The sequence below is a fragment of the Enhydra lutris genome, unplaced genomic scaffold (genome assembly GCF_002288905.1).
Source record: "Enhydra lutris kenyoni isolate GAN:26980312 unplaced genomic scaffold, ASM228890v2 scaffoldscaffold91, whole genome shotgun sequence".
Lineage (NCBI taxonomy): Eukaryota > Metazoa > Chordata > Mammalia > Carnivora > Mustelidae > Enhydra > Enhydra lutris.
In genome coordinates this window covers 3,181,472-3,245,995 of record NW_019154175.1, presented here as the reverse complement: position 1 = coordinate 3,245,995, position 64,524 = coordinate 3,181,472, and the positions used below count along the sequence as shown (strand labels likewise).

The 64,524-nt window shown below is 48.4% G+C and overlaps 1 protein-coding gene across 2 annotated transcripts; it reads right to left on the bottom strand.

Moving 5' to 3' along the window:
* Positions 1-30,536: 30,536 nt before the first annotated feature.
* LOC111162358 (CD34 molecule) lies at positions 30,537-54,499 on the bottom strand. 2 transcript variants are annotated; one of them, XM_022526726.1, is made up of 8 exons: positions 54,421-54,499; positions 43,722-43,904; positions 42,835-43,088; positions 41,500-41,580; positions 33,515-33,665; positions 33,227-33,279; positions 32,747-32,911; positions 30,537-32,040 (listed from the first exon to the last, which is right to left on the bottom strand). In XM_022526726.1, exons 1-8 carry the CDS (start codon positions 54,497-54,499, stop codon positions 31,855-31,857), a joined length of 1,152 nt encoding a protein of 383 aa, XP_022382434.1. In that variant the 3' UTR covers positions 30,537-31,854. The 2 variants fall into 2 exon arrangements, with proteins under 2 accessions (XP_022382434.1, XP_022382435.1); XM_022526727.1 differs by having other exon boundaries at positions 31,973-32,182.
* Between the last annotated feature and the right edge of the window lie 10,025 nt (positions 54,500-64,524).

Genomic DNA, 64,524 nt, shown 5'->3' with positions numbered 1-64,524 from the left:
CGGCAGGGGCAGCCACCGCATGCAGGAAGAGAACTGCCCACTCTTCCTGCCTGTTCACGCCATTCCTCCCACCTTCCATGTCCTTCCCTCTCCCATCCTTCTCAATCCCACCACTCAGGGCCCAGCTCTGACGAGCCTGGGGCTCTGTCCATTCTCAGACCTCCAACGACACCACCCCCACCACGCCGATTACTTTGGAACTTGATTATGTGCTCCCCTGAACAGCAGCTAGCCAAATAGGTACCAGCCTGTGGGACGAATGAACATTTTAATATGTCCTCGTCTGGTCTCAAAAAGACAATGAACAATTTGGGGGAGGCCCAGATTCTCAAGTTTCTGTGTGTCCCCAACAGCCCCTAGCACCACACTGATTAAGAAACATTTGTGGAATGAAAACAGATGTTGACCCAATAGAACTAAATGCACATTGGCAGGGACCCAGGCTCAGTTGCCCGGAGAAGCAAGGCCAGCACCCAAGACCCATGGAATTCCAGGCTCTCCACTCCATCATTAAAAAGACACACCATCACCCCATTCCATCTCAAGCGACCCCACCCACCCACTCCCAGGGCCTGTGTACTGTGCTGACAGCCAGAGAAGTATCAGGCAAATATCTCTGCTTCCCCAGGACCTTGCTTTCCTGGTTCTCAACAAGTCACAAACAAGTCTGCGTGCCTGGTCATTCCTGCCATGAAGCCACAGACCCCAGTGATTCCTTAAACACAACAGCCAGGCAAAGCCCAGCTCTGCCCCATGGACGTCGAGAGCAGCTGGCCACCCAACAGGCTGTAAGCCTCTTACAGATTAAAGGTCCTAATTTAAACCTCTATTTGAGGTATGACAAGTGGGTCAGCGCTCTGCAGGCCGGTTGGCGCAGCTGGTGGAAAGGGAGGCAGCGAGCATCCGGGAAAGACTCCTCCCCTTTCGGGGAAAGATGGAGGCAGAGAATCACAAAGCCAAGGGGAATTGTTGAGGGGGGCTGGCTCATTCCCATGTGCCAGAATCTCCCCCAGATCCTGCAAACTCTGACATCCCTATCCAATGAGTCTGAGAAACAGAGAACAATAGGGCAAAATAATAGTTTGGCATGGCCTTCTCTCTGCCCTCCCCTTGGTGTGGATATAGCTAATAAAGTCAAGAGAGAAGAGGCCATGCTGCACTCAGGGAATCATATCTGGTGAAACAGACGGGAAGGGGACCCCTGCTCCCATCACCTGGTGTGGTTTCCCTGCCCCCTCCATTGTGGAGGAAACATGAAGCACAGGGAAGCGGGTAGTGGGGGGGACAGGCGCCCAGACAGCCTGAATCACACTGTGAGAGCCTGACTCTGCAGCTCTTAAAAAAAAAAAAAAAAAAAAAAGCCCTCTCACCACATCTGTCTCCATAGAGATGGCCTCTGGGGAAGCGGCTGGAACCCACTGTCTACACCAAGAGCCAAGAAAACTTTCCAAGACGGTTTCTCGAACTTTTGGACCCTGATTCACAGTAAGAAATAAAGTTTACAAGGTGACCCTGTACACACCCATACACATATACTTTGTATATGAGAGATATGTATGTAAGCTTATAAAATGATATAAACATACACAACCGTAAAATACATAAAACTGAAACAAACCTTCATGAAATCATACTCCTCTTTACCACACACGAGGCAGCCTAGTATTTTCTATTATGTTCTTTAAAAAAAATGTTGGTCTCAACCCATTAAATTGATTTCACCCTCTATTAAGGTGTCTGGACTTGCAGTTGGAACACAACTCCGGGGAACACAGGAGGGGCTCACCTCCTTGAAAAAACCTTTAAAGCCCACTCACAGACTCATCTCACAAAGGAAAATCCCACTGAGTACACGAGTGGGGAGCCTCAGCAGAGGGGAGGAAGAGCACTGGCTGCTCCCGAGGGTTCCCGAGCCTGCTCGCTGCTTTGCTCCTGGGTCCGGAGCTCAAGGGCACCCCCTCTTCTACCCCCAATGGTGCCTTCCAGTGCCAGCAGAGAACATGGCCACACGCAGGGCTCATCTTCAACCGACTCGTTCATTGGGATGAAGCGTTACCTCCTTGGGATGGACTTTGTAGGACACACACAGGCAGAAAAGTCAACACGGTGCTGCCCACATCGGGTTTTTCAAATCTCCAAATATTCTGTCTGTCTATGAGGGACACTACAATCTCAAGGCAGTTAGGAAGTTGGGTCAAGGAAGTCGGGTCAATTTTTTTTTCTTTAAATGGAGGTATACAGATATTCTTTATTCATAGGAAGTTTATGACAACAGGAGCAAAACAAGCCAATTTTAAACTACCTTCAGCCCCAGCTTTCTGCTTTTTGAAGCAGCCCGAGAAATCTCGCCACCGCCTCTAGGCAGCTCCCTCTGATGGATCGGGACAGCTAAGGACCTCCTCGAACCCTGTACCAAGGCAACATGAAACTCTAAGGACTCCTTTCCACAATCACTGTTCCCAAAAAATGCAAACATTGCCTCTCTATATCCGTAATTACTGCTTGGCCAGGTGTCTGAGTTGGAAATCATGTCACAGAAAAAAGTTAGCATAAACGTCTCATATTCTGAATTAGTAAGTTGGAAAGGTTCATTTTTTTTTTCTATTTTTTTTCCCTAGGTAAACTTTTTTGTCCTGCGCTAAATGGAACAAACACTAGATCTCCCCATTTCTGTCAGGACAGAGACCACTCCCGTCTTCTCCATGGCTTCTCCGAGCTTGTTGGAATCACTACTGAACCTGCCACCTATCAGGGTCCTTAAAAGCTGGAATGCCTCCAAACACACTCATTGGTGTCAATACTCAAAGAATCCAAGGGAAAAACAAGTGTCTTGTATCCCTTATGAGATCTCAGTGAGCACTGACAACTCCCCCAGCTGACAGCATGGTCTTAGGACTTGGGATCTGTGAGTCCTCTGATCATATAGGCCAGATCATTTGTTGTTGTGATTTTTTTCTTTTTATTTTTTTGAAGAAAGAGACTAACAGTTTCCATGCAATTCCTAATGAGTACTGGTGCAAAAGAGGTTAAGAACCACTACAATCAAATTCTTAGAAAGCTGGTCAAGGCTCTCCCAAGACTGTCCTTAATTCTGCAATACAGACCCTCGCACACCAACTAGTTTCTGAAGAAGTCATTTTTTCCTTCACCCCTGGGCCTTTGCATGGCACCTTTGGGTGAAGGCCTGCACCTTCAGTGCCCAATTATTAACCATACATAATTACTGAGCACCAGAGAGGGACCAAGCACAATGCTAGCCTCTGAGGATTCAGCTATGAACAAGAGGGACAAGATCTTCCTCCTCATGTTCCAAGAGCTATTCTCTAATTCCCAACAGCCCCTCTGGCTCCTACACCCACTTCTTCTCCATTCACATTCCTTTTAAGCTTTGTCTTGTGTTTTAGTTGGGGGATGGGGGTCTCTCACCTTCACTAACCTCTAGCTCCTTGAGGACAGAGACCATGTCCCATTCACACGACATATTTCTTCCTTTCCCATTCCCACCCCATTCCATCCAAAAGACAGAGCCTTTCACCCAAGCGTCCCTATACAAATGTGTGTCAACGAACAGATGCTGAGGGACCGGTTAGTTGTCTAAGTAGCAAAGACTGGCCCACTGGGGACAAGCCTTGTGCATCGATGCAGGGTGGGGGAACATGGGAGGTCGTCTGCATGGCAGAATGGACACCAGGGCCTCTGTTCTTGGCACAGTCTGCAGCTCTCATTCCAGCCACGTGTCTTGGAAGTGGTGCTTCCGGTCCCAGCAGTGAGAAAATCAACTCCCAGTGTCCACGTCCAGTGGACATACCTCCCAGACTGCCAACATGATCAAAAGCATACTTGTACAAACATTCTCAGCACACAGGTAAGCGAATGGAAGACACAGCACACTCACCAAGCGTCAGCACCGCACCGCCCTATTCCGAAGCACCCACGCCTTCCACACTGTTAAAGAAATGGCTCTAGAAGCCACTAAAGAAATCTGGCTACCAGACCTGGTTGTCCAACAAAGGCCCAGAGGTCAGAGAATGGATCTATCCCCCAGGTCTGTTCAGCCAACAAATATTGGTGCATCCCAGCCATTTTCGATACAAGGAGCAATGGAGAGGAGAAGACCCAACCTTCAACTGGATTAAAGTGAGAGAAACGCTCTCAATAAAAAAAGCACCGATTAGAGCCATCACCTCGGACGCGGCAAGTGCAAGACCCACCAGGATGAAGAAGAGTTTAGTAGGATGTCCGTATTTATTTTTATTTGAAAACAAGCAATGAAATACATGTGAATCGATGCCACCTCGACTCCTTCCATTTGTGTCCAGGGGTCACTGTCATGCCTGGCCCTGTGCAGGAGATTCAACACACACTCCAGGATGGTCAGGGACACCCCCATTGTCTGCGTACTTTACTACAGTTGACATGTGCCCAGTGCAGCAAACCTCAGGGTACCGTCTCGCCAACAACAAATGACAGCCCTCTGTAATGAGAGGGTGAGACCCTAATCACCTGACTGCACTGACACAGATCAATCCCGGCAGACTTCCTGAACGAGGTGCTGCACTTCACAAGAAATCACACATTTTTTTTTTTAAAGCAGAAAACAAACCATTCTAAAATCTGCTGACCTCTTTTGCAGTGACTGCCTGTGAGTAAAATGCTACTTGATAAATATTTTTAAACAGGTATTCAATCTGTCCCTTCAAGGTAAAGGTGACATCTAAAAAAAATGGGTAAGAAAGTCTTTACTTTTGGAAAGAGACTGGCGTCACAGCAAGTACATGTTAAAAAACCGGCATTTGGAAATCATTTCCACCATCATGTGACGATGTTGTCACATTCAATGTGAGGACATCACCTCTGAAATGTCGTATCTGTGCACACACTTGAAACAGACTATTCGAACGTGGTTCAGAATCTCCCGAGGAAATGAATGCAGTGTTTCGGGGGTCTTGAATCCATTTAAATTATACATTGAACCCATAATCCCCGCTTTATAAAGAGATCTCTTTCAAATTACCCTGACTTGAACTAAACATTCCAACTGCTACCCAGCAAGAACATGACACCACCCAATAAAGTGCATTCAACGGGATGGTTCTTAACTAAAAAAGAATCGTTCTTAATAATTCATCCCATTTAATTCTTCAGAAACATCTCTGTATCCAGCAGGTGCCAGGCACTGTTCAATGCTCTGGAAATACAGCAGGGAATAAAAGTGACATAGAACCTCACTCTCATGGAGGTCACATTCCAGCAGGGAGAGAAGGAAGATATACCAGGTAAGAGAAATACACAGTATGTTAAGTGGGGGAAGGTGTTAAGGAGAGAAAATGCCGCAGGAAGGGATGCAGGAGATGCAGCAAATGTGTGGGGTTGGACTGAGCCACTGCAAAAGTACTATCCCAGCATAGACCCAAAAGAAGGAAGAGTCCGCTACAGGGCTATCTGGGAAAAGGCATTCCAAACCCAGGAAGTAGGACCTAAAAGAGGAAATCCCTAGTTTATTGGAGGGGCAGCAAAAAGGCCAGTGGGGTCGGAATGAAGCGAACGGAGGAAGAGTTGTAGGAGATAAGAACACAGAAGCCAAGTGGGACCTGATCACAGAGGCGTGCATTTCCACCATGGGAACCACTAGCCCCAGGAGGCTGTGGAGCCCAAGATGCATAGCTGACCCAAACTGAGATGGGCTTTGGGTGTGACTTAGTTTGAAAAACCCTGCAATATGTATCAGAAAGTAGAGTATTTTGGACATCCTGGATTAATTTATTAAGATCAATTTCGCCTGTTTCTCTTTCCTTTCTCAATTTAGCTACAAGAAAAGTGTTCAGCTACCTATGTGGCTTTCATGTGTAACTCACATGATATTCCCGGTGGACAGTGTTTCGAAGCTACAGGGTCCTGTAGACCACCCTAAGAACCAAGACTTTCAGTGAGTGAGAAAAGAAGCCACTGCAGGGTTTTGAGCCTGGTTTCTTTATCATGGGATCCTTCTGCCTACTGTGCGGGTTACGTCACCCGTGAAGGGCCAAGGAGAAACAGGTGAGACATGATGGTGGCTTGGACAAGGGTCATGACAGTGAAAATAGTTCTAACGAATCATATTCTACATATATTTGCAGGTAGAGTCAAGGAGATTTGCTGATGAATGAAAAATGAAAGAAAAAGAGAGAAGTCAAGCATGACCATAGGTATTCTCGTGAGCCACTGGAGGGATGGCATTCCCACAACCAAGATGGAAGACTGCAGGAGAATATATTTGTGTGGGAAAAACAGGAGTTCAGTTTTGGGCATGTGAGTGTGAAATACCTATTAATATCCAAATTAAAATATTAAGTACAGTGGGATACACAGGTCTGTACTTCAGGAGAGGGGCTAGCCTCCAGACAAATAACTGGGGGTCATCAGCATACAGGTTTTTAACTTTTCATTATGGAAAATTTCAAACATAAACTAGAGAGAACAGTATAATAAACCCCTAGGTACACAGCACCCAGCTCCAACTGTTATCCACTCACAGTCCACCTTTATTTCTCTCCCAGGATAAATGTGAAGCAAATTCTAGACATCATTCATACAGATGCTACTGAAAGCCAAGGCCTGGGAGAGGGTCAAGAGAGAAAGAGAGAAGATGGAGAGGAGGGGGCCCATGTTTCGAGGTCAGGGAGAGGAACTGCTACAAAGGAACAGCTAACGAGGCAGGCGGGAAACCAGAAATATGTGTCCTGGAAGCCAAGTGAAGAAAGAACTTCAAAGAAAAGGGTACGGGCAGCTGCGCCAAACTGCCGAGAGCCCCTGGGATGAAGACTCAGACGTGATGACTAGATTTAGAAACATGGTGGTCATGGCTGGCTTGGTTGAGAGCCCTTTCCCCCTGGAGGGGTGGGGACAAGCCTGCCCAGAGGGAGTCAGAGAGGAAGTGCGGACTTGGGGCACTGAAGACCCTCTTGGGCAGGGGGAGGGGGGCAGAGAATGGGGCAGGAGTTGGAAGAGACGGGGTCAAAAAGATCGTAAGCTAAGAGACACCACGGTACATAGAAGCGATCTAGTAGAGAGGAGGGGAACTAGTGATGCTGGCAGGAGAGGGAACAATGGAGTGCTAATGTCCAGAATGTGTGAGGGGGTGGGAATGGAGTGCCAGGAAGGCGGGCTGCCCTCAGTCAGGGCCATGAATGGTTCACGCTGCAGGGAGGAGGAGAATACACTGCACCAGAACTGCTTTTAATTCTGTACTTTACACTTTATATTATGTATCAGCACAACGTGCTGCATAGAAATTATACACACACACACACACACACACACACACACACACACGGGGATCTGCTCAAAAATTTTAACCAATACAGCTACCTGATCAAAATAGTCCAAGACCACTTAATTGGAAGAAAATAAAACATATCCTCAAACTCTAACCTATGAATCCTTCAATGACAGGAGAGAAGTATCACGGCACATTGAATACATTCTACATTATTATCTTAAATGTATGATAAAATATCTAGGAAAGGTACAAGAATATTAGTCTTTATATTTGGGAACATATTTACTCAATAGAGGTTTGTTTTTTTTTTAAAGGCTCAGACACTAACCCACGAACTGCAACATATTTGCATCTGAACTGGAAATGGAAACAAATACATTACTCATAGACCCTTTCCAGAGTGTCACCGGGTCCAAACAGAAAGTCCGATTATTTATTTACACGGAAAAATGCAAATGAGTTAATAGTTTTATTACCAAGCCCAACCTGAACTGTACCATTAGATTTCTCATCGGAAATGGAGAAAGTGGGCAGGTAACGAGGCAGGTAACCTAATCAGAACAGACAGAAGCCACGAGCAACCTGACATCCACGACATCACAGGAACGGCCAACCTGATCGAAGAACATCTTAGCACTCCTTGGTGTTTGCTGAGCCCTTCAACATTTCAGAGCACCTTCCAGATGTTTCATTCAGCCTCTCCACCATCTGCCAGGGAAGAAGGCTCTCCATCTTAACTTGCTTAGCTATAGACACTCAAGGCCAGAAGTGTTAACTGGATCCATGCCACGTCTGTCGGTGACACTGCTAGACTCCCAATCCTGTGGCTTGGAAAGAGACCCACCAGAAGAGCCACACCCAACCTCTTGGACGGTTCCAGAGGTATCTCTTGTCAACCACATATATGACAGCACGAGAACATGAACGCCAAGCCCCAGAATGCAGCAGAGCTGACAGCCCAGAAAGGACCATGTTGGTCACCCAGTTTGGCTGGGGCGAACGTGTGGGGGAAAGAGACAACGGGCAGACCGAAACCACTGTCACGTGGTTAGCCTGTGAGCTCCACAGGGAGCAGGGCAGCTGCATGACTTTTCACAGCTGTGTGCGCAGCGCCCGGCAGAGCGCCCAGCGCGGAGCAGGCTCTCCAGAAATAATTGACCAGTTCTATTAAACCACAAAGACAGGAGCAATAATGAAGTACACTCAGTAATCACAAAAATGGCTCAACAGAACTCAGGAAAGCTGCTGATGGCAGCTGAAGAGAGACGGAGCGGGGGCAGCGAAGTCAATCTAAAAGGTAAAACTGCAAAACATAAACTCTTTTAAGCACATTCGTAATCTTTATTCGCAGACAATGTGATATTAATCATCAACTCAAGGGGATGTGTGGATCTTGTTTGGAACCAGATTTCAAACAAAACTGTTAAAAAATGGAGACCAGCAGAGAAACGTGAAAACTGGCCCAGTAGGTGATTGGAGAGATTTCGGGATGATCCAACGACGGGGTTATGCTTTAACAGATCCATAGTGGAGAACTTATGGATGAAATAGGATGTCTGGGGCTCACGGCAACAAAATACAGAGAGGAGTAAGGAACAGGCGGGCAGGGTGCAGATGAAATGAGAGGGCCCACGTGCGGATTACGTGCCGAAGCTGTGATGAGAACATGGAATCTTATTCCACTAACTCCATCTTTGCACACGTAGGAACATTTCCATAGTAAGAATGTTGAAGAGTAACCGTGATCTCAGACAGCTGTTCATTTCCTCCTATCTGCCCGCCTTCCCCGCAGGGAAATGTGCTATTGTGGGGGCCGTGCCTGCACATGGTCGTTTCTGAGACCCACAGAGCACCTCTGACACCTGTTTGCTCTGTCACTGCCATCATCTTCCTCTGGGACTCACCTGCTTCAGCTCTGACTTCACCTTGGGCCTGGAGACTCCACTGTGCTTTCTCTCCTGCTGGTTCCTACTCTCCCTGCCCTGTCTTACCTTCCTGCCACCAGCTGCTTCTCCTGCCCAACCCCCGCAGCCCTCCATTTCCTCCACAGTGGGCTGCCTCTGACCCACCTCCTCACGCAGGGGTCCTTCTCCTATCTCGTGGTCCCCTGATGCCCAACGATCCTCATGCCCAAGGGGCATTACCTCTTTTATACGCTCTTTCCCTCACATCACCAGGATGCCAAGGGACATCCCATCTTCCCTGAAATTGGCCATATTTGCTGCCCTGAGCTCCCCTCTTCCTCCACTTCCTCCGAGACTCAGATCACTTCGGCACACTTCCAGGATGCACCAGATCCGGAAGGGTCAACCAGTTAAACGACGTGCCCACGACGTGCCCAGCACAATACCCTGCAGTGTGCTGACAGCAACGGACAGGACAGACACAGACCTGCTCCCGGGAAGCTTGGGTTCTAGTGCGGATCACAGGATAATGGGTTCAACCGTCCACTCGCCTTCCTGGCCAGATGGTGAACCCTGTGTTTTCCTCAGCAGCCTCTGAACTTCACCCAGTGCCCTACGAGTAACACACCCGTGATAAATATCCGGTAAACAAGTATTTCCCCAAGTCAGTGCTCTTGTGTCAACATTGGGTCAAGCTCAGGTAGGATGAGGTCACCCTAAGTTCTACAAATGAAAGGTATTTAGAGGACTTTTTCTTTTTTCTTTTTTGGGGGGATGAGAACAGTCAGAGAGCCAGGCTGTGGGGAAAACGTGTGTAGGGAGGTGTGAAGCAAGACTCCTAGAGCCAGGCTCACCCTTACCAGCTAAAAGCAGCTCTGAGTATGCTCAGCTTCTCTCCTTTGCTATTCTGGGTTGTCTGCTTCCTCCTCCCACTGCCAGCCTCCTCCCTTCCAGCAGCAATGGGAATAAACCTCAGTCACCCCCGCCCGGCCCGCGCCATTCCCCGAACATGGTTTCCTCTTGCCACCAAAGTGCCTCACTTCCTATCCCAGCCCTGACCAGCCATGACACAAAACTATCCTGTAGGAGGGAGGGGGGTGGCTTCTCTTGTTCCTAATTAGGAGTCTTCACGATGACTCCGGTATGAGGACCAGGTCCAAAGGGTGAAACCTGGACGCAAGAGGAGACCGTAAACTTTGGCCACAAGAATCCTGACTACGGATTCCAGACCCAAGCCAACACAGACACACGCCCCACAAGCTCCAAGCCGGAGAGCCTTGCTCCGTCGGAGTGGATGAATGCCAGGTTCGGGCAGACAAACGAGGCTTGGTGGCAGACTCTCGGCAAATGCATCGCCGTGAGACCTGGCACTGAAAGGGGGCAGTGAGGCTGGACATGACAAAGCAAAGATAGCAAGGGAAATACGTGGCAGGACTTGGTAGAACCAACCAGCCCCTCCTTCTCCTTGTGGGGTTTGAGTTAGTCCATTCTGCTCTGCACAGCCTAGGAAAGCAGAATGAGATGAGAGGGAGCATCAGTGGTCACAGTGAGGGCACAACCCATCCCTGCAGAGGAATTCAGATCACCAGGCTCTAAGACATGGGGTGGAGAGGTGCACCTCCAGGCTCTGGAAAAGGGCTGAAAATGAAAGGGATCTCCCAGACACAGGACAGCTCTCTCTGGACTGACTCCAATACTCTCCTATCTCAGGTGCCCCATCATCCTCTCATGGGATAGCAAAGGAAGGCCCAATGCAGAAACTTCAAGAACCTTAGGAATCTGAAATGGCTACAGTAAGCAACCCCAGCAGAAATCTAAGCACTTTGTTGGCCTACAGCACACTTTTTCTTAAAAGGCAAGACAGTAAGTATCTCAGGCTTATAGACGAGGGTCTTGGATACAGTTACACAGCTATACCACTGCGGCAGGAAAGCGGCCACAGACTGTCCAGAAACAATGAACATGTCTGGGTTCCAATAAAACTTTACTTACAAAAGCAGGTGTCTGACCTATGGATTGTGGTCTGCCAACCCTTGGTCACTGGGAAATTCTACTCTTCCAGCGTTCCCACACTCCCAAGAGGAATAGGAACCACACTCCCTCTGATGGGCTCCCACTCAGTCTGGAGACAGGGGCCTACTCTGGAGACCAGGCCTCTACCCTGTTACTCCTTCCCACAAAGCATCGAAGAAATCTGGGTGGTTTGCTCAAAAAGCACGGCCCACACCAGAAACCCAGACGAAGGTGGATAAAACTTTGGATGTCAAATCTGAACGCTTTAGAGATGGAGGAAACCAGACCTCTTAGACAAGGCACTTTTCCCTAGAAAAAGGAGTGCCTCGCCAAAGATCATACTGCTTGCAAAAGGCTCCAGACACTCTGTCCAGTCCTCTTTCTCCTCTAGAGTGATGACTGGGAAGGAACCAGAACAAACAGCCATCCTGGCGTCAGGCTAAGGACCTATGGCTCACCTCTCTAGCAGGTATGTCTTGGGGCCGCTTAGCAATCTCTAAATGAATGGTAAACCAAAGGGCAAGGAGAAAGCTTGGAGAAGTAAGTGTCTGTATCTATCTTTCCAGGACATGTCCTCCTGGACATAGTTACCAGGGAGAAGGAAACTTAAACAGAAACCTGAACTTCAAAAAGGGGTGTGGTTTGGTAGCGCGGACGTGCGTGTTCATTAGCAGAAATGGGTCCAGCAGTCTGGGCGGGTGCTGGGATCAAAAACAAGTACAAGACATACAGCCTCACCCCATCTAGGCCGATGCCCTGTGCCCTAGGCGCTCTCTCTCTCTCTCTCTCTCTCAGTATACGTTCTTAGCAACCTAGCACGTTCAAGACCTTGTGATACAATTTCCTACGAGTCTTGTCCCAGAATTGACTTTCACTGCAAACTCTGACCATTAACATTCTACCTGGACACCCTGCCAGGGTCTTGAAGGCAGTACGTCTGAAATCCAATCAAACACGATGCCCCTCAACAAGTCTGAATCCTGATTCTTCCGTCAATCACTAAGACCCAGTATCGTACCCCTTATCCTCCCCATGTCCTATCCATAAGCCAAAGTGGCTCTCAGAACTACTCTTCCTCTGCATTCTGATAGGCTCTACCCTAATCTATCACCTCCAGTCTGGAATACAGCCAGCCTCCTGCCTGGGGCCTCAGATTCCAGGCTTGTAACAAAGCCAGGCTGATCTTCCCATATATACCTACCTTTCTCCCATCTACCACAATCTCTTCAAGGTCAAGGCCCAGTCCTGTCTTCCCAGCTCCAAGAACGTTACTTAACATGGGAGGTATGTAGTCTCTACGAATGAATGAACCCCAGCTTTCATCGGGAGCCTGGACCACAAAAGAAACCTCAAGGCCTTCCTAATCCTTACTATGGGACTATGCTGTCAGGCTCTGCAGGCCCTCACCCACCCTTTCCACCCCCAGGTCCCACCACCCCAGAAACAAGCGCCGTCTAGCCAATCAATGCCTGACCCTCCTCGTGCGCCAGTCATTCCTGCATCCACGTCTCTGCCCACGCTCTGCTCGCCCTGCCCTGCAATGACGTCCCTGCCCTTCCCCCTCCATCCATCCAACTCCTGCGCAAATGCCGAGCTCCGGGGGGAGATAAGAAATGCAGAAAGGCGCAAGATGATTTAAAAAATGGGGAACAGGGGCCCTGATGGGGATACACTGGGGTCTCTGATCCCTGGAGCCATCAACCTCCCAATGGGTCGCAGGCGATTAGAGAAGGAAGAGGCGGGAGGAGGAGCCAGATTTTTCCACTGAACGAAAGGCATGATTTTCATCACTGCTTCTGTTGCCCTGGTAACCAGGGACAGCCCAGTGGAGAGTACAGTAAAAGAACACCATGTTTATCTTTGCTGTCTGATCCACTTCCCTGTACACCCTTCCCTGACCATCCCTGAGCTCCGAGGCCTGCTCCAAATTCCTCCTAATGCCACTCTACCATCCTTCTAGTCACTTCTGCTCAAAACCTCAAAGCAGAGTTAATTTCTGCCCCTCTCCCTCCAACCCTACATACCATGTATTCTTTCACTACGACATCTGGGGTCCATATCACCACACCCATCCGCCATGCCAGGGGGCCCTCAAGATGAAACGCAGGCCTCAAAACTCAAGGATGGCAACCACTCCACCAGACGGTTCACTGGGCAAGGGGGGCCTCGGGAAGCAAGACAGTGAGGAAGCCGCCCAATCACCTCCTCTTTCTTCGCCCCAAACAGCTGGTATGGATGGGCCCCTGATCTCCCATTCGCCCTCTGGGACCTGGGATCAGGCGGAGGAGCCAGGCTGAGCATGGGGGAGAAGGTCCACCCGCAAGCTTCCACAGATCCTGCCTCCCACAGGGACACTGTGTCGGCGGGACCTGAGAGCAGAGACACAGCGCTCGCCCTGGGAGATTATATAAGCGTTATATAACATGGTAGCACCAATAAGCACATGGATGCAGGGGTGAGTGCCAGGGACGGGCCAGGGGTGCAAGCAAACCCAAGGGGCTGGAGGTACAGGCCTTTCACCACCAATGCCAAAGCAGCACCAGGCCCCAGCCTGTCTACACCTGCTCCTTTCACCCCAGAGGACACACAGAGAGACTTGCCTGGCTCTGCATTCTTCTTCCCACGCGGGGCAGCAGGGAGGGGCTGCAGCCATCACGCCCCGGCCCACCAGCAGCCTCTGTCCCGGCAGCCTAAGCCAGGCTGCCCTTCCAGTGGGCAGCAGCAAGGGGGCCAGGGTCCCGGGAGGGCCTGGGAGCCAGTAGCCCCCTCCTCTCTGTCCTTGCACCAGAATATGTTTGTTTGGGGAACAAGTGCTGCAGCGGCTCCAGGATTGGCTGGGCCAGCCGTCCCTCTGCTCTGTCATTTGCAGTTCCTCTAAAAAAAAAAAAGAAGAAGAAGAAAAAAAGAAAAAACAAAACAAACCGAAAGGGAAAGAAAAAAGAAATAAGCACATTTGGCAAATGCCAAATCCCCAATTTTGGTCTACAGCTCTAAACAAAGCTGGAAAGACAAGGTCCTAAGGACATTACCCTATTTCCCTACAGAACCCACTTCCTACCACCTATGAACTTGAGCTATAGGCCTGGAGACTCCCCCTCACCTCCAACCCCAACCCCCCAACCCCTATCGCTGGAGCTGACTCTGTTGCTCAAGCTTCTTCAACCACAGGCTTTCTCACAGACCACCCCGCCTCTGGCCCCGGCCCCCAGCCTCTGCAGAGTGCTCAGAGTATGCGGCTCCGGATATATGCACGCGGGAGCCAGGCGGCCGGCTAGGGGCAGTTCGAGGCAGTTCTGGACCAGGTCTTCATCAAACTCCTCCACCCTCACCACCCCAACCACTTTATCAATTTGGGGGGGGGCTGATTAGAGAGAGAGAGCCCAGTGGCATCTCCAGCAGCCTGCCCTCTCCCGAGCTATGCCTCTGGCCTTCCCGCCGCCTCCACCACACGCACCTCCGCGCCCCCTGAGGAAGGGGGGAGAAAGAAATACATATTAATATCACGAGCCTCAGCGCACCAGCCCTCGCCCCCTCAACCACCTGTCTCTGCGCTCTCCCTCCCCCACCGCCTTCCTCAACTCCGGGCGCCCCCTCTGCAGCAAAGGGGCACCACGCCCACTGCGGAGCCGAAAAACGCAAGGTGGGAGTGGGCACGGGCTGCCGCGCCGGGGCCGGGGGGCTGCTCCGCCACCTCCCCCGCCCGGCTAGCCCTGGCCCCAGAGCCCGGGGCTGCTCCCCGCCACGATCCACTCCAGCACACGCGGCCCGGGCAGCGGCATCCGGAGGCCGCACCGCAGCGCGGGTGGGGCGCGAGCCGAGGGGGCGCGAGGCGAGGGGCCCCGGCATCGCCCCCGGCGCCCGCCCCGGGGCCCTCGGGGAGCGTACGCAGGCCCGGCCTGCGGTGCCCCCCCACCTCTTACTCCCGACACCCTGCCAGGGCCCCGCTCTCACCTCTGGCAGCCTCCTCCCTCCCGGAGGACCGCGCAGCCCACCTTGCAGCCCCCAAGCGCCCAGCGAGAGGCGCGCGATGCGCAGCCGCTGCGGACCCCGGCTCCGCCGCGGCCGCTTCCCGGGAGTGTGAGCTCAGCCCGCCCGCGCGCCCGCGCTTCCCACGCTCGGTGCCCCGCGCGGCGCCACCCAGCGGCCGCGGGGGGGGCATGGCAGGCTCGCGTCCGGGAAAATCTGCCGCAGCCCTGTCGACCGAGTGGGAAATTCCCAGAATTTGACCGAAGCCTTGCTGTGGGGCGGGGGACCTGACGGGCCCACTGACCGACTCCAGATTTGGGGCAGAACGGCTCCCCTCCAACCCCGTCTCCCTAGGCGCTTCAGAGTTCTTGCTTGATTCCCGGATTTCCGCCCCCCCCCACCCCCGCTCCTCCGACCTTGCCTTCTTTATTCCTCCCAGGGCAGTGGGGACTGTGGCGCGGGTGACGACCACTATGGTGGAGAGGGGGTAGGGGTCAGGTGTGGGCAAACGGCAGGAAACGCATGAGGCTAGCATTCCAAGTCTTCCTTGGGCCTATCCAGAAAGATCCCAGGTATGCACGGGTCAATTCCCAATCGGAGCTTTTCACACACACGCACACGCACACACACACACGCAAACACCCCACAGGCGAGCAAGCGCGCCTCCAGCCACCTGTAAATTCTAACTCAGGGGAATTGGAGTGCTGTTTGCTTACCTTTTCTCAGATCCAGACCCTTCTGAGGATTGGAGGAGAGCTGTGGGCCCGCTCTCCGGTAAAGTCCGCGTACCTACATAAACACAATTTCGCACAGTCAGGGCGTTCTCAGACTTCTCAAAGCGCCATGGACCCCAGTATAAGAACTGGGTCTGCAGATACCCTAAGACAGCAGGAGACTGAGCTGGTGATTACTTGTACCCGCTGCCATCTCTATCATAGTGTTCCTTCAGACTATCTCCTTTTACCCCAAGCTCACGTTTCTTCCTGTAGAAATTCCATCTTTTCTGGTAAGACTCACCCAGAGGCCTCTTCCTTCTGATTTTCCCATTCAGAAGTGCCATCTGAGACCTCGGGAGGCATGTACTTTATGCCACCTATGGCTATTAACACTGTACACATGGAACTGTAATTATTTTGTGGTTGGTTGTCTTCTTGGTCCTTCCAGATAATAAACTCTTTTAAATCAGTTTCCCCCTTGGCAACTACTAACGTGCTTTATATGGTATGCCCTTGACCAACAGCGCTTCAAAACCAAAGAAAAGGAAGTTGCATTGAGGGAACAGAAGACTCATAGGAGGCCGGGAGATGAATCTCTTTGCTCCAAAGGAACTCAAAGCCTCCCCTCCTCTCCCATGCTGTACCAACAACGTATAGCCACCATGTGCATACTCGGTGCCTGGCAGATGGAATTCTCAAGGTAGCATGATCTTTTCATCCATTCCTCCTCCTCTGGGGAAGATGGCCATAATTTAGAGGTCCCTGGTGAAGTTGGGATACAAGTTCATAGCTAGAAAGCAGACATTCTACCCCCAGAGTCCCCTTATCCAATAAGGAAAATCATCACCCAGTAGTTGCTCAAGCTAATGTCATCCTTGACCCTTCCCTCTCACTTCCCTCTCTCTACGCACATTCCCCATCAATCACCACTTCTTGGTTTTACTTCCTAAATCTATTTCAAAGGTTGTCCTTGTCTTCAGCCCCATGACCCCATCTGGAGCTCAGCTCACCATTATTTCTTGCCTGAATTTCTGCATTTTTCTCCATGTATCTGCTCTATCTGCCTCCAGTCTTGCCAGGCTCAGATCCAGTCTCTTCACATCCCAGTCAGAAAAATCTTCCAATGATCTAAATCATTTCCCTGCTATAAATCTTAGGTTCCAAATAAACAAACAACCCAAAACCAAACAAAAAACCCTTTAGGGTAGCTCCACATTGCACCAAAGATGAGGTTCAAACTCCTTTACCCACTTGCCAGGCCTCTCTAAACTGAACTCAACTGTCCCTCCAGCCTCCTCTCTCGTCACTTTCCTCTTACCCTTTATACTTTAGTCATCCTAAACACCATGCCCTTTCCCACCTCGAGCTGAGAATGCCCTTCCATGATTTTTTATGAAGCTATGCCCTCCTCTACAGATTGCCCTATGGTCTCCTCCCATGTCCCCTAGTCTAGAGCGTTCTAACATTCATCACACAGTATTGTCCCTTACTTATATGATGTCTGCTTTCTCTGCCACACGGGGAGCTCTGCAAAGCACCCTCGATCCCTGGTGCCAGGTAGAAACGCAACCAATATTTACCAAATGAACGAAGGCTTTGAACATGACACGTACCCCAGAGCGTGGTCGTGCTGCTTGATCTGAAAGTCCGGTGTGGTAGGGCCAGGCAGCCTGCTTTTGAATAATTGCACTGCTCACTGTTCTTAGTGAATTTCAATCTCTCTGAGTCTTTTGAGTTCCTCAACTGAAAAATAGGGATAATCATACTCAGGTTTGAGGATCCGAAGGCTGCCCAAGATATCTGTGGAAGTATTTTGTAATTCTTCATTACTTCACTGGATCCTCACAACAACACTTGAGGTAAGCAGCTGACATTTCCCATTTTGCATATAAGGAAACTGAAGGTAGCTAATGCAAAGCAGTTTGCCTGAGGTCACCCAGTTAGTTGTCAGGGAGCAGGGACCGGTTGCTGACTCCCAAGCCCAGGCTTTCCCCAAACATACATCACCACCGCCCCTCCCTCCCATCCCCGAAGTAGAAAGCAGAGTTGGGACTCATTCATATTGACATCCTGAGGATCGTGCAGCTGGAAAATGTCACCACTTACCATTTCTGAAGGGGTTTCTTTGGGAGGGAGGAGTGGTGCATTGTTGCTAGAAAGTAAAATCGGTAACAACAGGTATTAGGGCAGGAAGGAGTAGGGTAGGGAGAAAATGACCTTGAGGCTGACCCTATACTCCCGATCTCTGACTCTTCTGCCACTTTGGTGGTTATCTCCCTTGACAGCCCCCTTTTGCCACATAGTTGGACCCCTGAGAGCACTGAGGTCCCCCCAAACTGGAGAACTTCCATTGCCTTCATGTTTCCGATTCCGTCTGTCTGCAAATATTTACTGAGATCTTGCTAAGTGCTTTGTCACTGCCTGCAGAAGACTGGCCAAATGATTTCACCTCTCTGAGCCACGGGTCCCCCATTCTGCAAAATGGGATTGATGATAGCCTGTCACATGGTTGTTCTGAGGATTAAACAAGATAACCTAACAGCTGCTGGTGGGCTGTTGTTAGTGGAGATACCTGCCTCCGACACCCCCCTCCGTGTCTGCTAGTTTTCATTTGAGTGCATGGGTATGTCAGTTCGGTAACTAGGGGAGGGTAGAGGGGAGCAGAGGTGCTGGAAAAGAGAAGGAGGGAGTCTGAAGGCCACAGTCCTCCCTGCTGTGCCCCTCCTGGGGACATGGAGAGAGCGGTGGAGCCCAGAGGCTCTTTGAACTGTTGGAGCGAGAATGACTTGTGAGTTTCTGGGCCCTTTGAGTCAGCCTCAGTGATGAGAGGCCTTTTCAAGCTCTCGGTGGGCAGGGGGCACGGACCACTGAGAGTCCCGAACAGGAGAGGAAGAGCCCAGCCACCATGGTTTGATGACCACAGCTGTGAGGGTTCCTATGGGGCTCTTTTTTGAGAACTCCCAGAAATAACTCTAGGGCGCCCTAAGAATGTTGGTGAAGTCAGCCAACAAGCTGTAGCCAATGTAAAACACAGAGGTGTGCCTGGCACGTAGTAGGAACTCAGTATGGGTCGGTTCCCCGAGATGAGCTTGCTTCAGCCTCAGCGCGTGGAGGGCTGTGTTCCTGTCTTCTCACAGCGCTGCCTTTGCACGAAGCATGTGTGCTTCTCACTGTGTCCAGTGCCCTGGGGGACACCCAGGGGAACTGCCCTTCACAGATCCCCCTGTGTGGTTATGGTGGTTTTTCTCTTTAAAGATTAAATCGTTTCTTCCTTTTCTGCTCAACAAAGACAACAGCCCTTTGGTTTTTGATAAACGTTCCTTCCCTACTAGCAGGTGGATTTGCCCCGGGCACTAAGAGCTGTGCTTTTGAAACACACACATGCCCAGCTGTTTGAATCTGCTACTTCCGTCTTTCTTACTTCTCTTATCTCCTGCCCGTGGGGCTGAGTTTTCTTTGCCTTGGCAGGCTGATAACATGTGGAAGGACGAGAACAGTTCTAATTAATAGACTAATTAGTGGTACAAGACTTTAATAGCTGATTATAGGAAAGTCATTCCGCACCCCCCAAGTGATTGATTTATTTATTGCTGATATGCTGCATTATGGCAAAATAGCCAGCCTCTAATTGTCCATTGGTTGCTTTAATGGGTCTTTTCCTTCTCTTTCTTTTTCCTCCTTCCCCTGGCTATTGGTGGGCACAGGCAGAATGGGAGAACTCAGAACCAGCTGATGAGCAGCTCTGAACACACCGAAGTGGTGGGATTCCGATGTCACTCCCCTGTGAAAAGCTCAGAGTTAGAAAGGGAATGGGAGGGATGAGAAGGAAGGAAGCAAGACAGCCCTGCCCCTATTTGTAGGTTTACCTCCCCAGGACACTTCCCTGATGATACCTCACCTCCTGCAGGGCATAACTCACACACAAGTAGTTGCATTCAAAAATAGCAAAAAGCTTGAAAGAGTCCACTGAATGGAGTGCCCACATGATTCAGTCAGTTATAAGCCTCTGCCTTTGTCTCAGCTCATGATCTCAGGATCCTGGGTTCGAGCCCAGCAGCAGGCTCCTTGCTCAGCAGGGAGTCTGCTTCACCCTCTCCCTCTGCTCCTTCCTCCAGCTTGTACTCTCTCTCTCTCTCTCAGATGGATAAATAAAATCTTAAAAATAATAATAATAAAAAAAAGAGTCCACTGAAATCCCACTATCTGGGTTCAAATGCTGGTTCCCCCACTGGCCGTCATCTGAGCTCGTCATTTAACTTTACTGTGCCTCGGTCTGGTCATTTATAAAGTGGAAATACAACTGTTTGTCCCCAGGAGCGTTGTGAGGATCGTATGAAACACACCAGGTGAGCCAGGTAAGGCATGGAGCACAGTTCGTGGCCCATCCTGAGCCCTGAGTGACATTAGCTCTGATGACCAACACTGCCTGAGATTATTTAACTTACCTGATACACAGAAGGAATTTGATAAATGTTTGTAGAATGAATGAATAACTATATCATCTTTTTCAAGGAGATCGTGAGGCCTTGAAGCTCAAAACGGTGAAGAAAAGAGGAAATTGCACACTAAATCATAGTAAGAAGCTACCTGTAATTCCGTGCTTATCACAGGCTGGGCCCTGAGCTAATTATGCTTTCTGTACCTTCTCTCATTTAATCCTTATATAACCTGATTTTTTATCAGCCTTCCCGAATCATGTGTTTTGGTAATTTAAAAAAAATTTTATTTATCTACTTGACAGAGAGAGATCACAAATAGATGGGGTGGCGGGTGTGGGAAGAAGGCTCCCCGCTGAGCAGAAAGCCCGATGTGGGGCTCGATCCCAGGACCCTGGGATCACGACCCGAGCTAAAGGAGGAGGCTTTAACCCACTGAGCCACCCAGGAGCCCTAATCATGTGTTTTTGAAATAGGTCCAGTCCCCATACCAGATTTTGTGGGATGTCTGTGTTCTCCCCCAAGACTTTCAAAGATTCTTGGGGGATGAGCTGACATTTCCTTTTTAATAATTTTAAAAAATATATTTTATTTATTTATTCACATGAGAGAGTGCATGAGAGAGAGAGAGAGCACAAGCAGGGGGGAGGTGTAGAGGGAAAGGGAGAAGCAGACTCCCAGATTAGCAGGGACCCCGATGTGGGACTCAATCCCAAGACTCTGGGATCATGACCTGAGCCGAAGGCAGACACTTAACCGACTGAGCCACCCAGGCACCTAAGGCTGACATTTTCATGATGACTTTTCTTTTTGAATTCCTCTTCTGGCTAAATTCAACCTCTTGCATCTTCCTCCTGACAATGTCATTCTCTTGACCCATCACTCTTACTCATAGCAAGATGGACATCTTCCTTCCTTCCTTTGATCCCGGAAACCCTAAGAACAGGGGGCCATTTTGTGTGGAAGACTTACTGGAGGTCAGAGGCGAGATAGGGTGCCTGTAGCTGCACTGAAGGCAAAGCAACAGCTGAAAGTCACCACACTTGGGCTCTCCACCTCCCCCACCTTACACCCTCCAGGCTGTCCAGCTGTCCAGAGCCCTGCCCACGGCCATTTTTCCCTCCCAAGATACCTTCTCTTCCATCTTTCTACTGTTCCCCACCTCTCCCAGGAAACAGCAGTTTCCTGTTACTTTGTTACACAAAGACACTGAGCTCTCTGAACAAATGTCTCTGTTCTGGGCTATTCTCAATCTGGGGTCAGAGAAGAAACTGAAATGCGTGAATAGGAGGGTGCTCAGCTGCTTTTCTTTCTTTCTTTTTTTTTTTTTTTAAAGATTTTATTTATTTATTTGACAGAAATCATGAGTAGGCAGAGAGGCAGGCAGAGAGGGAGAGAGGAGGAAGCAGGCTCACCGCTGAGCAGAGAGCCCGATGTGGGGCTCGATCCCAGGACCCTGAGATCATGACCTGAGCCGAAGGCAGAGGCTTTAAACCCCTGAGCCACCCAGGCGCCCCCTCAGCTGCTTTTCTTAACCACTCAAGTTTCCTGAAGCATTTTCCTCAACAAATGAGCCAAGTACCTCTGAGACAAACCCTGCCCCGCCCTAGAATGAAGAAGTTTGGCAGTCATATTTTTATATATAATTTTTTCCTCCCTGTTCTACTTCTGGTGATGATATGAGGTAAATATGATCCTTATTTTTTTTCTCCAGGTGAGGAACCTGAAATGATACAGGTTAAAAATGTAAACCGCTCCAGATCACATAGATAATGCCAGAGCTGGACTCCCAGGGGAGGACTGAGTCCCAAGCCAGGGAGACCAACCACAAGGTCACATGGTCGCTTGATAAAGTTCTAGCAGGTCCGAGGTTGGTTCCTCCACAGGGCAAGCCTTTCGCAGGAAACCTGTCAGTGGGGGAGGCGGTGTGGGTGAGGAAAGCAAACTGATTGAGTGAAGGTCAAAGATTTTAGAGCAGAGCGAGAGCTAGAAATAGCTACATACCTCTAGCTCCATGTATGACACCCTGGAGTTATCGCTATTAATCACCATGGAGTGATTACCTGATCGCATTATTTCTTGATGCAGTGCTTTCTTCAACCTTGGCCTGGGGCCCCCTCTTTAGGAAGATAAGGCCGACGTTCTTTTGCTCTTGGAATGCTGACTTCATATTGTTGGGTCCCCCCAAAAGTTGGGTACCCCAATAATGGGTCCGTGATTAAAGGAGCGAGACTGATAGAAAGCGAAGGTCAAGCAAAGCTTTATTTCGCTCCAAGCATCAGGAATCAGACCGACCGTCAAAAAGACCGGTCGGGGCCGCCCCTACAGAGAGGACGACCCCTCCCTGCTTTCCAGACTAACTTTTATAGAGCAAAGGCCATGTGGTTGGGCCTGGCCACACACAGGTGGCCAATGAGATTGTAACACACACAGGAAACTCCATAGTGATGCTAGGTGACCAACTGAATTACAATTTACCCTAGTAGACATTCGATTAGCCTATCACACCTTGGTTAGGATTGGTGCCAAAAGGCTCCCAAAGGGTGGGGCCCATACTCCTTGGTAGCTAGGAGACAGTATGCGCCCCCACTGATTGAATACCTCCACCTGGCCTGACCCACCCTTGTATTTGGACTTTGTTACCTGGGACTGGTTTCCCCGACTTGCTTTTGAATAAGTTCCCCTGGGGGGGGGGGGTGTCAATTTAAGCTTTACAACAAAGTGGCAGTTCAACCGGGGTGAGGCTGCTCTGGCTGAATAGGCCCTTACAATATTATAAAACATCTCATTGGTAGCCCACCATGTCTCAGAAGGCTGGCCCAGTGGCTGAGGCTCTTTCAAAGAGCTCAAAAAGTAGCTATGGAATGAATAGGAAAATGGCTTTTCACTCACTTTAATTTGTCATTTCTTTTCCCAAGGGCTTACCTAAGGCAGGGAGGCTGAATTAGGCAGAACTAGACGAAGGGACATCTATCCCCGCAGGGCAGCCATCTGGGACACCGAAATTATAAAGGATGCAAAAGCATCACTGCCAATGGGATGAGGTTACCAAAATGGAATTTATCAGAACTCTTCCCAGAAAGAGTAATGAATATAGTTAGACAGAATTCTTTAATAAGTCACTCGTGGAGGGGGGCCAGATTTGACCACATAGTAGCAGTGTGACTTTGCCTTTCTCATCCCTGAAATAGGGATTATGATACTTATCACTAGGGGTTTTTTCCCCAATTAAGTTTGACAATGGAAAATTTACATCTTTTATTATTACTTATGCGGCAGTCCACTATCATCTGGTTTCTGCCCTCCTACACCCTACTGATTACGTTCGTCAAGGTTGCCAACCACCCCTTTGTGGAAAACCCCATTTTTCTTCCACTTGGTGGAGTTTTGACATGGTATACCAGCCTTTCCTCTGTGAAATATTCTCTTTCCCTGGTTTCTTGTTACCCCAGTCTCAAAGTTCGCGGCTCTCTTTGTCCACCCATCTAAGTTTCCACTGAGACATCAGTATAAGTTGGCTGTCTCTTGTTGCACAGCAAATTCCCCCAAATTGAGCGGCTTCACCCAGCATTGATGATCTCACAGAGTTTCTTAAGGGTTGGGAGTTGGGAAGCAGTTCAGTCGGGTGGAACAGCTTAGCTGGGCTGTCCTAGCTCTGGACCTCTTGTGCGGTCTCAGCCTTCATTCATTCACTCATTCCTTCATCCATTCGTGTCTATTTTCTTCCAAGCTCTTCCAAGCTGCCTCACATGGCTATTGGCAGGAGGTTTCGGTTCTTTACCACGTGGACTTCTGCACAGTGCTGCTCGTGACGTGACAGATGGCTCCCCCCAGAGCAAGTGATCCCAGAAGAATGAGCCTGTGTGGCCAAGATCAAAGCCATTGTGTCTTTGATAATCTGATATCTGCAGTGATGCATCATCACCTCCGCCCTTGTCACACAGACTGGTACACGTATGAGAAGCCAGTCCTGGGGGGCGTGTCTACCACGTGGAAGTAGGCTGTCTAGCACAGCCATCTCCTTTGCTGACCCTTAAACGTCCATGTTCCCCAAGGTTCTCTTCTCTTCTCATCCCCCCCGCACACCCTTGATACTAGCCTGCTCTCCAGGACTCCCAATTACTGTCTAGACTCCAAAACATGCGGGGCTGCCTCTCTAGACAGTTGTCTCTCAGAAACTTCGGGGTGGACACTGCCCCCTGGGTCCCCAAGGTGCCCACTTTCCACGCGGGCTCATCCTCACTCCCGGTTCTATTTCTCCTCCTGTGTTTCCATCTCAAGAACGACAGCCTTGTCCACTCCCTTGTCAAGCAAGAAATGAGAAAATCATTCTTGATTGCGCTTTCCCTTTTCTCCCACATCCAATCAACATGTTAAGGGTTTTCGCGTTTTCATGTTCCCCCTTCTTTTTATTTTGAACAATTTCGAACAGACAGAAAGATGAAATGGAGAGTAAAACGATCCCCTATTTAGTAGAACCCTTCGTCGAGAGTCACCACGACTCACATTTTATACCACATTTGCTTTTCCTCCCCACCTCCTGTCACAATACACACATATTTTTCATAATAATAGTAACATGCTACTCGCTTTTCCACCCCCAGGCTCTCACAGAAGTGCAGTGCGTGTATGTGTATGAGGTTTCCATGTGAATATACAGGATTTAAAAGTAGATTGTGGATAATAGGACCCTTCGTCCTTCAACATGTCTGCCGGCATTTCCTAAGAATAAGGGCATTCTCCTATATGTCATCATTACACCCAGGAACCAATGCCAGTTGATCTGATCTCCCCAATATATCTCCAGTGAAGCCACTTTTTTTCAGGCCCCGCTTTCCCTTATCTTCAGGAGTGTGATCACCTCCCAGGTGCTTTTGCTTTCAATCCACGCTCCTCGTTGCTGCCAGAGCGAATTTTCTACAGTGCAAATCTGATGATGTCGAAGGCTTACTTGAGACCTTTCAGTGGCTCCACATTACCTTCAAAATAAAGAATAAACTTCAAATGGCTTACAAAGCCTTCACCATCCAGGTTCTGCTGGAGAAGCACCGCTAGACAGAAACCTAATATGAGCTAGTCCTGTGCCTTTACGCCGATGGTAGCTACATTTTAAAAAGTGAAACAAACAAACAAAACCTCCAAACAATTGCAAAAAACCCCCAAACACACAAATGAAGTTAATCTTGAAAATACATTTTACTTAACCCAATAGATTCAAAATATTACCATAGCAGCACAAGCCCCATGTAAAAAATTATTTTAATTAATTAAAAATAATTAAGGTAATTAAGGTAATGAGACGGCTCTTATATTCTTTTCTTTTTTTTCCCCAGGTCTTTAAAATCTGGTGTGTGTTTAATATGTACAGCACATCTCAAAGCAGATATTGTCTTCAAGGGTTAAAGCGAAATGTATTCCTACCCAAACAGGAAGATTATATTTAACAACAACAAAAAACTCATCCTGCTTTGGTTTTAAAATTTGAATTGATTAAGATGAAATAAATGGGAAGTTCTGTTCCTGATTCATAAGAGCCACATCTTCTGTACTCAGCAGCCACGGCCACGGACAAAGGATAATTCTAGAGCCCCAGCTCTCCACGTATGATCCACGATCCCCTGGGGGTCCTTGGGACATTTCCAAGAGGTCTTTGAGATCAAAACTATTTTTGCAATAATGCTAAAAAATGTGGTTTGCCATTTTCCACTTTTCTTCTCTCTGAAGTGTAGACACCGTAGTTTTCCAGAGGCCACGTGACACATAACGTGACAACAGACTGAACACCGACCCAAAGGGAGTCAGGAGTGTTCTACTGAGTCAGATACTGAAGAGATGGGCTAATGTGTAAAACAACATCCCTCTTCTCACTCAGTGTTTTTATTTTGGAAATATCATTAATTTTCATGAATGGGTAGGTTAGTTGTCTACTCACATAAGGAGAAAATGATCATTTTTAAATGAATTACTGAGTAATTAAATATTCCCCGATTTAATTTCTGATGTAGCAATTATCGATAGATGTAACTCTCAAAACCAAAAGCTCTCTGAAGTCCTCAATGACTTCAAACCCTGTGAGAGGGCTTTGAGGACAGCTTTCTACAACCTGCCTACCACTCCAGCCTCACAGCCTGGGATTGGCCCCTCCTCCTTCATGTTTGTTTGCATGAAATTACGGCTCCAGACAAGATGAAGCAGATGTACCTCTTCCTAGTCCTTGGGCTCAGTACTTCTAAAAACTCTGGATCATATATATAACACAAAAGTAAGAAGACTCTGAAAGGTAAAGTGAGGCAGGAGAGGGACCTCATGACTCAAAGGATGCTGCGTCATCAGGGTGGCGTCAACAGAAGGAGCCTGAACTCCCACTCTGGGTCAAGGATAACAGGGCACCCACCCCAGCAGGAACAAACAGTTGAATGGGGGGCCCGGACTTCTGTCCCCGCCCCCTGGTGTGAAGGAGGAGGCACCCAAGCAGGGCAGTATCAAATGGGGTCTGTTAAAACAGGAGATGGAAATGAAATCTAGAGTCTTGTAACCTCATACCTAAAACATCAGGATAGCAATTTGAAATCACTCGTAATACCAAGAAACCAGAAACATCTCAACTTGAATGAGAAAAGATAATTAACAGACACCAATACTGAGATGACTGAGATTTTGGAATTATCTGATGAGAATTTTAAAACAGCTATCATAGAAATGCTTCCATGAGCCATTGTAACGTGCTTGAAATAAAAGAACAAATAGAAAGTCTCAGCACAGAAATACAGGATGCAAAGAAGAATCATATTCTCTGCTTGGACTCGAAAAGAACCCCTTGCATTTCCGGAATGACTACCCTCACTTTGCTCTTCCTGGAACACTGATCTCTAATGTCTTCTTTTTTAAAACCCTGCTTGTCCCGGATGTCACTTCTTCTGGGAAGCCTTCCCTGGTAGCCATGCCCCTTCCACTCAAAGTATCCTTCACCATATCACTTAGATTCAATGCTAATTGTTCTGTCATTTGCACCCCCCCATGCTCACCAGTCTAAAAACTTGACAAAAGAGACTGTATCTTATCCCAAGTGCCAGGCATCGTATCTGGTTTATAATGAACACTCCAAAAAAAAAAAAAAAAGTGGGGGTTGTTGAATAAACGAATAAATCAAGAATAAATGGGAACTATTCAGTGGTTCTCTCTTTCCTATTCAACACAATTAGTCTCTGGGGCCCGGCACTCCGTGTGTTACTGCTCACTTCCTGCCTTGCACTTTACTGTGTTGTTATCTAAAGGTACTGATCGTATTCTCTTCGAGATCTAAAACTCTGTGGGTTCCAATAAACTTGTACCTTACTTGTCTTTGCTTCTGCCCCCTGAGCCTCGAGCACAGCTCCCTTTACTCTGAAACTCAGTTTTGTTTTCTGAGATAAGAGTCCTTGCTTCATTGGGTTTCTGTGAATATTAAACAAAATATACTGTTTAAATTTTGGTATTTGAAGAAATACACAGAGAGACCAAGCCCTGTTAGCTGGACCTTCAAGACCTCTTTGCTCCATTTCCGCTGTTCTCACCCAGCTCCCAACTGTGATCCTTGCTCTGGCTACGATCAGCCCACCTGTCCCCCTCCTTTCTGCTCTCTCACCTCTCTACCCCCATTCTCTACTCAGCGGCCAGTTTCACCCTTTAAAAACACAAGTCAGCTCATATTACTTCTCTGCTCAAAACCTTCCAGTGGTTCCCCATCTTTAGCTAAGAGCCAAACTCCTTACCGAGGCCTAAAAGGCCTACTGGGACTGAGCCCGCTGAGCCCCCTGCACTGGCTCTGATGTTGCCTTGGCCACCTTCTTGCCCTCCTTCAGAGGTTTGAATTTGCCATCTCCCCTGCGTGGCATGATCTCTCCCTCATTTCATTCGAGTGAGCTATGCTCTCAATTCTCATCTCCGTGGGAGTGACCACCATATGCTAAGTACCGACCATCCCTCTCAATCTTTTGTATTTTTCATAGCTCTTCGTACAACCTGAAAACATAGGTCTTTATGTACTTAGATAAATGTGTTTTCTTACTGTCTTTCTTCTCCACCAGAATCGTAAGCTCTGCATGGATTTGTTCCTGCTCTGTCCCCAGCCCCTGGAACAGGGCCAATCCCCAGCAGGGTGTGTTTTGTGAGACTTTTGGAATGAATCAAGGTTGGCCATGAACTCCTTGGGTGGGGGCTTTTGGAAGAGAAGCAGCATCCTGTTGCCCAATATTGCTTACCTGCTACCGGATGTGCGTGAAGAGGAAGTGTGAGGTTAATCTACCTGGAAGAAGGAATGGGGATGTCCCACGTATCCAGACTCAGAGGACAATTGTGTTTATCCATTCAGATGCAACTTGGGCAGAAGACACTTCTGGGTATGCTTTCCACAGCGGACTGTGTGACACTCCAGTTCATTCCCTGGGCTATGGGCACAGCAGTGCGAGCCGAGCCTCACAGCTTCCCATGGTCTTCAGTCTCTGCTTTGTCCCAAGACCCCAGGACCTGCTTGGCTGTCCAGGCATGGGAACGCATGTGGATAAAAGGCTCTAGAGGTGAAGACCCAAACCTATTCTGACCCTGCCCTCGCCAGCCTCATGACATCTAACTGGAGGAACCCTGAAGCCTGGTGGAAGCATGGGATAGTAGGATGAAGGGAAGAGCTTCAGGTGCTGGACACCGGAGTTCCAGGGCATCTGGGCAAGCCAGCCACGTCTCCTCTCTGGGCCTTAGTTTGTCTTTAATGTGACATAGGGAGTTCAGTTGCATGTGTCTCTAAAATCCTCTTCAGCGGTGACTTTTCATAGTTGTATGAGCCTCATGTATGAGACCTACTGGACTATTTAAGGGTGGGGCAGCCCAGAAGAGAACCCCCACATGGAAAAAAGGGAAGTGAATTGAGTGGTAGGAGCCCAGCATGGCCAGCAGGTGGAGCCATTGCTGCATTAGGGTGCTCAGGCCAAAGGTGGGAAAGTTTGATTTTTAAACAAGGAAAGTCCTTCAGAGCAAGCTGTCCAGCCACCCAGGAGAACTAGCTGCCACGGCACCCTCTACACACACGCGCGCGCGCACACACACACACACACACACCCCTACTTCACCCCTACTACCCAAAGCCTACATCTGTGGACAGACTCAGGGTAAAAAAATGATAGCAGGTTGCTGGGCCTGAGGCTGGACATGTTTCAAAGACCCAGGTGCTTTTTCTCCTCCTCCCACCTTTCCCAGGAGCTTGTACCCTGTACACCTCTTCTCCCTGCCCTCCACAACCTGCCAGACCCCATTGGGTCACTCTCACGGCGGGACGTGACTAGATGGAGGTCAAATGGTCTGGTCAGGAGACAGATGACTATCTCCCTTTCCTGCCACCCCCCAGGGTCAGCCTCACCTTCTAAGGAAAGTTCTAGATCTCATTCCTTGTCCCTTCACCCCTGACCCTGCCCCCTGAGTCCTGCAGAGGAACCTGTGGTGAGAGCAGTTGGAGAACATCTGGGGGGAAGTTGGGGTGGGGGAGCGCTAAAGGGAAAGGTCTGGCTTTGGCCAGATAAGAATGGAAGGATCCTTTGTTTGGTCCCAACTGCCTCTGCCACTGTTGACACACTTGGGAGTGTTTCCTGAAGCTACTGTGCAGTGTCTGACAGGGCTCCCTCCCCCACTTCCTATGGGGGCGGGGGTCGTCTGGGGGCTGCCCTTGCAGATGTGTTTGCAGTGAGGCTGGTGTCTTAGTGCTGAAGGCAGAAGCCACTCCCTCTTGGAGCTGGCCCCCAGGTCTCTAGAGCAGAAGCTGTCCACACCAGCCTCCCCTGCTCTGCTCCCAGCTCGGGGTGGAGAGGGTGGGGTAATCCACGGGCACGTGGCTCCTTCTCTTGCTCATGCATTTTTTGCATACAGGGACCAAAGTGTGCCACTTCTCTGAGACGTGCTCACAGAGGCCCCAGATCCTGTGCCTCCGCACACGCCCCCCCTCCATCCTGAGGGCCCCTGCTGCACTCTGGTCTGGTCTTTCTTTCTAGGACTAGAAACATCTTGCCCTTCCGTACGCCTCCTCCAACTCCCCGCGTGGAGGGAGACTTGGTCAAAGAACAGCACCCTGGTTTTTGCCTGTATCCCCTGAGATGGGCCCACCTCTTTCCTAGCTTGCCCACCCCCCTTGCTCCATATCATCGCAAAGTCCAGCCTGGTCTGACCGAGACACCTCCGTGGCATTCAGACACAGCTGGCTGGGACAGCTACACAGAACAGATGTGTCTCAGTATCACTTTAATTACAGTATTTACACACACCATTTTGTATTCTGAAATAAAATCCACCCAGTCTTCCTATCTCTGGAAAGTTCTATTTCCAACCGTCATTGAAACCAGGATCCCTGCTCACCCCTCTGGAAAAAAAACAAAAATGCAAATAAGAACCTGGGCCACCTAGAGGCGGCGGCTTGTGATGAAGGTCCTCTGGAGTTGTCGAGGGGACCTGACTACATGGGGGTGCAGAGCAGTGAGGGTGTGGGGTGGGGGAAGCAGAGACAGAAAGGATTCTGCTGGGAGACTGAGTCCACAGCTCAGCCCAGGAGTCAGGGGGAGGAAGGAGGAAGCCATCCAGATCAGAGGATAAGGCCAGGACCCAGCCTCCAAGCAAGGGGCTTCCTCAGAGATGCACAGGTCAAGAGGCTTGGCTCAAAGATCTGGTCCCATGTTCCCGTTCACTCGGACCCACAGGGGAAACCGAGGCCCAGGATGAGACTCTGTGAGCCCCAGAGAGATAAGGACTGAGCCATTCCCTCTCACTCATTTGTCCCCAAAGGTAGGAATGCACGTGTCCATGCACCCTTACTCTGTCTCCCCAAACAGACACAAGACATTGTTCAAAACTTGGAGCCTCCTTCCAGGCTCAGCCGGAAAACAGTGCAGGCTTCTGTACGTAGATGTGGGAGTAGAAGGTGTGGAGCTCAGGGGAGCCTGGAGAGCAGGAGGGAAGCCAGCGCCTGAATCCACAGTTGACTTGGCATGGGCATAAGGGAGACAGTTTAAGACAACAAGTCTTGCTGGTTATATCATTACAAAGGACTGGGTACACTGGGTTGCTCTGGTTTCCCTAAATTGGAGAAGACAGACATGAGGAAGAAACAGGAAAAGGCAAAGCCTCCTGGGAGGAAACTGTAGCCCAGAAAAGCCCATGCTTCCCCTGTGGGTTCTTTCAATAAGGCAGAGAGAAGGGAAAGGGAAGCTCATGTGTGAACAATGCAAGATCGTCCCCTCCTCCCCCCAACCCTGGGAGCTTCTCTGCACTTTGGAATTTTCCCCTCACACCTTTGCTCAAAGTAGACCAGATTCTAGGCTTAGTGAGCTGAACGTGGAAAAGGCAGGGGTCACCTCCCGGTCCCCCAGGGGGAAAGAACCCCTCAGCCTGGTGCAGTGCGGGGCCCCAGGAACGGCCTCCAAGGGTGTGTGCGACAGGAAAGGGTAGAATGTAAGGGATGGTAGCTCCAGCATCGAGGCAGCCTGTTGTCAGGTGCAGGGAGGGGCTCCTTCCCCAGACCCTGCCCAGCCTCGCCCCACCCAGCCGAGTCACAATTCCGTGTCAGCCACCATGTGTTGTCTTGCTGAATGGCCGTTTCTGGATGTGGCCTGGCCGGTGCCGTTCTCCTGAGCCCCTCGGTTCACACTGGCCTTTCCCTGAGCCTCAGGGGAGGACCCAGGGCCTGAGCTATAGCCCTGGCCTCCACCGTTCTCCGTGTAATAAGGGTCTTCGCCCTAGACAGTGTATAAATAAAGGAGCATTATCTGGTAAGCAGGGGAGTGAGGTGGGGATGAAGGTAGGGGGAGGGACAGAGGGGGGGTTGCAGCTGCATGTGCAGACTCCTTCCTTCCTGAAGAGCAGTCAGGGTTCCAGCTCCTAGAGGAGAAAGGACAGAGGAGAGGCACCACACCGTGCCACCACGACTCAATCACCAGCTCCCGCCAGCAACCAGGCAGTCCCCAGGACGGGATAACCTCCCCAGAGTAGGGAGCAGGCTGAGGCCAAGAGTCAAACCCCAGCCTTGTCTCCCTCGTCCAGAACACTTCAAGAGTAGATTTTCCTACTCTGTGTCCCCTTCTTGTGAGCTGGATGGGACTCATGGGCACTTAATATGCATGCAAATAAGTGTGGCTGATTTAGCAGCCTGTTCTGGTCATACCCAGCTAAACTATGCCAGGCAAAATCAGAAACAGGTGACAGGAGCCCTCCACTGCCCCAGTGAGCAGGTGGGCTGACCCCCCTAGGGCCCCCTCCCTAATCTGTTCCATATCACTCAGCCTCATCCACTGACACGGTAATGTGCGTGAATGCACATCCACACGTGAGGGCACAGAAGTACCTTTTCTGGGATTTCTCCTCCCCCCACTTCATGACATTTGTGGACTGCCCCAGAAGGCCACTATCTTCCTCATTTTCTTCGCCCTAGACCCGCAAACTGACCAGCCTTTCTCCTGTGGGGCTCCAGCTACGGCGGTTCATCAGGAAATAGCCAGTGGTTCCCAAGATAGCCAGCAGGATCCCTGAGGTGACCAGTGCAATCAGGGTCTTGCGGGAATAGCTCTGGTGGCTCCCAACATCTTGTTCAGTGAAGCCACGGATCCCCAGCTGGAAGGGAAGACACAGAAAAGACAGACCGTCCCATGTGGGATGTGAGTTCTGGAGCCCACGCTAGACCGAAGAGTAGAGAAACACAAGACTTTGACCTCAGGGATTTTTCAAAACAGGATTTAAGACTGATATCTCTTGATCAAGCTGCACCGTAAAATTTTGGTTCAGGCACAGAAAGGTAAAGACTGTCAGGGAAGGATGGAGAGATAGGAAAGACGGATCTAGAAAAGGGAATTGCTTTCTCCCCTACTTGAGTGAATTCCCCTGACCCAGTTCTCCCTCTGAGAATTCCCATCATCTTCGAGAACTTACCTTTTCCAGGTCAGTCTGGTGCTTCTGCAGAAGCTGGAACTTACTGGAACGTTCTAGAATTAGAAACAGGGGCTGCTGAATCTAGAAGCTGGAAGAGCTGTGCCCTCCTAGGATGTTCTAGATGACGGTCTGATGGCCAGGATGGTCCATCTCAGGAGAGCCTCTCCCATAGTTAGCTCTTCTCCCTAGCACCTGTGCTCTTTAAGCTCAAATACTAGATTTCTATTCAGGAACCTCGAACTTCAGCCCCACTCCCCCTCTAGACCCCAATACAGAGGCACCCCTTACCTGTTCTGTTGGCCAAGACCAGCAGCAGGCAGTGAGGGCTCACTTCAGACTGGGCCAGGAGCAAGGAGCACACCCCGGCCCCAGCCTCAGCCTGCTCCTTCTCACATAGCACTTGGGTCAGTTTCTCTTCATTGTCCTTCTTAAAGTCCTCCTGGGAAGACAGAAAGAAATGGCAACCAGAAGAAGAAGTTACCCCGAACTGCATCCGGAGTGTCAGGAAACAATCCTGATTAAAGTCACACTGTTACTCTCTAAATAGGAAGGACCCTTTCTTCTCCCTACAATTATAACTAGAGAAAAAAAAAAATCCTGTGAACTGTATACGTGGAAAAATCTAATCAGAAAAAAACCTCCAGAATTTCGCAGTACCAAAACATCTATGATTCGGTGTCGCAGGTGGCACTGTAAGGGGGCCGGGGACGAGTTCAGGGAACATTATTAAGGACCGTCCCTGCACACTTATAGTATTTCCAATTAAATTCAGAAGAAATTGCCAATACCAGAAAATAGGAACAGGGTGTTACTGACCAAGAGAAAAATCGTTTGTTTCAAGGTTACAACAGCCCCAAATGTTGGAGGAAAACCCCAGGGAAGTGAGGAAGTACAAATCTCTGGCTACAGAGTCAGTGGCATCCGCGGGCCCTTCCCTCCTACCCCGCAGGGGGCTCGCCGAGAGCCCGAGTCAGACTGAAACCGAGTTTTTCCACCACCCCCTTTTCCTCATTAGCAGCATGGAGCCTAGTTGTCCATGAGGTTCACAGATTTCTCCGGGTTGCGGGTTGGACTCTCGGACCCAGGAACCCAGCCCCCTGAAGACACATCCTCATGATTCTTGGGCAGCTGAGTCCCGGGATGGGGATGAATCGCAAACACTGGCTGTGCCCTTCCAACTCCCTGTTCCCGCTCATCCCGGGGCGGGGGGGCGCTCCAGCAGCCTCCGTCAGGGCGCCCCCCACCCCGCCCCCCACAGGAAAGGAACCGAAACCAAGACTCTCTGCTCCGTCCGGAAGGCAGATGGCGAGGAGGAAATGCCTGAGCAGCTCCGACAGCTTTCCTGTTCGGGGGAAAGCTGCGGGCGCGTGTGAGGGGCGTCCGCGCCGAGCCTCCGCGGAGGGGCGCGCTTCCTGTTTGTGGGGCCGCGCCGCGCCTTGGGGCCCTCCGGGCTTGGAAGGCAGCCTGGGTATTTTCCTAGTGTGGCGGTCCGCGGCAGGAAAACCCAGGCTCCTTTGCTCCTGCACAAAGCAAAGTCGGGATTGGATCGAGGCCCCAGCTTTCTTCCCTCAGCTGGAATTAAGGGAGTCGAGAAGGAGCTCCCTGGGCTCGAATGAGGCCTGAAGAGCGGCGCCAGCTCACCTCCAGGTCTCAGAGAGAGGAGTCCAGAGGGAGCCTCAAGAGGCCCTCAAGAGCCAAGGTCACAGAAAAATGAAGTCTCGGGCAACTACTGTTTCACCCCTGAGGCAAAGGTCTTTCAGGAAATACTTGGATAGAGGCTCTGTTTCTGGAAAAATCTGGTTCTTACAAAGAGCATCTGCTGTGGGCAGTCTGGACTCGGTTGGATGTGGTCAGCGGTCTCCTTCTTCTCTAGGCCCCTTTCTCTTCGGGGAGCCTTCTGTTGCTCCCCTGTGAGCGCCACACCCTCCCCAACCATGCCTTCTGGATGAGGAGGACGGAAGTCCTGCCCTGGGTGACTCCGGGCTTCTGGAGTCTCTGGTTGAGGTACGTCTCCTGCCTGAGAGAGGGAGAGGGACAAGGGCTCCTGCACAATCTAGACAAAGCCACACAAAATGGCACAAACTTCCTCAAACCACAGAATCTTAAGAAGCTGCACCTCAACCATAGTCACCTCTTCTGACACGTGGGAAGCCCGGATTGTAAGACGCTGTGCGAAAATCTCTGCATGTGTATCCAATGTGTGGTGGGGTGGTGGTGGGGGGAGGGCAGCTATGAACTCCCCAGGGTCGGGACTCTCAGTCTGCGTGCCTGGCTGTGAACATACATGACGTTTACTACGTCTCCGGCGCTGCTCAGTGCTTTACATGTACTGACTCATTTAGGCTTTGCATAACCCTCTGCGACGGGTGTTATCATCCTCTCCGTTTGACAGATGAAGAAACTGAGGGACAAAGAGACAGGTGACAGAGCTAGTTCCATGGTAGGCATCACAACAAAGGGACGGCTAAAGTGCTTGGACATTCAGAGGAGGGTGAGCACACATCAGGTCTGGGGTTAGCAGAAATGTGACAAAGTAAGCCTTAGAGAATGCGGAAACTGTGCTGGAGAATCTGGTAGGGACAGGCCTTCGGATGGCGCGGTGGGGGGTGGGGTACCACAAGGGAAGCCCAAGTGTGTGAGAGCCTGTGACCTTCACAACCTTGGCTATGAGAAGATGGAAGGACACCGCCTTCTCCTTCGGATTCCCCATCTTTCAAGACTCCCACCTCCTCCATGAAGTGGTCCTATCTTGCGTAGCCTAGGCATCAACCTTGCCTGTGCTATTGACTAGGTTCTTTGCAAGTCATGCAACTAGTCTGAGTGTGAGTTTCCTCAGCTGAAGACTGAGTTGTGACCAAGGAGATGTTGTAGGAAGAGCAGCGCACGAAGTGTGTAGAACCTAAGGGGGCACTGGACAAACCGCATAGTATGGTTACTATTCATAACAGCAACACTATGCACACCCTAGCCCCCAGAATCCACACTTTGAGGTTTGATTTTATTCTGCCTTACGGTCAGAGTCATTTCACTCTGGCTAGACTGTAAGTCTCCTTAATTGGGGGAGTGGGTGTACATTACATAATTCCATCATTTTGAACCCAGGCTGCCCTAAGCATAGCACCAAGCAAACAAAAGAACTCACTGAATTGTTGTTCAACTTAAGGTCCCAACTGGTTTGGCCTCCACACAGGGTCCCTCCACCCTTTGCTTAGTTTCTTGGACTAAATTCAAGGGAATAACAGCGGCCGGCCTCCCACTTTGGAGTCCAGCAGCATCAGTGGATTGTGTCGGGGCCCGGAGAGGAGCAGGTGGATCCTGAACAAAGCACAATGCTTCTCCGGAAGCTTGAAATAAACATCCTCCCCCCAGAGAGGCTGTGGGCAGATATCATGGGAGAGTGGGTAGGAGGAAGCCACAGCCTTTGCCATTTTGCTCATGAGAATCAGATTTGTGAGCCCCTAGCCACATCTGCTCACACATGGTACTCTGCAAAAATAATACGGACAATAATAAAGCCATCTAACCTTTCCTGGGTAGCATATCCTCAAACTCTGCCAAGACTTCTAACATGTTAAAGAAGCATGTTAAGCACTGGAGTGGGGAGGAGAGGGACAGGTATTTTTCTAAATGAGCCTTAAGGTTTTTCCTAGTTCTGAGATTTTAGAATCAATTCTCATTCTCTCTCTCTCTCTCTCCCACTTTATTCGGGTGTGAGTTTGACATTGGAGGCAAAACCTTGTTTTCTTTTAGAGACTAGAGTGAAGGGCCTGCTACAAGTCACACAACAAGGGGCCAGCGGGCCAAGGGCAAGGAGTTAGGCTGTCTCTAGATCTCAGGCTCTCTGCAAGAGACACACTGTCGGAGCACCTGGGTGTCTCAGTTGGTTAAGGAACTGCCTTTGGCTAGGGTCATGATCCCAGGGTCCTGAGATTGAGCCCCACATCGGGCTCCCTGCTCAGTGGGGAGCCTGCATCTCTTTCTCCCTCTGTTACTCTGCCTGCTTCTGCTCTCTCACTCTCTGTCAAATAAATAAATTAAAAAAAAACCTATAAAATTCTTTAAAAAAAAGACACACACACACACACACACACACACACACACACACACACACTGTCTTCATCTGTCCTCCATCTGTAAGTTATTTTTTTCTGCATGGAAACTGACCTTTAGTGTTTGGGCAGAGGGCAAGGAAGGCGTGGGCTGGGGGAGATGATCTGGAGGCTGGAAGCAAACTGCCTTCGATGGAGTCAATGTGACAGAATAAGGGTGATGTGAGCTGGCTGAGTAGGTACAGCCTCAGCATAGAAACACATGTGGCTTGGAAGAAAGAAAGGTAGTTCTCAAAAACAAATTCCTGGGCAAATGGCTTGAATAGAGATTTCGCCAAAGAGGATATGCAAATGGCCAGTAAGCACATGGAAAGATGTTCAGCATCACCAATCATCAGGAAATGCCCATCAAAATCCCAAGGAGATACCAGCTCCTGCTCATTGGGATGGTTACTGTATAAAAAAACACAATAAATGTTGGTGAGGATGTGGACATATTGGAACTCTGGTGCTCTGTTGGTGAGAATGCAAAACAGTGCAGCTGCTGTGGAAAATAGTATGGCGAGTCTTAGAAGACTTAAAAATAGATTTACCATATAATGCAGCAATTCTACTTCCAAGTATCTACCCAAAAGAAACGAAATCAGAGTGTTAAAGAGATATTTGTACACCCACGTCCACAACAGCATTATTCACCGTGGTAAAAGGTGGAAGCAATCTCAGAATTCTTCGGTAGATGCAAGGATCCACAAAATGTGGTCTATACGAACAATGGAATATTCTTCAGCCTTGAAAGGGAAGAAATTCTGACACTTGAGGAGATGATGCTAAGTGAGAAAGGCCAGTCACAAAAATATAAAAGCTGTATGACTCCCCTCTCGTGAAGTACCCAGAGTCATCAAATTCATAGAGACGGAAAGTAGAATAATGGTGGCCAGGACCTAGGAGGTGGGGGGATGGGAAATGGTTTCATGTGTGTAGAGTTTCAGCTCTGGATGATGAAGAGTTCTGGAGATGGCACAACAATGTGAATGTTCTTAATACCACCTAATACCACGAACAGTATGTGGATTTACGAATGGGTAAGGTGGTATGTTTTATGTTATGTGTACTTTGCCACCACTAAAAATTTTCTTGGTGGATTCCCCCTGGATAAACGGGTATAGTCTAAGAGAACAAAGTCATCTCACATTTTGGTAAGTATTTGGGAAACCATAACCACAAAAACTAAATTGCCCTGGCGCCGTGGCAGAGAGAATGAAAGTCAGACTCGGAGTGACAGGGGCTGCTAATGAGGACCTGAAGATGGGGTAGCAGGTGCTTGAGAAGAGCTTCCCTCCCCCAGCTGGTAGAGGTGATTTCTGTCTAAAGGTGAGGCTGGGGAGCAAAAGGAGAGTGGCTGAGAAATAAGTGTCTGCAGACACATGGACAGAAGATAGGCCTGTCTGATACACACAGTGAGCACTGCCAGGTCAGATCCTCCGTGTGGCCCAGTGCAGAGCGAGCGTCTGGAGGGCTGAGAATAGGCATCTGTAGTTCTGTCATGGGCAACACTACCCCTGATGCAGGAGCAGCCAACATGACCCAAGTACTCAAGGACACGATGCTACGGGAATTCAAGTCCTTCATGCTTCTCATTAGGCTGCGACTAGGACTTGAGTTTCCCACGGTTAGAACCAGTGCCTTGAGGCCCTCTGATGCTAAGAGTACAAATGCAACCCAAGGAAAAGGAGCAGGCACCATGCCGCTCACAGCCCCCGGAACAGACTGATCATAGACAAGCGCGCACTGGGACTCAAGGAAAAGGAATCTGAAACACAGTCGGGAACTTTGGCCCAAGATTCTGAGCAAGGATTGCTGACTGGGGAAAAGTTACCTTGGAGAGCTTAGGAGGTACTGCTGCTTAGGGGCTGGGGCAGAGGAGCCCTCAGGAAGAAAGGGGGACCAGCAGTGGCAAAGGGACCAGGGAACCGGTAGCAGGATTGGGTGCTACCATAGCGCTCATTCATCATGAGCGGCTCAGAAGCCTTCCTCAGGATGCCAGAGGGCTTGCTGCCTTTCCTCATCCCTACACAGAGCCTCCCCAGATCTCAGAAGGGAGCACAGACCTTCTCAGCTGTGGCCTGAATAGACGAGACAGTAAAGAATACAGAGAGAAAGCAACCACGGCACAGTAAGAGGGGTTGTTTCTGGAGTAGCAATAAGTTTCCGGCACTTGTCTTGAATGATGACCCTAGTTAAATGTGAACCTCAAAGAGCAATGGACAGGGGCGCCTGGGTGGCTCAGTGGGTTAAAGCCTCTGCCTTTAGCTCAGGTCATGATCCCAGCGTCCTGGGATTGAGCCCTGAATCAGGCTCTCTGCTCGGCAGGGAGCCTGCTTCCCCCCTCCTTTCTGCCTGCCTCTCTGCCTGCTTGTGATCTCTGTCTGTTAAATAAATAAATAAATAAATCTTAAGAAAAAAAAAGAGCAATGGACAGATGCTTAGAATGCTCGGCAATTAGTTCTAAATCAGTGGGACAAAGAAGCAGCATTCTGGCATAGGAAAATAAGTGCTTAACCAGGACATTACACACACACACACACACACACACACACACACACACACAAAGGATTTGGCAATTTTTAAAAAATAAGTAGAGTTGAAAATCAGTATCAGAAACAGAGTATTACCTGTACATTGTACATTCATGTTTAAGTTCACTATTTTGCAAATTGCACTTGTTAGTCTATTGTGTGAACTTGTGTCTTTGCAATTCCCATTGTTTTTAAAAGTCCTAGGCTAAATAAAGACCTTAGGTATAATTTTAAAAGATCTGTGAGTCAGAATGACCCAACTGATAATCACAGGTAAAACAGGGGTAGTTAGAATGGACAAAATAACTAACCAAATGTTTTCTACAGACTACAGTCCACCCAGGTCTTTTCCAATCTATGCAATCACACACCACATACATGGCTCCCTTAAGTGGATTCCCAACCAGTAAGGAAATGTTTTTTCCTACAAGTTAATAGGAAGAGTCCTGTCATTCCATTCTTTGTTGAGGAAATTTTAACTGTCAGGAAAGATTACTGAAACAAAGCAAGGACGTCTGCTATCACCATTAAAAGTTAATGCGTACTGTATAGTCTTACCAATGCAATAAGACATGAAACTGAAACAAAGTGTAACTACTAAGAGGGAGGAGAAAAACAGTGTACAGTGCTAGGTAACATGACAGCTGGCCTTACAAACAAAATGAATCAACTAGAAAGCTCTTTAAGTAACAAGTAAGTTAAAGAAAATGGCTAAACCCAAGATAAATTTCAGAACTCAACTTTCTAATATACCACCAGTGATCAATTAGAATAGTTAATGGGGAATCTATATTATAGATAACTTTAAAAAGTTCATAAAACCTACAGGGAAAAAACATAGCTTTTAGTTTTTAAAAACTAAAAAGTCAATATGTTGAACAATACAAGAGTAGACCAGAAAAATACAGAGGGATTTATAGTGGCTCCAATGAAAAAAATTTTCTTAAATTTTGGCAAGATGTTTCTGAAGTTTTTCTAAAAGAATAGACAAAAAATACATTTTTATTTACAGTGTAGTGAGCAATGAACTGCCTAGATGGATATTAAAAGTACTATAATGTAAAAGGACGATAATTTTTAAAAATTTAAATAAGCAAGAAAGACAAATCAAACAAATAAAATATCTCTGAAGAATATGCCCTGGTACATATAAAAACTTAATAGAAGCTTAAAAAAAAAAAAAAGAAAACAAACCAGCATTCCAATCAACAATAGAGGGGATCATTCAATAAACGTTAGGAAAATCAGTTACATGGAAAATACAGCATTACAGCATAAAGACATTCTATACTGATTAAAACATTATTTGTCAATTATAGTAATAAAATGGTATTTTAAGTTACTGGTTTATGTTTCAACATAAAAGTAAACTTAAATCTTGACAATGTACGTATTCAATGTACTCAAGAGGAGGGAAAAAGTTAACTAAATTTAAATAAAATTGTTTTTGCCTTCTTTGCCCACCAGAGGGGGCCTCTTACTCCCTAAACCCAAAGCTCAGTATTGAAAAGTGCCTGACCAAGCTAAATTCTCCCCATCCCACCAAAGTCTCATCCAGTCCAAGATGGCTTAAGGATGTTCAGAAAGGATTATGGAAGAAGAGGGAGGAGGAAAGGATAGAGGTGAGATGGAGGGGAGTTTGACTTACACAGCTGGAGGTCTCATTTAGCTCTAGGCAGATACCTTGGGTCAATTTCACTTCCTTGACTTGGGAACATTTGATTTCTCCCTGTATTAAAACAAAAACAAAGTAAATAAGCCAGTATCTTTGCCCCCCATTCTCCCTCCCCCTACCTCTTTTCCAGTTTAATTTCTGTGAGGTACTCTTTTAAGGGGTTTTAGGAAAAAGGAAATTTAAAGATGTTAGGGGACTAGAGCTATATAATGGTGTTCCTCCCTTCCTCTGTCTCACTCCCATCCCCATCAGATAGTCAAAACTTGTGTTACTAGCCCAGGCTTGCCAGCAAGTAGCTATTTGCAGTCTTGGTAAACATTAGCTTGGATGGTACAGAAAAGGAAGAGGGGAAGAACTTTACCCACTGGGCTGTTTTCCCTGCAATGGATTATATACTTGCAAGTAAGGCCCTGTAAGCAAACAGATAATGGGGTGGCCAGGCAGAACCTGGTGACATTCTTTTTCCTCTTGGCCCCTAGGACTCTCCAGATTCCTCATCTGGTTCCTTTAAAAACAGAAACCCAGACAGGTTCCTCATGCCTGCCTTCAGGCTCCACGCCCCCATGTTTTCTCCCCTTCCCACTGAAAGCTGTTGACAACCACGGACCCCAACACTGAGCCCATCATCCCTGGTCTGCCCAGTTCTTCACGGCTTCTCTATTCCTGGCATACTGTCAAACCCTCTCACATGCAGGAAATGGTAGTTGTCCTAAACATTTTTGGAAAAGTCACCCCATTAAATGGAATATGGTTTCCAAATATGCCCAAAGGGAGATGGTGCCCTGGTCAAAGCCCAGACCAAGGGTAGGAGCAAGAACCACAGAAGACCTCCAAGAATCCCCCCCTGACTTTCTACTCCCTAGAGATGCAACACCCACAGTATAGATCAGCTACCTGTCTCTACTCCTCTCTTCCCTGTCTATCCTTTCCAGCAATATTTAAGCTGCCTATCTTCTTTAAAAATATATATATATTATTTATTTATTTAGAGAGACAGAAAGAGAGCATTGAGGAGGGGGAGGGGCAGATGGAGAGGGAGAGAGAATCTCCAGTCAACTCCTTGCTGAACACAGAGCCCAACATGGGGGTCGATCCCACAGTCCCAAGGTCATGACCTGACCCGAAATCAAGAGTTGGATGCTTAACTCACCAAGCCACCCAGGCGCCCCTAAGCTGCATATTTTCCTTATTAATTGGTACATGAACCAAATCTCACTGGTTGGGATGAAAAGAGGTTGACAAGAAGAGAGGGTCTGCATAAATATGAAGTGAGGGGGCAATCTGCCACTTTTGGCCCAATTCACCCACCTTGATGATACTTAGGGTAAGAGAAAAGGATGTATAGTATTCAGTGGGGGATGTCACAAGGCTGGTGCTATTGTATGGAGGATCCGAAACATTTCCAGGTGGGAGTCTGGACTGCAAGGTCATAGCTGAAGTTGAAAAGTTGGTGGGGATAGAAGTTACTGTAATAGCTAAAGAGGTCTGTGACTGGACGGTAGAGTTCATGGTCCCAGACACTGGGATGATCTCAGAGGTAGATGTGATGTTGACTGTAGTCTCTGAAATAGACAAAAACACAAGTGTACATGTGCACATGTTTGCATAAACACACACACACACACACCCCTACACACATCTCAGTTCACCATCTTGAATTAAAACCTTATAGAGAATGATACTGGCATGGACTTCCCAGAAAAGGGAATTTGGGAAGTTAAGAGCTACTTCGTGTCCTAATCCTTACCAAACTGATTTCAAGCCAGCTGTTGGAACCACAGCTATAATTGAGAATATTACTAGAGATTCTTTTGGGATTCTAACACTGAACTGGATTCTGATCTACCCTAAAGAAGTCAAAAAGCACTTTGAACCTGAAGAGATTAGAGATTTCTAGGGAGTTCTCATCTGATCCTTATTTCATCACTAACCTGAACTCAGCACAAGAGCAGAGTACAAGGCGAATGACTGATCAGGATTAGCTGCCAAAGCTGCCCGAGAGCAAGCTGTCACTATAGGAGAATCAACAGGAACTTACTTCAGGGTCCCCTAAGCATGATGCACAAATCGTATTTCATGGGGCTTGTATATTTCCATTTATGGGGGAAAGCAGGCCTGGTGGTGCTCTACCAATATCCTAATGCTTTACCCAGGCACCAGCAGCATCCCTCTGGGGCCTGAGACAAGCAGTTTACCTGAGATGGCTGTTGTGGTCCCACCGGTGTCCCGAGAGACAGAGAGCAGGGTGGTATTTCCAAGAAGACTTTGTGTGGTGGTTTCCTGGTTGGATACATTTGCAGAAACAGCTGAAGTTAATTCTTGGGAGGTTGAATTTGTGGTAATAGAAGTTATGTTTTCCATAGTTGTGAACCCAGAGGCTATAAAGAAACAAGGAGGACAAGTCAGAACCTAAAATCATCCTGGAGCCTCATGACATCATGACATCAAGAATATCCTTCTGTACAGGTGACTAACTTCTCACTACTAGATTTTCCCTAGGAAAATAAGGAAGGAAAAGCTTGCATGCACCAAGTGTCTAATATGGTACTATTTATAGGAGGGAAAAGTGGAAAGCAACTAAATGAATTACAAAAGGATAAATGCTAGATGCATTTCACATACCATAATCATTACAAATAAAAAATTGTGGGAAAAAAAACTAAAGCCACATGAGAATACAAGGCAATGTTTGTAACATGTTAGATAAAATATAAAAATATCAAATTCTATCTGAATAAATATCACAGAGATCTAAACTATAGGAGAGGAAGTACCTTTATTTCCTTTTTAATGGGTCTTCCTCTCTTCTGTCACTCTCTATCCCCTTGAGTAATGCAGTCTTGGAATAATCACTAGAGTCATGCCATCTCTAGGCAACCCCCTTAAAAAGCTTCTCTCTATCTAAGGCTTTCCCACTCCCAAACTCCCTCCATTCTTTCCCTATGGTCTGCAAACCCATCCCCTCCTTGTCTTTTGTTGAGGAACTCAGTAGGCCACCCCCTGGCCCCAAGATTTCTTTCAAGAAGCTCTGACCTAGGAATCCGATAGTGGATGGATTAGAGAACCTAAGGCCTGGTTGCCCATCAAATGGGGTGGGAAGAAAGCGTAGTTCTGGCTCTGCCAGTAACCACGTAGCTTAATGCGTGTGCCTGTGTGTCTGTGTGTGTGTCTCAGTTTACCCATCTCAAGAGTAAGTGTCTTTCCCTCCATGGATTGTTGGGAAAATTAACGACAAATGTTGAATTGGTATGGCATACTGTTCCTGGATTTAATTATTCTCTGAAGATCTTCCTGAGGGTCCTTGCCCTTCCGTGTTTCCTGGGGCACCTCCCAGTGCCATCCTTACACCCAGGGAGGAAAACCCTCCTGACTGGACCCTGAGCTTTAAAGTCTATATTTTGTTCCTCCTCCTACTGCCCTGCCCCGAACCGTGAGGAGTCCAGGGACCCAACAGAGATGTACCCTCTCTTCTAGGTCATACAGTGGGGACCAGAACTCCTAGAACGTCTTGCCTAAATGGCTCTTTGCCCACTTGAGGATCTTCATGGGGCCTTTTCTCCCAGTCTGTCCTTCTGAGGGTGAATGCACCTCCAAGGCACGAGGGTGGCCAAGAGGTGGCTGTTTCAGGAAGAAGGGGGACACGTGAAGCGTGTGGGTGATGTGTGAGTCACTTGCATGCAAGATCCCCCACAATGTGTGCCAGATTTGTGGGGGGAAAGGCCAGAAGGACATGCTGGGGCCAAAGGCCACCTCTTCCTGCTCAGCCACACTGTGGCCTTGAATTCAGAGACCGACAGGGTCCCAAATTCAAAGTTGGCCTTCCAGAAGGTCATGAAGGTATGTTTTTCGAGGTAAGGGGCTAGAGGATATTTCATTTATAAGCTAACTGATAACTTGGGAGTACTTGGATATGACTGAGGGCCTCTATTCTACTCTTGGTTTGGGCTCTAGGAACGTTGGGGATGGACTTGGTACCCAGAGGTCAGCGTCCAGCAGCACCATCCTTAAGGAAAGACGCCTGAGGATCCCAGGCCACCCAAAGCTTATTTTTAAATTTTTCTGATTGAGATCTAGGTCTGTATTTTGGGGGGTTTCCAGGTAAATAGCAATGTAGAATGACACCTCTTCTTTCCCTCAGCATCCAGAGGGAAATTAGGGTTTTGTTTCATTGTAATTCACTTGGGGCCAAGAATGCTGCCCTTAAAAATGGTGAGCAGTCTCACCACATCTGCCACCCTCCCCACCTGCTACAAGTAGATTGATATGAATGGTGAGGACAGTAATCATATCTTAATACTATGTGCGGGTAAGCAGGAAGAAGTGATATTACCATCTCCATTTTAGAGATAAGGACCTGAAACACCAAGGTTTTGGCCAAGAGGGGAAGCCATAGTTTACATGGGGCAGAGAGCAATGGGGCCTCTGAGGTTTAGCGGACAGTTGAGTGGAAGGAGCAAGTCAGGGAGTCTGAACTGCTAAGAATCAGGATACATCCTCCCCGCCCTTCCAGACAGAAAAGAATGGGCTCCTATCGGGTCAGGTGGAAAGTGGGCTAATCAAGATAAAATACTTGGGGAAGCAGATCCAGTCTTCCCCTGCCCTTAGATAGGACCTGTTTAGCAATCTGCCCCTAAGGTATGAACTCACTGAAGGGGGCACGGGGTGGGGACACGTGGTCACTGAACCGAAGGATTGTCCTCCCCGGGTACCAATCCAAGGCACCGCTGGAACTCCCCCTTGACATCATCCTTCCTTCCCACCCTTTCCTCTTCTTCCTTCCAACACATCAATTCCTGGGAATCCTATCTGGCTTAGGCCAGCCCAGCCTGGCCCAGCCCTTTTCTCTTTCCAAAGAAAGCTGGGTCTGACTGAGGTGATGTCATGCTTTTGAATCCCCTCCCCCAGGGCCTCCTTCACCCAGACAAACAGTTTTGAACTTTTCCAGATGTGAGCAGAGACCTGCTGCTCATTCTGAGGACGGAGGTGTCTGTGCCAGATGAGTGAAGCAACCCGGGACCCAGGCCAGCTACTGACCGCTAGGGTCAGGCTCCCGGTGGCCACAGCCTCCTCTTGCCCCGTAAGATGGCCAAACTCTGAGCAACAGGTAGCAGGATCCATCAGTAAAGAGAATGAAAGCTCAACCTCAGAATCACGTCCCTGAGCCTGGAGTGGGCAGGGATGCCTGCTGAGAGCCTGGAGAAACAGATCAAAGATGGAGACCAGAAAGGCAAGGCTCAGTGACAGGGTACGTTGTGAGCTGGTGTAGAGAGAGAGATCACAGTGGTGGGGCCTTGGAAGCCAGTCCAACCGAGGGGCTGCAGCAGAGGAACTGGCCAGGAGGGAGCCTCGTGGTTTTCCAGCTTCTAAGGCTCCCATGAGAAGACTGCATCTCATAGGGATAAAACTTACACGAATCAAGCCCCAGGTCTCTTTATATCTCATCTTCCCACACACGTCCATGGCATTAAACCATCAAATCCTGAGCCTTCTTTATCTGAGCTTCCGTTCCCCCAACTCCATAAGGGAGTTACAGCAGCTAAGAGAGTTACAGCAGCTTACCAGTTAGATTCTAGGAGACAATCGTGAAAGCACCACCCCATTGCATTCTTGACCAGAACCTTCCAGAAACATAACACTTAGCCCCAACCCAACAGAGCATTTTAAAATTTACAATCAAACAGATTAAAATCAAACAAAAGTACAATTTAAAATCAAACAAAAGGCTATCTTCTGCTGTTTACTTCTGATTCTACCTTTATTAGCTATGTCTCCCTAAGCACCTGATTTGACTGTGGGTAACCTGTTTGATCTTGGGGCAAAGGGAGGAAACAAGGTATCAGGTAGTTAGCAAAATGAGGGTAAGAAGCCAAAATGGCCAAATAGAGGTCACGAAAGTCATGTAGTAAAAGTAATGCTTTTAACTTATAAGTACTTATTCTGAGGCGATTATTCTTGTTTTCCACATGGTTCTAACAAGCTTGGTTATCAGATATCCTAGCTAAAGCTAAAACTTAGAGACTCTTAGAAGCAATCAATAAAGAGAAACAACAGCTTATAAAAGAAGAAACAGAGATAAATGAAAAACAGACGTTAGTATTAAAACCCACACCAGTCTGGAATCATTTAGGGTAGGAGTCAATAAATACATACACCTTAATAAGCATGAACAAAGTCACTGAGTTGCACCATAACCAAATTATTTTCCTAATCCAACTGAGTCATAAAAGTTAAAGTCCTCTTTTTGAGGGGCACCCTAAGGAAGCAGGGGCCCAAGATAATTACATTTTTAAGAGATTTCTACCTACAAGTAAAATGGAGAATCTTTTCATCTTGAAAGAGGGTATACAATTCCTCTGATCCAGAAAACTCTGCTCCCTAACCAGCTAAATTCCCATGCTCTTGGAGACTATACTTGGTCTCGTTTTGTTTTGTTTTTTTAAGATTTTATTTATTTACTTATCTGAGAGGGAAAGAGAGAGAGAGAGAGAGAGCACAAGTGAGGGAAGGGCAGAGAGAGAGAGGGAAAAGCAGACTCTGCGCTGAGCAAGGATTCCATGACCACCGTGGGGCTTGATCCCAGGACCCCAAAATAATGACCCGAGCCCAAGGCAGACACTTAACTGACTGAGACACCCAGGTGCCTCTTGGTCTTGCTTTCCAAAGACCCTCTTAGGTTTAGTGGGGTTTTTTGCTGGTGTTTCCTGATCTCCTGGTCAGCAGGCTGCATCCCACCTTTCTGTTCCAATCCTGGCAGTTGGCTCCAGAAGGGTCTCTGGGAGGAATTCTTGGGTATCTCAGCCCACCAGGAGAGAGTACTGGGAAGAAGCAGCCTGCTGCCTCTACTGGGAAGCCCCAGCCTGTATTTCTTTTTTCTTTTCTTTACTTTTTTTTTTTAAGATTTTATTTATTTATTTGTCAGAGAGAGAGCACACACAAGCAGAGGGAGCTGCAGGCAGAGAGAGAGGGGGAAGCAGACTCCCCGTGGAGCAAGGAGCCCAATGTGGGGCTCGATCCCACAACTGTGGGATCAGGACCTGAGCCGAAGGCAGAGGCTTAACCACCTGAGCTACCCAGGTGCCCCTCAGCCTCTGTTTCTGAAGAGATAGTGAAGCCTCTGTGCAAAGGGTGGGCTCTGCCCTCAGACCGTATACCGAGGTTTCTTTTCCCCATGCTTGCTGTCAGGACTTGGGATGAGGGTTCCTCAACACTCTAGACCTTACCTGTGAAATGGGAATAAAAACCACCCCTACCTCCTAGTTGTTTTGAGCAGTAGAGGAGAGAAGGGGCATAAAGCAGTTAGCTCAGCTGGTAAATGCTCAAGAAATAGCGGTTATCTTTAGTCAGGGGCCCCTTCCTTCTGCTTCTCAGAGGCCTTCAGACATGTCTCTCTGCCACTTATCTGGCACAAAATCATATACGCTGCTTCCTGAGTATAGGTCTGGTCGCCTCAGTTACATTATTAATTTCTTTAGTGTCAGAAGCATCTCTTGGACTCATCGGTTCTACTCAGGGTGTGAAGCACGACCGTCTGAGCTCGGGAGAAGCCCTCAGATGGCAAGGTGCCCGTGGCAGGCATATTAACGCCCACCCGCTCTATGGAGAGCAGTCTCATTCAGGGCTCTAGTTGAAGAGGGAATTTTTTAAGTTAGGGAGCGACCCTGGGAGGATAAGCAAAATTAGGAGAGCTTTAGAAACCAAGTCTCATATGGTTGAGGGCTTGGAGTTATTTCATCAAGATCGGGGGTTGGCGAACAGCTGCTGGACCCAAACCGCCCACAGGCCGTTTGTTGTATGGCCAGTGAGCTAAGAAGGGCTTTTACATGTTTCAAGTGTTGTAACATAAAGCAGGGTAGAATATGCATCAGAGACAACATATGGCTTCCAGAGTCCACAATATTTACTATGTGGCTCTTGACAGAAAAAGTTTGCCAACCTCTGATCTAGAAAAGAAGAATCTGGGGAGGGAGAATAAATAACTTAATTTATTTAAGACTTTATTCAAGACTCATTTCACTTACTTAGTCACACTTATTTTTTGTCCTAAGCACCAGTGATGTATAAAGGACCATGCTTAGTGCTGTGGGGAGCACAGAACAAGAGAAGATTCCTTCCTGCGGTGTGGGGTGCGTGTCATGCCAAATTAAATAATCCCTGTCCTCAGGGAGTTTATCATCTAGTGGGGCCAGACAGATCCGTAAGGATTGTCAGGAAGAAAGATCACATTCGTTCTGTGCTCGTTCCAAGAATAGAATTAGATTAGAGGTTACTGAAGATCGGAGCGCCCGGGTGGCTCACTGGGTTAGGCTTCTGCCTTCGGGTCAGGTAAGGATCCTGGAGTCCCAGGATCAGCCCCACATAGGACTCCCTGCTCAGGGGGAGTCTGCTTCTCCCTTTCCCTCTGCTGCTCCCCCTGCTTGTGTGCTCTCTCTCTCTCTCAAATAAATAAAATCTTAAAAAAAAAAAGTTCCTGAAGATTAACAGATTCTAGTTAAGAAAAGAATTGAAAGTTAATGATTAGAAGATACAAGAAAGCTAACTTCATTGTAATACAAAAAAAAGCTGAAAACAACGTTTTATTATTGTTGTTGTCTGTTTTGTTTTGTTTTTAAATGGAATGAACTGGGGAAGTGCCACCCGCCTTTTCCGGGAGCAATGAGGAAGTGTCCTTGTTAGGTGTTTCATTGAGATTGGGCATCTTGGACTGGCACAAAGAACCCACCTGTCACCTTCCTACGGTTCCTCTGAATCGAAGCTGAGAAGTGAGCATAAACCAAGTGTCTGTGGCCTGGGGCTACCAGCGGGCTGGGACTCCCCTTTAACAGGAAAATAGCTGGTCTTGGCCCCCACCTACTCACCCTGGAACCCCAGGCTCCGAGCTTTCCCTGGGGGCCCACCGTTTCCCCCAGTCCCCTCTTCCTTCATTCTCCACTGACTCCTTTTCTGCAGCTCTGTGCCTCCCTGTCCTCAGGCTGCTGCTGTTCTCCTTGGTGCCAACCAAGTACCCAGTCCTTTCTTCCAGAGCACACTAATACCAGGCAAATGTGTGTCTATCAAAGGTTTGAGGCCTGGTGCCAGCTCACAGCCCAACCCAGAAGAGACAACGGCATAAGCTTGAACTCCTTAGACGTCACTGTGTTAAGCACCCCTGTCACACCAGAGAGTTTCTTCTTGAAGCAACTTTTCCACCCTTGGGCACCACTGTTTCTTTGGTGGTTCAGGGACCTCCCCTCCTCTCACTCTCTTCCTTCTGGCCTCTGGATCCCTGCAGCCTGTGTCTCTTGGGCCCATTAAACACAAAGTTCCACTTAATTTTTATCCTGCTCAGCATCTCAGTCTCCTGTCTGTCCCTGCATATCCAGGGCCTGTTTTGTTGGTTTTTTTTTTTCACCCAGGGATTCATTAAGGCATTTCTTTTCTTTTTTTTTTTTAATTTTTTTTTTTAAAGATTTTATTAATTTATTCGACAGACAGAGATCACAAGTAGGCAGAAAGGCAGGCAGAGAGCGGGGGGGAAGCAGGGTCCCTATGGAGCAGAGAGTCCGATGCGGGGCTCGATCCTAGGACCCTGAGATCATGACCTGAGCCAAAGATGGAGGCTTAACTCACTGAGCCACCCAGGAGCCCCAAGACATTTTCTTTAACAACGCCACTAGCCATCTAGAGATGCTGCTCTGCTCCAAGGTATCAGTTGTGGGTTCTTAGTGTCTTTTCCCCACAGATCAAGAAGAAGCAGACTTCCCAATTAAGCCAAAAGGCCTTTTCCTTCACATCCAAAGGGAAGCAGCTTGGTCTGGGATGGGGGTGGGCAGGCCACAGAGTACAGGTGCTATGAAGGACACCTCGGTCCACCCCTATTTGTGTGCAGCTCACTCCCCCAGGATGCATGCCCCTTTCTCCTCAGCAAAGTCAGGAGCCGTTGGGATGAAAAATCATAGATAATGTGTTTTTATTTCTTAGCTGAGAAGGGAAGAGAATGTTCTCATTAGAGAAGTCAAAATCCAGAAAAATAGGAAATTCTGCCCTGGCAACTCCGAGCGTTTTCTTTTGGAGGGTGGTGTTTTGTTCTTTTTCTACACCTTCACATTTTCACTTCCCCACACTCGGGACCATTTCGTGAGATCAGGCAACATTAACGAGAGAGGAAGGCCAGGCGCCCTCAGCGGAGCTGAGTAACCATCCAGCCTGAAAGTGAGCCCGGGCCCTCCTGCCCGGGCTCTAAAGGAAATCAGGCAGCGAGGCCTCACGAAGTGGAATTTGTTCCTCCTTTTAAAATTTGTTTTTGTAAGACTCTGCGCCCGAGTTTATCTGCTGCAGTTTGGCACTCTTTGCCCTGAGCTCTTGGGGACAAAAGACTCAGAGAAGCAAAGAGGTGAGGACAAGCGAGGAAGGAGGCCCAGGAAGTGGGGCCAAAGGGATAAGAACAAAGATGCCCGGGAGTGTTTTCTCAGTCAGACAGGAATGCTGCTGGGGACTCGCATTGGCAAAGGTGCTGCCAGCTGGACTGACCCTCCAAGGGGGACCACTGGGGGCCACTGAATTAGTCAGAGGTCCCCAAGGCTGCTCCTCCTCAGTTGCCATGTGGCAGAGATTCAAAGGGTGGAGTCCTCTCTCTTCTGGAAAATATCTGATAAAATTCTTTTCCCTTTTCTTTTTTCCCCTCTTACATGTAGCCCCAGACAGGATATGGGTGTGGGGTCAGCACGCACGAAGGACCCAAAGGAAGAAGAGGAATGTGAAGGGGCGGGACGGTGGGGGGGGGGTGTCCCTATGGCGAGAGGAAAGATAGGTCCTGGAGGTCTTGGAGGGAACAGATACCCTGAGCCTGACAAACGGGGTTTCCTAATCCCCTGAAAAGCTTCTCCTCCCAGCTGGTGGCATGGCAGTGCTACCTGGTGGCCTCTGAGCTCCCACTCTGACTCTGGTCACTGCCCAGAGCAGCCCGTCCTCAGCACGAGGAGTCTACTTTTGGTTGACTGTTGTGCCCATCGTTATGCCAACTTCTCATGGAGACAGAAAGACCTCCAGGAACAAAGCTCTCTGCCAGTGTACATGACACAAAACCCACCAACCCCTCAATGCCCTAAAATTTGCAGTAACAACACGAAATTCCTGCAATATTCCTCGGTTAGCATTTCAAGGTATGGTCACTCACTCATTTGTCCCACGATGTATACCAGGACAGAAAATGACTCCTGGCATTAAAAAAAACAAACAAACCCTAGAAAGTTCTCAGGGAAGACGTAAAGCTCCAGACTGGCCCAAGACATCTGGCAAGATCGCGAATAGGGGTCTATGCCCCAGCTGTCACCCCCAAAGCTGAGACAGGGGAATTCTCAGCATATCTGGCCCAGATTTTGCCAGAGTTCAGTCGCTCTCCCCACCTCCTGCTACGGGCCAAGGCAAGACTGAAACTGGCCAGCTGAGGAAATATAAAAAGGGTGGGCCTCACTCGGCCCGGGACCAGGTCATCACAAGCTGTGTAGCCAAAGGAGAGGGGAACATTTGATCAGCTGTTCATCAACTCCCCCCTGCTGGGAGGGCACCTTCTAGCACCCAGGGGAGTTCCCCAGTCTAGGACTTCATCAGCTCGGTGACAGCTTTTTTTCCTGCCCGACAGGTCCACGGCTGCCAAACTGGTCAACGCTGAGCCTAACTTAGAGCTTTCTCAAGCCCGGAGTTTCTCTCCAACTGGATGGGTGCAGAGGGGGACAGCAGAGGACAATGAGAGCAAAGGGGCCTAGCTGGCAGGCCCAGGTCACTCTGTGGGGCCCTGGTGGGTGGCCTTTCGGATGGAGGAAGAGTAGGGAGCCCTAGAGGGCTGGAATCAAAATCTTGAGCAAAAGGGAGAACAACCAACCAAGTTGAAGAGCTTCTACACACAATGAGATGAGATGGAGAACGTTATCTCCAAATGAAAGCAATTAAGAATAAATATTTATTGAGCGTCTATTACCTCTTCACCAAAGTGAGAGCAAGAGCTTAAGGAGTAGGGGCAAGTGTGGGTGAGTGGAAGGGCATCCACTAGGCTGCTAACCTATTCACTAGTTTTAGAACTTGGTGGGGGGTTGAGGGAGGGGGAAAAAAGCCCCCAAATGTAACAAGTCTCAGTTGGTGCCAGGGTTGGGGGTCCCAGGGGAGAAAGAGGCAGCACGCAGAACAGACTCCATCTGCCGCCAGCTTCTCTCCAGCGGATTGGGAGTGGGTGTGGGAAGAGGTAGTTGTAATTCAGCTTTCCCATCTTACAGGCAAGGATCGTTTCAAGGTCTGTTCTTCATTCCACACTCCCCTGGTCATCTAACTCAGCGGGACTCCTGGGCCTCCAGGGCTTCGGAGCCGGGGCCTCTTCCCAGGCTGGCCTCGATCCCGTTCCTTAAAGGTCCAATTCAGACTTGCCCTGTCCCGGTGGTCGAGCGGGCGCCTGCGCTTTTTCCCCAGCAGCCTCTCAGGCCTGGGCTTTCGGAATCAACTCCCAGACGCAAAACTTTCCTGCTTCTCCCCTCCCCTCTCCTGGCTCTGGCTCCAACTTTGCGCTCCGCACCTCTAGCCAAGCGAACACACTCTGGCATCTTCGAAGCATTTACTTTAGAAACAACTCCAAGGAGTCTCACAGCTCTGACTCCGGGAAGTCCAGGGCGCGCACCTTGGGGGAGCTGACCCTGGCGGCGGGGATCCCCCGCCCTGCCCGTCCACCCCGCCGCTTCCCAGGTGACGCGCCGCTCCCAGCGGGGCGCGGTTCAAAGGGCCCCGGTCGCGCCGGAGCCCGGAGCCGCCGTGGGCGTGGGGCGTGAGTGGGGGTCGGGGTCCCTTCCCCCCAGCGCCCCGGGGGCTCTGCGCGCTCGGCCGCGGGAGAGCGAGGACCCACCCCGGCCGCCCGAGCGCGCGGCGGGTACTCACGCAGCAGACTGAGCAGGCAGAGCGCGGTCCAGCCCCGCGGCATCCCGCGCCCAGCGCGGGCGCCCCTGCCGACCAGCATCCTTCCAGCGCCTCTCCGGAGAGATGCGCTCAGCCCGAGACGCGCTCGGCCCGCGGGACGCGCTGCCCCCGCCCTCCGCCCGGGAGCGGGGTGGGCGAGCTGACTTTTTCCCCTCCCCTCCCTCTTTATTCCTGGCAAGGCCGGCCCCTCTCCTTGGCCGCCACTACCGTGAGCGTCCCCGCTCAGTCCCACAGGCGGAGGACGTTAGCAGGGGCCGGGGTTGCCGCCGTGGAGGCCAAAAAAGGTGGAGGTTTGTGTGGGCCCCAGACGACTCGTTCAACTTTATATAGAGGCCCGTCTTAACTCCTTCAAGCTCAACTTTCACTTAACTTTTAACCCCTTTGTGTCAGCCTGGCCGGTGGCGGGGTGGGAGTGGGGGGGCGGTGGCCGGGGCAGGTTTCCTGGGAGTTCCGTGTGTGTTCTTTTCCTTTTTGTTTTCCTTTATTTTCAACTTTAAGCCGAGAACAGTGTTGCTGAAGGACTTTGCTGTGAGGAGCTGAGTTTACGAGTGTGAGCATATTGAATATTAAGTAAAACTCGGCACATGCCTGCTGCATTTCGTGACTGTCACACCAGAGACTGTGCCGCATGGTAAGGAAGCATAAAGACTGAGCAGGACACATAAATGTAGCAGTCATTCATTTCACCCGCCCAAAGCATCCTTGTCGATTTTCTTCTCACTTCCCCCCGCCCCTTGCAGGATTTGTCTATTTGTGTTAATTTGGAGGGCTTTTACCTGTGACCGTCCCTAATTTCTCACATAGTTTGAGCCGGTCACCATCATCATAAAGACGAAGGACTCTCCCCACCCCTAGGAGGCTCTTTGTCGGGCACCCCCTCTCCAGCTCTGCGTCTGTGGCTCTGCAGGCTTTATCTTGCTCTTTCTTCAGGAAAAGGACTTCTCTGACCCCACCCTCTACTACCTGCCTGATCCTGGAGCTCCTTATTCCTCACTAGTTGTTCTAGAAGTTGGTAAACTGAGCTGGGCAGTCAGCCTAGTCGCAGATTGGTCTGGATGGGGGAGGTAGAGGCTGGAGGACAGAGGGTGAGGCAGGAGCAGATGATGGCACCAGGGAGGGGATAAGATAAGCCACAGTCTCGGAATGTGTTCTGAGGTCCCGAATGCAGTCACAGGGTTAGGAATACCCAGTCCGCTGTCTTCCATGATGTGGGCGCCACACAGCCAGAGCAGGGGGGAAGGAAGGTCAGACCAGCTCCCTCTGATCGCTCCTGATTTACTGGCCCGCAGACTCCCTAGCATCATGAAAGTAGACTAATCTTTACAGTCCTTCTCTGATCTACTATTATTTGGTTTGTACAGAAGTCAGTCCAGGCCTAAAAACAAAATCCGAAGCTCTCTATTCTGATCGTGTTGGCTAATTTTCCTTTAAGTAGGAAACAATGCCTTTCATCACGCAGTAAAACCAAAGGCTTAAGATGCAAATTTGATAGAACACAATGGTATGGAATGAATCTGTTTCAAAGTGTAAATGGTGATTCAGATCTGATCACCGTTGTGATCTCAAAGGCCTGCAGCTAGAGACAGAAAAGGCTGAAAAATACATTTTAAAATCAGGCATTTGTCCTTGGGACTCCCCATAATAAAGAAAAGAGGAGAGCTCCTCTCCTACTCCCCTTCTTAGCTGCCCCCCCAAATTTCTCGGCTCCAGGGGCTGGGGCTGCTTCACACCCAATGAGAGGTCCTGAACAAAATGTGGGGTTCTAATCCTTGTTAGATAGGAAAACCAATTTGGCTTACATGGCTCTTCCTTCACTCTTTGCCTTTTCTTCTGGTTATTTCAAATGTCGTTTGTCTGCCCTAGCTGGCCCACAGGAGACAGAAAAGAACTTGTCTCTAGCACCTGAATTTCTCAACTAGCTTTGGTGCAGACCTTCTAAAAGCGTGGTCTACACAGAATCAAGGTTAGGGTTCGGAATGTGCAATTTCATAGGCAGTATCCGGGATTCTTATGCACACTAGTTCAAGAAGCCCCAGTTTAGAAAGAAGACATGCTGGGTGCAAAGTGGAGAGCAGACTTCCGGGAGGAAAAATAGGAGTAAAGGGATGGGAAACCAGCACATCCCTGCCTCTGAGAAACCAGAGCTCTTCTTCTCTGGTCTGCACCACACCTGTGCCATTAGGGGATAAGTGGTTACCCTTCCTATTTTCCAGAGTCATTGAGACACACCACTTCAAGCACACACAAGCTTGGCCTCACCACTCACACACTCTGGTTCGGTCCGACCACTGGAGAGGAGTCCATCCTGGGGCCCCTGCCTCATGGTCTGTTTCCTGTTTCCTGTTTTCCCCTGTTTCCTCACGGTCAGATAGAGGTAAGTTCTCAAGTCTCCTCAAAGCTCTAGACTTTCTTGGCTGCCCGTTGGTGTCTCTGCCCCCTACTTCACCACTTAATCTGGTGCTAGAAGAGGATGGTGACTACACTGCTCATAGTGGAGGGTGCCACAGAAAGATCCAGAGTGAGAGGCTCTGTCAGGCCCTTTACAGACCTCTAGGTCATGACCATTCTTACTGTGGCATGTTGCTCCATCTCAGCCTCAACACACACACATCATATCAAGCAATTTAAAATAGACTTGCATTCCATGTTAAATATAACTTCTCTGATGTAAAAAAAAAAAAGGAAATGATTTAAAAATTTTTTTGAGTTTTAAAAGTGTATACTTCATTTGGTTCTTATAATTCAAACTTTATTACATTTATATAAAATTGTTAGAGTTGAATTGTGGCTTACAAGTTGGCTAAGTTTACCTTTTATGGATAATAAATACAACTTTTGTTCATTTTGATTTTTTTATTTCATATTATAGAATCAACACCCTTTTCCCATGTTGCAAACTTGTTTGGGCTCTTTAAAAACTCTCAGGGTTTAGATCCCAGTTGAGCAAGGAAGGGAGCCTTGGTGGCAGAGGTGTTCAGATGCCACAGGGAGGTCACGAGGACTTGAAGTCAGAAGCGAGTCTGTTCCTTCCTCTTCCCACCTCCCAGTCTTTCTCCAGTGCCTCCTCTTGGCAATACCTAACTGGAAACCCACAGGAAAGGAGGTCTGGGAAATATGGTGTGTGAATTCCAGGCCCCAGTGTCTAGTGGGACATTAGATGAAACGGGAGCCTCTGGCTATGCCATAGACCAGCTCTAGGGACCACAGAGCCAAGAAGTCTCAGGCCAAATTACGATGATCAGGTCACAAAGGTTATTGAATCCGTTTAAAACATACAGCCAGAAAGAAGAGGAAAGAGTTGGGGTAGGTTAGTCTGCGTGGGATAGGGAGCAAGCCAGGTGAAAGAATCCCAGTCTTCCGTTCTGCTCCAATGGTATGGTTGTGAGGACCAGAACTGAAGCTAGGTAAGTGATCAGTAGATGGAACATGGTTGGAGCCAACGTTGCCGCCACCACTTGCTCTGTTGGGCGGTGCAAGGGCAGGTAGGCCTGGTCCCAAGTCTACTCCTCACAGAATTCGTCAGTGTTCTGTGCAGCTATCCCCTTTGTTAGCATTTCTGGGGCAGAGCCTACAGGGACCAGAATGGTGTCACCAACAGGCAGACAATTTAGGTAGATAATGACCTGGTTGTCAGCCCTGAGGTGGTATGCTCTCTACCCTATGGTGACTTAATCTTTCTATACCTTTCCACCCGTAAGTAGTACTTTTGCTCATTCCATTATTTTTACAAAATATTCCATTGATTTTATTTTTACATGTCTTTGCAGATTAAAAACTGGCTACCTACTTTTAGCTTATCTGAATTCTGCCAATGTCTCGCAAGACTTGTTTACGTATTATCTATAGTGAACACAGCTGATGAATTCTGCCCAACCTGTTTGCTTTTCTTGGCCTCTGTAGAAGAATTGAATATTTTCCCATAATGGAGCAAACACACACTCTCCCCAGCATTATAGAGAAGAGTCTGGAAGTGTGGGGTTGGAACTTAGAGACCAGGATGAGTAACTGGCACTGATCCAATGTCATATTTTTCACACAGATAACCACTTTCCCATTCTGTTTACTGTGTAGCCTCCCCTTTCCCTCTGATCTGAAATGCCATCCTGTCATATGCCAACATTTTGTATAAATGTGGGCCTGTTCCTGGACTCTGTCTGCTGGTCACCCTGTGTACCCCAGGGCCTTTGCTGCTGTCTCATCTACTGCAGCTTCTAAGTCCCGATATGGGTAGGACAAGGGAAGACCCTAATTTTCTTCAGAAAAGTAGCCTGCCTCTTCTCTGCTCTTTACTCTTTCATATGTATTAGAATCTGTTTACCATGTTCTTCCCCAAAAACAGCCTTTTGGATTTCGATCAGAACTTCTCTGTAAATTAATTTGGCAAGAACCAAATCTTTCCTTCGGTGAACTTGGCATAGCCCTCCGTTGTTTGGGTCTTCCTGAAAGTTTCTGATTTTCCCTGCAGTGGTTGTAATTCATCTTTTGTTAGATTTATTCCTAGATGATGGATGTCCTCTAATGCTATTGTAAATCATATCTTCTTTTTAATTATTTTTGTTGCTGGGGTATGAAACAACAATTCATTGTTTTATATTAATCTTCTATTGAGCTCCCTTGTGAAATTCTCCTATTATTCCTAAGTGTTTGTAGATTCCTTGGGTTTTCTATGTAAATGATCCTATCAGCTGCATATAGTGATAATTTTATTTCTTATTTCCAGTCCTTCTCCCTCTGAATGATTATTATTATTTTTTTAAGGTAATGTCCTGGCAAGAATGTCCACTGCAAGGATTAAAGATGTGGTGATCCTAAACATCTCTGCCTCATTCTCGATTTTAAAAGCTAATATTCTACTGTTTTCCCAACTTAAGACTACATTTGCTTAATTTTTTATATGTGCTTTGTATCATGCTAAACACATTCCCTTCTATTCCTCATTTGCTGAAAGATTTCTTTCTTTAACAATGAACTTACTATGATTTTTAAAAATGTCATACCTAGATCTATCGGAATGATACATATTTTCTCCTTTAATATGGTAGTACAGTAAATTACATTTCTAGATTTTTCTAACATTAAACCAACTTTGCATTAAGCCCAGCTTTGTCATGGTTTATTAGCATTTTTATAAACTGTAGAATTTAATTTGCAAGTCCAATGTTCTATTTATGATTTTTGCTTCTGTATTCATAAGTGAAATGAGACTGTATTTTTTCCTCCATCACTATGTCATTGTTCGATGTTGGTATTGGTGTTATAAAGTCCTTATAAACTGAGTTGGAGAGTATTTCTTTTCTTTTTCTTTTTCTATCCTCAGGAAGAGTTTTTTATAAGATTGGGATGATTACTTCCTTAAAGATCTGTTAGAACTTGCCTATGAAAACATTTGGGCCCAGTATTTAGTGTGAGACCATTTTAAAACACTGATTCCATTCTTTGTTAATGAGTTCTCAGTTTAAAAAAATTTTCTTCTTGAGCAAATGTTATTATTTTCCTAGGCAATTACGTATTTATCAAACTTTTCAAATTGTTATTGATAAAATTCCTTCTGTCTCATTAATCTGTTCTTTATCTGGAGTATGTCCCCTTTTTAATCCAGATCATTACTTGTTCGTGAGTAATTTGTGTCTTAACTTGTTACAAATTTTTAAGTTATACAAGTTTTTAAATTACTTGTGGTTGTCTATGTATGTATATAGGAATTACATGTTGGGATCACACCCCTCATTGCATTTGAGTGGGTGAGGCTGTTCCTTAGAAGGGATTGAGCTTGGATTGACCACCCAATGCAGGCGCCCAAGAAAATCTGTTGGCATCTTTCACAGGCCCCTTGGGATATCATTAAAGGCAAAAATGTAATGATGATTAGAAAAGAGTCATAAAATGTAATGTCTCATTTCCCCCTCCCCTCCAAGCACTGGCCTCAGGCCACCATCTCGGTTTGGCTGCTAAGGGACAAGCTCCTGAGTCCAAGAGAAAGGCTGTGGCATTCTGGCTAGACTTTTTCCACAACCCACAGCTTCTCTGGGCATTGCTGCACCTGGTAAGAGCTGGCAATGTGTAAGTGAGAAGAAAGCATGTCACAGTGTGATGCTGTTTTGGTGTGTGAAGTGGTAGCATGTATCCAGTACATACACAAGGGTTGTGTCTGATGGTGAAGCTATGGGTAAATTTCACTTTCTTCTCCACTCCTGTAGGGAGCCTGTGCATTTGGTATTTGCGAGAGCTCTGCATTAATTTTACAAACAAAAATAATATGCAAAGCTATTTTCGTTTTAAGAAGGTGAGAAGTGTGGCGATTATTCATGATTATAGTTCTTTTCTTTAGCTTTGTCAGGACGTGGGCTGTCCCTCTGGGAGCGGCCTCGTGATTCTGAACACAGCTTGGCTAAAGGGTGAATGTGTCTGTGATGAAACAAACTTGGATAAACATCCTTTAAGTCCCGGGAAGCAGCGCTCAGAGAATGGGTCAGACCTCCACCGTTTGTGACTGGGAGTGTGGCTGTACTTCCGGTGTTGTCTCTGCTGCTTTCCCTTGTGTCTGTTCTAGGTCTTCAGTAAATCTTCCTGGCTGTGCAGGCCTATCTTGGCATTGCTCTCGAATGCTAGTGGATAGCGTGGATGTTTCCATTAAAGCCAGGGTATCAAAGTGGGTGCAGGCTGCCCTGTGGGGTCAGCATGTAATTGATTGAAGAAAATTCCAAGATGAAAGAATTATGGATAAACAAGAGACGCCATTTAGCAAACTGCCTTCCTCACTTGGAAATTCTGTCTGGTGCTACCTGAAGGTTGGTGTAGGGTAGGGATTTCCCTCATGAAGGGGTCCTGGAACCCCCTTCAAGGGGCTTGAAGGGGCTTCTTGCACTCAATATTGCATCTAGTTCATAGGCCAATAGGCTTTAAAATCCGGGGACCCATCAGTCTTCGTCTCTGCAAACCCAAGTGGAGAGTGTTAATAACATACATCTTATGGAAGCCAAAGCAAAGAGGGTGGCTATTTTTAACTCGGGGCAGGAAAATGTGGCTGGAAAGGAAACATCTGTCCCAAGCTATTGACTCGTATCCTTCGTGTAGAGGTCTTTTCTGTCTTGAAACCATCAAAAATAAAATAAGGTGGTTGGTCCAGGCCTGGCTCTGGAAGAAAAAGGCAAATCTTTCCTCAATTCTCATTTCTCCGGCTTCTTATCATCTGCGTTGGTTCTGTGGGCCCAGAAGAGACCACCTTAGAGGCAGAGGGTGGGGAAAATAGCTCAAGAACGGCCTGATTCCTGTGAATTTGTGATTCCTGTGAATTCCTTCATCCAAGATGGCCTCACCCTTTAGGGTTCAAAATTTACAGACTCCCTAGTTGCGGGGGGGAGGTCACCAGAGGTCTCATGCTGGGAGAAGACCTCTGAGTGTCAGAACACTTCCCTTGGCTGTTCTGGCTGCTGCTTTCCAAGCAGAGGAGTTGTTCTTTCTTCTAGGGGCAGCAAGAAAATTCTCCTTCCTCCAAGACAGGCCAGTCTTCTACGTGTCTGGCTGGGTAAATGGGGCAAATGTGGATCTGCAAAGGTTCAGAGACCTCTTTTTGTCTCCGTAGAAGCATTTTTCGTCATTTGAGAACATATAGAGTGAGGCTGAACTTACTCACCAGAGGCTCAGGATGGATTACCTGATGGAGGAGGCAGGGATGAAGTAAACTTTACTCAGGCTGTGCACTGCACAATTCAGCAGCACCAATCACACATATGTGTGGGATGTGAGTAGCTCTCCCTGGAGTGACTAGAGATAGAGAAAAGGAAGAGGAGCAAGGCAGAGAATACAGCTAGTGAGGAGCTCTGAGCCTTTGTCTTGGAAAACTGACCAGTGTAGTTCTGTGTTCTTTCTCTTATCTCTCTCTCTCTCTCTCTGTCTCTCTCACTCTCTCTCTCTTCTTTCTGTTTTCAGCCAAAGATTGAACCAGGAAAGAAACAATTTTTGTTTTCCAGACTGAATGGAGAGTTGGCAGGAGAAATGACTGGGAAGAACAAGAATAATAGATCTGCACAGATCTGCTCATTCCCTCTCCTGGTGCACTCCCAGCAGAGCACTGTCAGAGCAGCAGGGCTCGGAGGGTGTGAAACAGGGCTGCCAAATTGCATGAGTCTCTAAAAAGATCCATATGTCTGGGTTGCACCAAACTTCTGAGATCAGGGAGGGGGTTGATAACATCATCTACTGGATGGGAGTTCAGTTCTCTTCCTTTGGGGAAGATTGCACATCAGCCCAACTAGATGCTGCTAGACTTGTAATGATCCAGGTTTGGAAACTCGGGGTGCAAGGAAGAGGGGCAGGAAGTAGAGTGAATGGGAAAGATGAAGTCTCTAAGCCAGAGTCTATGAACCATTCAGTAGGAAAAGAGTTTGGAAGCCCCAGGACATTGAGTTTCCTTTAACATTTTTTCCATGCCAGGGGAGAATTTTGGAGGAGCCACTGTGCAGATGGATTCCAGGCCATTTGCCTACTTCGTGGGAAGTCTAGACTCAATCCTCTAATCCACCCTCCAGAGTCAAAGAAGAGTCACTGTCTTTGCCTCACTTCCTTAACCCCCAAACTCTAGCTTCCTCTGGGATGGAGGGTAGCAGATGGTACACAGCTGTGGGACACATCTGGTTTTGCAGGGATCAGAGGAAGGCACAAAGGCCAGTTGAAATCCCAAGGGCTACCCTAGAGGCATGTCTCCAAAGCTGGGGTGGTGCCCCTGACACTCTACCCAGATCCCATCTTGGACGGGCTTCATGTTTTCCCTTAGTTCTCCACGCCTTCCCTCCACTCCAGCTTCAACTGGATTTGACGAGCATTTTGTAAGAGTGGCCAGGCAGCTGCTTTCCAGATGTGTGTTTTCTCCAGAGATGGTCACATCCAAACTGAGGAACTTTGGGAGGACTGGCTGGGGACAGCAGAGACAGTGTCTCCGAGGATGTATTGACCTAGGGGAGCAAGCACGGTGACCATCCGAAGACCTCATAGTCAAGCCAGAGGATGAGGACTGAAGAGGGAGTGGGAAGGTCCTGGAGTGTTCTCAGCTCTTGTCTCCAAAGATCTGTGTCCAAACATTTGAGTTTATTGAATTTGCCTAATAATCTGACTCATCATGTGTGTGTGTGGTGTGTGCGCGGTGTGTGTGTGTGTGTGTGTGTGCGTGTGTGTGTGTTTGCTTACAAACAGAGCATAATCTTTTTTTTTTTTTTAAAGATTTTATTTATTTATTTGTCAGAGAGAGAGAGAGAGAGGGAGAGAGAGCAAGCACAGGCAGACAGAATGGCAGGCAGAGGCAGAGGGAGAAGCAGGCTCCCCGATAAGCAAGGAGCCCGATGTGGGACTCGATCCCAGGACGCTGGGATCATGACCTGAGCCGAAGGCAGCTGCTTAACCAACTGAGCCACCCAGGCGTCCCCAAACAGAGCATAATCTTGAGGAAAGAGTATCAATTCTCTGTATCTCCTGCATTTCTCACTTGAAATTCCGGCGGCCTCTAATCTGGTCTCCCTCTGACCATTCTTGAGTTTTTCCCTGTTCATTCTTCACACAGCAGGCAGAAATAAAATTTTAAAATTAAAACTGGGACATTTCATTCCCCTGCTGAAAACCTTTCAATGACTTCCCTTTGCTCTAAAATAAAGTCCAAACTGCTCACCGTGGCCAATCAGATCTGAAGGGGCTGGGCTTCACCTTGCCTGTCAGCCTCTGCTCTGAGGCTGGCCTTTTCGTCCACTCTCCCCCTCACCAGCTGTGTCAGCCTCCTAAATCCTGCCAAGGTCTCTTCCAACTCCAGATCTCCACCCGAGCTGTCCCTTTGCCTGACTGCTCTTCTTCGGTCCTTGCTTTCTGTCAGCTGGCTCCTCATCTTGGGGTCTTTCCTGACCGCCTGATAGAAACGAAGCTTCTCTCTGACAGCACCGTCCTTTAAATATATTTTTTTAAGATTTTATTTATTTATTTGTCAGAGAGAGAGAGGGAGAGAGAGCAAGCACAGGCAGACAGAATGGCAGGCAGAGGCAGAGGGAGAAGCAGGCTCCCTGATGAGCAAGGAGCCCGATGTGG

Excerpts from the sequence above, each read along its gene's own strand:
- LOC111162358 (XM_022526726.1), bottom strand. The coding sequence starts at position 54,499 with ATGCTGGTCGGCAGGGGCGCCCGCGCTGGGCGCGGGATGCCGCGGGGC. Across the intron at positions 33,666-41,499 it reads TAAATGAGACCTCCAGCTGT|GAGGACTTTAAGAAGGACAA; the intron begins GTAAGTCAAACT and ends CTGTCTTCCCAG. Across the intron at positions 32,912-33,226 it reads ACCAGACTGACCTGGAAAAG|CTGGGGATCCGTGGCTTCAC; the intron begins GTAAGTTCTCGA and ends CTTCCCTTCCAG.